The 72,089-nt window shown below is 42.4% G+C and overlaps 3 protein-coding genes and 1 pseudogene across 5 annotated transcripts in view; 3 read left to right on the plus strand and 1 right to left on the minus strand.

Moving 5' to 3' along the window:
* Window positions 1-648: 648 nt before the first annotated feature.
* On the plus strand, window positions 649-19,305 carry LOC129834263 (transmembrane protein 138-like). Its single transcript, XM_055899102.1, has 5 exons — window positions 649-788; window positions 7,788-8,448; window positions 8,694-8,865; window positions 17,821-17,896; window positions 18,268-19,305. The coding sequence occupies exons 2-5, from the start codon at window positions 8,255-8,257 to the stop codon at window positions 18,384-18,386; spliced, it is 561 nt and encodes a 186-aa protein (XP_055755077.1). The 5' UTR covers window positions 649-788; window positions 7,788-8,254; the 3' UTR covers window positions 18,387-19,305.
* Window positions 19,306-20,448: 1,143 nt separating this feature from the next.
* Window positions 20,449-48,076, plus strand: LOC129834264 (DNA damage-binding protein 1-like). Its single transcript, XM_055899103.1, has 26 exons — window positions 20,449-20,602; window positions 21,557-21,705; window positions 21,983-22,099; window positions 22,256-22,477; window positions 22,784-22,898; window positions 23,140-23,237; window positions 23,419-23,577; window positions 24,055-24,138; window positions 26,606-26,825; window positions 30,696-30,771; window positions 33,395-33,503; window positions 34,818-34,996; window positions 38,050-38,210; window positions 39,089-39,196; window positions 39,847-40,054; window positions 40,348-40,443; window positions 40,621-40,732; window positions 41,292-41,415; window positions 41,604-41,768; window positions 42,223-42,317; window positions 42,961-43,131; window positions 43,543-43,652; window positions 44,349-44,518; window positions 45,361-45,463; window positions 47,211-47,334; window positions 47,556-48,076. Exons 1-26 carry the CDS (start codon window positions 20,542-20,544, stop codon window positions 47,637-47,639), a joined length of 3,420 nt encoding a protein of 1,139 aa, XP_055755078.1. The 5' UTR covers window positions 20,449-20,541; the 3' UTR covers window positions 47,640-48,076.
* LOC129834989 (5S ribosomal RNA) lies at window positions 46,468-46,576 on the plus strand (annotated as a pseudogene).
* Window positions 48,077-55,550: 7,474 nt separating the features above from the next.
* Window positions 55,551-72,089, minus strand: part of LOC129834265 (tetraspanin-4-like) — a 124,466-nt gene continuing 107,927 nt past the window's right edge. For all 3 annotated transcript variants that reach the window (XM_055899106.1, XM_055899105.1, XM_055899104.1), the window contains one exon: window positions 55,551-66,853. In XM_055899106.1, coding sequence (XP_055755081.1) covers window positions 66,785-66,853 — 69 coding nt within the window. In that variant the 3' untranslated portion in view covers window positions 55,551-66,784. The remainder of the gene's footprint in view (window positions 66,854-72,089) is intronic.

The raw sequence follows: 72,089 nt of genomic DNA on the forward strand, positions 1-72,089 counted from the left end.
GCATCTTCATAATTATTGGGACTGACCTTGTGCACATTCTTTTTTCTTTAGGCTGACATCCCATATCATATCAATATGCTCTATGTTAATTTAATTTCAAAAGAGACAGATTGACTGTTTGTTTTATTGTAAAATTAGACTGACTTGAAATGGGGTAACATATTGCCTATGTGCAACAATGTTTGAACGCTGTACACAGCCTACGAATCGTCAAGTCTAAACGTTGTATTGCCACTAGATGGCAATGGTTTACATTTGGGTCGGTTTCATGTTATGCATTACCGTAGTATTGTAAATAGGGTCGGCTATATATGCAAAGTTACTGTCAGCGTCATCTGAAATGTGAGGATATTACGTTTTAGATATTCGCAAACAGACCTTAAAATACCACATCACATTTGAAAACCCCATGAAGATACCCTTTTATTTATCTTACTTTAATTTGGATCTATTAAATGATAATAGCCCAATTGTTCCTGTTGCAATACAAAAGAGTCGTTGAAGTAGGGCATAGGCTGTTTTCATATTACATTTGGAGCGCAATATGTTTGCAATAGAAAAAGGCTGCAGAGGTTTGTTCCATAGTACAAAAATTCACGCCCTTCTATTATGGGTGTAGCGCGGAAAAAACCTGTCACCAAGGGAGACGCGGAGGTTGCGTATGTGTAAATGGTCTGTGCACTGCTGTGCTGTGGATGGTCGGGAGAGTTTGCGTAATTTGGAGAGAATTACGCGTGGGTAGACGCCACGTAAAGAAATCTTCAACATCTCAAAAAGGGACATTTCAGGTACTAGCTTCATTTTATCATGTGTTTTAATTTCAATATTGTGCTTTTCAGAATATCTTAAACTTGACACTACTGCTCACCATTTCCTGTAGACAACAAGCTGTCAGGTTGCTTCTTAAGGAGATTAACTACCTAGCCCTTACAATCTTTTTGTTGCTAAGGCTTTGAAAACACGGCAGAAGCCGAAAAGCAAAACTTGACAACATCATTATCAGGTACAATGTCAATATAAGGTTGTAGGTCGAACAAACTCAAATATACTAAATCGAACAAATATAAATGCAACATGTAAAGTGTTCCCATGTTTCATGAGCTGAAATAAAAAATCCCAGACATTTTCCATATGAACAAAACTCTTATTTCTCTAAAATGTTGTGCACAAATTTGATTACATCCCTGTTAGTGAGCATTTCTCCTTTGCCAAGATCCTCCATTCACCTGACAGGTGTGGCATATCAAGAAGCTGATTAAACAACATTATCATTACACATATGCACCTTGTGCTGGGGACAATTAAAGGCCACTTTTATTGTGCAGTATCCCACAGATGTCTCAAGTTTTGCGGGAGTGTGCAATTGACATGCTGACTGCAGGAATGTCCACCAGAGCTGTTACCAGAGAATTTAATGTTAATTTCTCTACCATAAGCCTGGTTACATGTGGTCTGCGGTTGTGAGGCCGGTTGGACTGTCAAAAACAGGCTTGGCTAGATGGCTTGTTTTTTGGCTTGTAACCAGCAGCTTTTGGCTCCTTATTTACACAGTCAAATGTTTGGTTGTTTGAATGGTGAGTTGCTATTCATCTTCCAATCAGAAGGGAAAATAAATTAAATCAATACATCAAATATGTAATTACAATCTTTGTCTTATGGCGTCAACTTTCCGTATGTATAAAATTATAATGATGATACAAAGTGCAGCCTATTATTATTCCTGGGCACAGTTTATTGGAAGTTAGCCTATGTCACTGTTCAAATGCTACTGTGAGTCAGTTTACTAGGTAACAATTATAGCAACAGTTTGCGCATCGGACCAGCAAGGCTTGGCCTAGAGTCTTCAGTGTGTGAAACTAGTCCTAATCCACCTCACACCTGCCACAGTGTGAGGCTATAAATATATAAATCGATTGCATCTCAGGTCATTAAAGTCCATCTGGAGTCATTAGGAAGTTTTTGAAGGCTGGCTCACAGGATGCCATCACAGCAAGTGTAAGGACTATAGTACTCTACCTGGCTTTGTCACAAGCTGCAGTAGCACCAACACTCAATAATTGGTTGATTGTATCAGTATGAGACAGAGACAGTGGACGCTGCCTGTCTACTCAACAAGCAGACATCTCTGCGTTTACACAAGCAGCCCAATTCTGATATAGGCTGCACTTTTGACTGGCCAAGAATGATATGACTAGGGCCCTGTGTTTAGCGCGATCATGTGATATAGCAAAATGTTATCCTGTATTTTTAAGCCATATCCAGAAATGAGAATTACACCACAAAACGAAAGCAATTGTCTGAAAATAATACGAGACAGTTTCATGAAAAGCTATAAATAAAGGTTCAAATCCAGGCATTGCGTAAAACACAGGGGGGGGGGGGTTTGCGTTTTGGTATATCAGAAGTATATTCATTTTCAATGGAACGCTGTGTTTGCCCTTGCAGCATTTCATTGCATAGTTCTGTGTTCTGTGTAGTGCATACGTTGGATATATCCAACGGATTCATCAAATTGTATGTGTAGATTTGACAGAAGTAGTAGCAAAAGGGTCTGCTGCATACATATCCAGTAAAAGTTGGATTACAAATGTACAAATAGATTTTCCGCAGCATTGACACACCGACGCTGTTGGTCTGATCGAGGCAATAGAGTTAGTGGTCATGAAGCCTCAGTGACAATTGTAGAGTGAAGTCATAGGCATGGTAAACCATGCTGAAATGGCTTATGAAACTGAACAAAAATATAAACGCAGCAATTTCAAAGATTTCACTGAGTTATAGTTCATATAAGGAAATCAGTCAATTGAAATAAATTCCTTATGCCTTAGTCTATGGATTTCACATGACTGGGAATACAGATATGCATCTGTTGGTCACAGATACCTTAAAAAAAAGTAGGGAAGTGCATCAGTTAACCAGTCAGTAGCTGGCGTGCCTCAAGCAGCACGACACATCTCTTTCGCATAGAGTTGATCAGGCTGTTGATTGTGGCCTGTGGAATGTTGACCCACTCCTCTTCAATGGCTGTGCAAAGTGGCTGGAAACACCTCTGGTGAATATTCCTTCAGTCAGCATGCCAATTGCATGCTCCCTCAAAACTTGAGACATCTGTGGCATTGTGTGACAAAACTGCACATTTTAGTGGCCTTTTATTGTCTCCAGCACAAGGTGCACCTGTGTAATGATCTTGCTGTTTAATTAGCTTCTTGATATACCACACCTGTCAGGTGAATGGATTATATTGGCAAAGAAGAAATGATCACTAACAGGGATGTAAGCAAATTTCAAACATTTGAGAGAAATAAGCTTTTTGTGAGTATGAAACATTTCTGGGATCTTTTATTTCAGCTCATGCATTTATATTTATATATATATTTTTTTAATATATATTTTTGTGAATATGCTGGTACTTTATCTCTCCAAAATCCACCACACAACTTGGTCCCACTGCTGCCAGCACCATACCAATTTAAATCACAATTTATGCCAAGCAGTCAATCTGTGATGGATAGGACTCAGACCAGATAATAGCCCGGTGTGGCCATTATTATTACTCTTGGAGGACACAACACTTGAAGCCTTGATTCCCAGGCAGAGTGAATGCAAGACTACAGCGTAAATCCTAGTTAAATAGCAAAACTGTAGGTATCATTGTACTGAATGTCATGACTATGTAAAGTAAGAGGTCACATGCCACATCTTCATTATGTTGCACATTTTAACAGAAGGTGATGATTAAAGGGTTAACTAATGTATAGGTCAATGGGGTCATGGTTATGTTTAGGCTTCTCTACTCCTGCAGCTGGAGTGGCCTAGGCTAGGTCAATGGTTTTAATCCAGTAGGCCATGCTATAGCATAAAGCAGACCCTCTCTGAGTCCCAATGATCTTCAGCACTTGATCACTTCTGTTAATGGATTTTGAAGGGAAACTGGTGTAAGAAATATGGTGGAGAAAACCTATCTTCTGTCCTTACTTCTGTGAGCATGGCATTGGGCAGCATAACACACAGTCATAATCCTTTCACCTATGTGTAACACACCCAGCGGGTGACAGAGGCGGTGAGTCTGCCATTGTGCCACTCCGACCAGACAAGTTACTTTTACAAGGCGCAAAAGGTCAGGTCTTGTTAATTGTTTCGAGACGGGCCAGTTTACTAATTAAGTTACAGTATGTGGTGCCTAAACCAACCCTGTTAAGAAGTCATCTTAGTTTAGGCAGACAGTGCCAGTCAGACCTGGGTCAATTCTATTTGTTGTTTTTTTTTCAGTTACTTTAGGTGCACTTGGTTTAGCTCACCTGGTGTCAGTGTCGGATGGGGAGGGGTTGCACTTAGAACTATCCCATGGGTGCTATTGTGCCTGGAAAGCCAAATCAGGCACACCTAAAGTATTGTACACACCTACGGTGTGAACCACTCAACAATACTGTCCTGGATGTTCATGCAACATAGTCAGTGGCGGTTCTAGCCTGTATGGCTCCCTGGGTGAACCCCCTCTTCAGCAACATTCTGCACTAACTGTCATTTTTATTCAGACATTTGGACCAACACAAATAAATAATCATAACATTTAAAACTATATAAACATAAAAATATATACAAAAATAAGACTCATAAATTTAAAAAAGAAGTAACAAAGACAAATATAAACAAATTGTAGTATATACTGTAAATACAAATAAAAAAGCAAATTGAATTATTACACTATTACCCTATTGCTAACAAAACACAAATAAAACTAAATTTCACAAATCCTATATCACACAAATAGAATAACACACTTATAAAGAAGAGAACCTGGTTTATTTGGTAGCATTTTGGAGTGTGACGGATTTGACTAATTGCATTAGTACTGTACAAAGTTAGAGGTGCGCTATTTGATAGATTACCCACTCCACCTATCTCGGGCTTCCAGTGGGGAGACCTGAGATCAACCTGGCATCTTGCCACCGCCGGCAAGATGCTGCCCTGGGCGGCTGCCCATGTTGTTAATACCTAAAACCGCAACTGAACATAGTCATATCAATTATTTTGAGTAACCCTTTGTGTGCATGTGTGTTTTTGTGTTTGGGAAACAGACATACGCACCAGGTAGTGACCGTAAAGAAGGGGAATAGTTCAGACAGTGAAGATTTCGCCACTCAGTGGGTTACACCTGTCATTTGCCTGCTTGCCTTCCTGACTGCCTGCCTGTCTATGTAACAGTCTTTCCCCTCCAGTGACCTTGTGTAACACCACAATATGTAAAAACAAAGTTGGATCAACCAAGACTATTAATCCCTCATCAATCAAATGTATTTATAAAGCCCTTCTTACATAAGCTGATGTCACAAAGTGCTGTACAGAAACCCAGCCTAAAACCCCAAACAGCAAGCAATGCAGGTGTAGAAGCACGGTGGCTAGGAAAAACTCCATAGAAAGGCCATAACCTAGGAATAAACCTAGAGAGGAACCAGGCTATGAGGGGTGGCCAGTCCTTCTGGCTGTGCCAGGTGGAGATTATAACAGAACATGGCCAAGATGTTCAAATGTTCATAGATGACCAGCAGGGTCAAATAATGATCACAGTGGTTGTCGAGGGTGCAACAGGTCAGCACCTCAGGAGTAAATGTCAGTTGGCTTTTCATAGCCGATCATTCAGAGTATCTCTACCGCTCCTGCTGTCTCTAGAGAGTTGAAAACAGCAGGTCTGGGACAGGTAGCACGTCTGGTGAACAGGTCAGGGTTCCATAGCCGCAGGCAGAACAGTTGAAACTGGAGCAGCAGTACGGCCAGGTGGACTGGAGACAGCAAGGAGGATATAACCCCACCCACTTTGCCAAAGCACAGACCCCACACCACTAGAGGGATATCTTCAACCACCAACTTACCATCCTGGGACAAGGCCGAGTATAGCCCACGAAGATCTACGCCACAGCACAACCCAAGGGTGGGCGCCGACCCGGACAGGAAGATCACGTCAGTGACTTAACTCACTCAAGTGACAGCATGGAATAGCACCAGTAAGCCAGTGACTCAGCCCCTGTAATAGGGTTAGAGGCAGAGAATCCCAGTGGAGAGAGGGGAACCGGCCAGGCAGAGACGGCAAGGGCGGTTCATTGCTCCAGTGCCTTTCCGTTCACCTTCACACTCCCGGGCCAGACGACACTAAATCATATGACCTACTGAAGAGATGAGTCTTCAATAAAGACTTAAAATTTGAGCCCGAGTCTCTGTCTCTCACATGGATAAGCAGACCATTCCAAAAAATGGAGCTCTATAGGAGAAAGTCCTGCCTCCAGCTGTTTGCTTAGAAATTCTAGGGACTGTAAGGAGGCCTGCGTATTGTGACCGTAACGTACGTGTAGGTATGTATGGCAGGACCAAATCAGAAAGATAGGTAGGAGCAAGCCCATGTAATGCTTTGTAGGTTAGCAGTAAAACCTTAATCAGCCCTTGCCTTAACAGGAAGCCAGTGTAGATAAGCTAGCACTGGAGTAATATGATCACATTTTGGGGTTCTAGTCAAGATTCTAAACTGAAGTTTATTTAGTGCTTTATCCAGGTATCCAGAAAGTAGAGCATTGCAGTAGTCTAACCTAGAAGTGACAAATGCATGGATACATTTTTCTGCGTCATTTTTGGACAGAAAGTTTCAGATTTTTGCAATGTTAAAAAAGATGTCCTTGAAACAGTCTTGATATGTTTGTCAAAAGAGATATCAGAGTCCAGAGTAACGCAGAGGTCCTTCACAGTTTTATTTGAGACGACTGTACAACCGTCAAGATTAATTGTCAGATTCAACAAAAGATCTCTTTGTTTCTTGGGACCTAGAACAAGCATCTCTGTTTTGTTCGAGTTTAAAAGTAGAACATTTGCCGCCATCCACTTCCTTATGTCTGAAACACAGGCTTCCAGGAAGGGCAATTTTGGGGTTTCACCATGTTTCATCGAAATGTACAGCTGTGTATCGTCCGCATAGCAGTGAAAGTTAACATTATGTTTCCGAATCACTTCACCAAGAGGTAAAATATATAGTGAAAACAGTAGTGGTCCTAAAATGGATCCTTGAGGAAACCGAAATTTACAGTTGATTTGTCCGAGGACAAACCATCCACAGAGACAAACTGATATCTTTCCGACAGATAAGATCTAAACCAGGCCGGAACTTGTCGACCAATTTGTGTTAACAATCTCTCCAAAAGAATGTGGTAATCGATGGTATCAAAAGCAGCACTAAGGTCTAGGAGCACGAGGACTGAGAACTGAGGAACTGGGGAACTGAGGAACTAGGAACTGAAAAGTGGTCTGTGGTCACCACCTGCAGAATCACTCCTGTTTTGGGGGGTGTCTTGCTAATTGCCTATAATTTCCACCTTTTGTCTATTCCATTTGCACAACAGCATGTGAAATTTATTGTCAATCAGTGTTGCTTCTTAAGTGGACAGTTTGATTTCACAGAAGTGTGATTGACTTGGAGTTACATTGTGTTGTTTAAGTGTTCCCTTTATTTTTTTGAGCAGTGTGTATATATATCTATATATCTATATATCTATATATCTATATATCTATATCTATATATATATATATATATATATATATATATATATATATATATATATATATATATATATATATATATATATATATATATATATATATATATATATATATATATATATATATATATATATATATAAACTCTACCTGTATAATTTCATTCTGCTGTTTAAGGTATTACTGATGATTTATTTTTTTACCACTGTATATTGTTTACTCTCTGCTCACTCTGTTTTTCTCTACTACAGAGTCTCTGTTGAATGTAGCTGTGGAATGGATTTACAGCCAGTAGAAAGGTGATGCGGGTAGAACACCCTATTGGAAAACGACTGTCACCTTTGCCTGTAGGTGTTCAAAGCTAACACCATGCCATAAGGAACTGTGTGCTACAACGATTTTACTGTGGGCTGGAACTATTCTTTTGGGCTGGGCTCCACTTTCAACATGCTGATAGCTAGCAATAGCATTTTCAGAGAGCTCTTCCAATGTCTCTGGCCGACAGCAGGCCTCCGAGCTCCTCAGTCAGTGGAATAGTCCTTAATTAGGAACAACAAACACACTGCACCGCCATCTGCTCTACATAAATAGATATATTGGACACATCAAGCTGCCGTGGAGAGGCTCAAGCCGGCAGCTGGCAGCTGGCACTTCTGCATGTGTGCACCTGTGTCTGTATAGTTAGTGTGTATGTTTCCCTGTCTGCATGTGTGTGTGAATGTTCGCCACCTTGGATCCTGCTCGGAGCCACACACAGCCCGGGCGCCCAGCCTTCGGCCCGGAGATGCTGCAGACCAACAACTACTCCCTGGTGCTGCTGATCCAGCTGAGCCTGTTGACCTTTGACCTGTTCGTCAACTCCTTCAGCGAGCTGCTGAGGGCCGCGCCCGTCGTCCAGCTGGTGCTCTTCATGTAAGACGCGGGGAAGGATGGGAAAGCCAGGGAGTAGACTCTGATGTAAATTCATTATTTAAAGCTTCTTCATTTAAGAGGTAGAAAGGGTGGGAGAAAAGGGGGATTGACACAATGTAAAAAGCAGTGTTTCTCAACTCTGGTCCCTGAGCACAGTGTGTGCGTGTGTTCATTTGTGTGTCTTCATTCATTTAACGTAACTGTAACTAAATGGAAGCTCCTCTCTCTCTCTCTCTCTCTCTCAGTATCCAGGACATAGCCATCCTGTTTAACCTGATCATCATTCTGCTGATGCTGTTCAACACCTACGTGTTCCAGGTGGGCCTGGTGTCCTTGCTGCTGGAGCGCTTCAGGGCCCTGCTGCTGCTCTCTGCCCTCTACCTGACCCTCAGCATCTCCCTACACTCCTGGATCATGGTACGCTGTGTGTGTCACTTAAAATCCAAGGTTATTCGTCACATACACAGTTTACAGCAGGTTTGAAAGGTGCAGCGAAATGATTATGTGTTGGCTCCCTCAATGCAGTACATTAGTCAATATCAACAACAAAAAGAGTCAAGTCATAAATAACAAGTAAGAGAGATAATATGCATAGTAATAATGGACTGTATTTACACTGCATTTACAAATATAAAGTGGGCAGTGAGGGACTTGGTCAAGCAGTGGAATAAATGGTATTTAATAGAACAGCAGCGTTGACTGTGTGTGTTGCACTCGCCAGGGGCGAAAATCTGAGATCAACCTTGGAGGGGACAATTACATTAAATTTTCTCAAGAGCAATTCCTGAGGGGGACACCAAAAGTAGTGCTGTAACACATAGCATACGTTGTTAAATGTATATTGAGGAACCATAATTCCTACAACTGGATAATTGATAGGTACAGTAGTTAACTGAAGGGTTTTCCCAACTTGTTCAAATATTTAAATCATTATAATTCTACTACTAATAATAGTTATAGCAGTGCTCCTTACCAGTCCAGTATGTATGCAGGTATTCATACTTACAACCAGCAATATCAAGAAAGGTCAGTAGGTGACAATGGTACTGTACACTGTATGGGTGTAGTTTTCATAAATACAATGAACATGGTGTGATCACATCTAAAAGAATCTCCATTGAGAACCATCACAAAGTTGGTCTCCGTATTGAATTGACCTTTTAATTGGACTTTTTCTGATACATTTATATAGTCATTAAATATGTCCACCTGGCCTGAGTCTATTACAATATCTTTGCAAGAACAAAAAGCTTAAAATAAGTACAGTTCTAAAAGCAAAATAACTACTTCAATGAAAACCCCAAATAAATCAACCAAAATATCCTTCAGTCAGTGTCTCAACTCTTCAAACAGCAGCTATGGACAAGTATGTCGCACAAAGTATGCAATTTTAAATAAAATAACATGAAATAAATCATTTGTAAGTGTACTGAAAACTACTAAACAAAAGAAGAACTATCAATTACACCATGGGTTCTCAAACAGGGGTCCATGGACTAATTGCAAGGAGTCCGTGAAATAAAAAAGTGTAATGAATGTAGTCAGTACCACAAGGTTTCCAGTAAGTTTACATATAATATAGAGGGGGTGGAGGTCCCTGAGGACCGCTCAAAACCTTGCCTGCTTTGCCTCAAAATATGCAGGGGTTCCAGTACCCCAAAAAGGTTGAGAACCACTGCTATACACACTACTGAACAAAATAACCGAGCATATGTTTGCGGGTTTCCTCAACAACACATCAGTTGGCACTTTCGCAATGCCCTCGCCTGTTGTCTCCGACACCCTGTATAGCCCAATAAACTCCTTGTGAGGGACAAGGTCATGGTCAACATAACGCAGACAGACATTCTCCTGTTCAGCACCAGAGACATCTTGAGTACCATCAACAATTAATGAAAATTGTACAATCGGAAGAGACCCAATCTCAGCTGCAATGCCTCGAATGACTATTGGCCATGATGTTCAGAATTTCATTCTGTGCTTTGGGGCCTGTGTACATTGTGGTACGCTCTGTTAACCACTTCAGTAAAATGGGATCATCCTCTTCTGCCCTAAATTTCAAAATCTGGTATAAATTCCCACTGTCATCCGTGTGGCCTCTAAAGGCTTGTCCCTGTCTTACTACATGCCGCACCGAACTAACAATTTTCATCAAGCAATGCCTTGCGTCATCCTGCTGTTTACCCCACGCGCTGGACATAACTGGACACTGATTGGATTTAGCTGGTGTGCTGTTACAATTACAAAGTGGCGGTGGGTTTGGCAATTTTGATGTGCTGTGAATTTTTCAATGCCTTTTCTCCAGTTCCTAAATCCTGCACTAATGAAGGCAGCATCAGCTCTTTGGCCAAAAGATGGCTGGCTTGAAAACCCTTGGCTACAGTGAAAACACAACACTCCTTTTATTGATGGATTATAATGTAGCCAGGGGAAATCGCGAAACCATCTCTCTTGAAACGTCAACACTCTGTTGGCAAGAGTTTGCGGTTCTATAAATTGTGGGTGTGGCTGATATGGTTTTGTGCCATCACTGTGGTAACTGGACAATGCTGTGCCACTGTCCCCTATACTGGTGCTGATGGCAACAAGGGTGACACTTGGTCCTGCCGTGGCTGTGACACTGTCCTCTGAAGTCTCTCTCCCTAGCTCTTTCCCTTTCACCACCCTAACTGACTCAGTCTGTCTCCTAGAAAATAAATAAGGTGTTTGCCGTACTCCTAACTACCGGTACCCAAAACTACACAATTAATCACAACAGCAATACCATTGCCGTAAACAAATCTTAGTTTAGTCACCAGTTTAAGTTGAGAGTGGGGGTATCCATGGCATTTTCCAATTATGTCCCTATTTTACAAGTCAAAAAAATTGAGAACCTTTCATAATGTTGCCAAACAAAGACTCAACAAACTTACCTGAGACTCCCTGTCTTTATTTATTTATTTTATTTATTTTATTTAACCTTTATTTAACCAGGTAGGCAAATTGAGAACACGTTCTCATTTACAATTGCGACCTGGCCAAGATAAAGCAAAGCAGTTCGACACATACAACAACACATAGTTACACATGGAGTAAAAACAAACATATAGTCAATAATACAGTGAAAAAAAAATAAGTCTATATACAATGTGAGCAAGTGAGGTGAGATAAGGGAGGTGAAGGCAAACAGATATATGTATAAATAAATAAAATATAAAAAGGCCATGGAGGCGAAGTGAGTACAACAGAGCAAGTAAAATAAAAACTAAAAAACACTGGAATGGTTGGTTTGCATTGGAAGAAAGTGCAAAGTAGAGACAGAAATAATGGGGTGCAAAGGAGCAAAATAAATTAATAAATAAATACAGTAGGTAAAGAGGTAGTTGTTTGGGCTAAATTGTAGATGGGTTATGTACAGGTGCAGTAATCTATGAGCTGCTCTGACAGCTGGTGCTTAAAGCTAGTGAGGGAGATAGGTGTTTCCAGTTTCAGAGATTTTTGTAGTTCGTTCCAGTCATTGGCAGCAGAGAACTGGAAGGAGAGGCGTCCAAAGGAAGAATTGGTTTTGGGGGTGACTAGAGAGATATACCTGCTGGAGCGCGTGCTACAGGTAGGTGCTGCTATGGTGACCAGCGAGCTGAGATAAGGGGGGACTTTACCTAGCAGGGTCTTGTAGATGACCTGGAACCAGTGGGTTTGGCGACGAGTATGAAGCGAGGGCCAGCCAACGAGAGTGTACAGGTCGCAGTGGTGGGTAGTATATGGGGCTTTGGTGACAAAACGGATGGCACTGTGATAGACTGCATCCAATTTATTGAGTAGGGTTTTGGAGGCTATTTTGTAAATGACATCACCGAAGTCGAGGATTGGTAGGATGGTCAGTTTTACAAGGGTATGTTTGGCAGCATGAGTAAAGGATGCTTTGTTGCGGAATAGGAAGCCAATTCTAGATTTGACTTTGGATTGGAGATGTTTGATGTGGGTCTGGAAGGAGAGTTTACAGTCTAACCAGACACCTAGGTATTTGTAGTTGTCCACATATTCTAAGTCAGAGCCGTCCAAAGTAGTGATGTTGGACAGGCGGGCAGGAGCAGGCAGCGATCGGTTGAAGAGCATGCATTTGGTTTTACTTGTATTTAAGAGCAGTTGGAGGCCACGGAAGGAGAGTTGTATGGCATTGAAGCTCGCCTGGAGGGTTGTTAACACAGTGTCAAAAGAAGGGCCAGAAGTATACAGAATAGTGTCGTCTGCGTAGAGGTGGATCAGAGAATCACCAGCAGCAAGAGCGACATCATTGATGTAAACAGAGAAGAGAGTCGGTCCAAGAATTGAACCCTGTGGCACCCCCATAGAGACTGCCAGAGGCCCGGACAACAGACCCTCCGATTTGACACACTGAACTCTATCAGAGAAGTAGTTGGTGAACCAGGCGGCAATCATTAGAGAAACCAAGGCTGTCGAGTCTGCCAATGAGGATGTGGTGATTGACAGAGTCAAAAGCCTTGGCCAGGTCAATGAATACGGCTGCACAGTATTGTTTCCTATCGATGGCGGTTACGATATCGTTTATGACCTTGAGCGTGGCTGAGGTGCACCCATGACCAGCTCTGAAACCAGATTGCATAGCGGAGAAGGTGTGGTGTGATTCGAAATGGTCGGTAATCTAATTGTTGACTTGGCTTTCGAAGACCTTAGAAAGGCAGGGTAGGATAGATATAGGTCTGTAGCAGTTAGGGTCAAGGGTGTCCCCCCCTTTGAAGAGGGGGATAACCGCAGCTGCTTTCCAATCTTTGGGGATCTCAGACGACACGAAAGAGAGGTTGAAGAGGCTAGTAATAGGGGTGGCAACAATTTCAGCAGATAGTTTTAGAAAGAAAGGGTCCAGATTATCTAGCCCGGCTGATTTGTAAGGGTCCAGATTTTGCAGCTCATTAAGAACATCAGCTGACTGAATTTGGGAGAAAGAGAAATGGGGAAGGCTTGGGCGAGTAGCAGAGGGGAGGGCAGTGCTGTTGTCCGGGGTAGGGGTAGCCAGGTGGAAAGCATGGCCAGCCGTAGAAAAATGCTTATTGAAATTCTCAATTATAGTGGATTTGTCGGTGGTGACAGTGTTTCCTATCTTCAGAGCGGTTGGAAGCTGGGAGGAGGTGTTCTTATTCTCCATGGACTTTACGGTGTCCCAGAACTTTTTTGAATTTGTGTTGCAGGAAGCAAATTTCTGCTTGAAAAAGCTAGCCTTGGCTGTTCTAACTGCCTGTGTATATTGGTTTCTGGCTTCCCTGAAAAGTTGCATATCACGGGAGCTGTTCGATGCTAATGCAGAACGCCATAGGATGTTTTTCTGATGGTTAAGGGCAGTCAGGTCAGGAGAGAACCAAGGGCTATATCTGTTCCTGGTTCTAAATTTCTTGAATGGGGCATGCTTATTCAAGATGGTGAGGAAGGCATTTTTAAAAAATGACCAGGCATCCTCTACTGACGGGATGAGATCAATATCCTTCCAGGATATCCCGGCCAGGTCGATTAGGAAGGCCTGCTCGCTGAAGTGTTTCAGGGAGCGTTTGACAGTGATGAGTGGAGGTCGTTTGACCGCTGACCCATTACGGATGCAGGCAATGAGGCAGTGATCGCTGAGATCTTGGTTGAAAACAGCAGAGGTGTATTTGGAGGGCAAGTTTGTTAGGATGATATCTATGAGGGTACCCGTGTTTACGGAATTGGGGTGGTACCTGGTAGGTTCATTGATAATTTGTGTGAGATTGAGGGCATCAAGCTTAGATTGTAGGGTGGCTGGGGTGTTGAGCATGTTCAAATTTAGGTCGCCTAGCAGCACGAGCTCTGAAGATAGATGGGGGGCAATCAGTTCACATATAGTGTCCAGAGCACAGCTGGGGGCAGAGGGTGGTCTATAGCAGGCGGCAACGGTGAGAGACTTGTTTTTAGAGAGGTGGATTTTTAAAAGTAGAAGTTTAAATTGTTTGGGAACAGACCTGGATAGTATAACAGAACTCTGCAGGCAGTCTTTGCAGTAGATTGCAACACCGCCCCCTTTGGCCGTTCTATCTTGTCTGAAAATATTGTAATTGGGGATAAAAATGTCTGAATTTTTGGTGGTCTTTCTAAGCCAGGATTCAGACACGGCTAAAACATCCGGGTTGGTAGAGTGTGCTAAAGCAGTGAACAAAACAAACTTAGGGAGGAGGCTTCTAATGTTAACATGCATGAAGCCAAGGCTATTACGGTTACAGAAGTCATCAAAAGAGAGCGCCTGGGGAATAGGAGTGGAGCCAGGTACTGCAGGGCCTGGATTCAGCTCTACATCACCAGAGGAACAGAGGAGAAGTAGGATAATGGTACGGCTAAAAGCTATGAGAATTGGTCGCCTAGAGCTACTAGAGCAGAGAGTAAAAGGAAGTTTCTGGGGGCGATAAAATAGTTTAAAGGAATAATGTACAGACAAAGGTATGGTAGGATGTGAATACAGTGGAGGTAAACCTAGGTATTGAGTGATGATGAGAGAGATCTTGTCTCTAGAAACATCATTGAAACCAGGTGATGTCATCGCATATGTGGGTGGTGGAGCTGATAGGTTGGATATGGTATAGAGAGCAGGGCTAGAATCTCTACAGTGAAATAAGCCAATAAACACTAACCAGAACAGCAATGGACAAGGCATATTTACATTAAGGAGAGGCATGCTTAATCGAGTGATCAGTAAGGGTCCAGTGAGTAGAGGTTGGTTGGGGTCGTGGCGATCCAGACAGCTGGCCGGGTATATGGCTATCGGTAGCAGCATAGGATGGAGGTCTGTTTGTAGATACCTCGTGCGTTTCCGTCGGTAGGTTCCGTGTAGTGGGGTTTTGTTCAGATAGCAGCCGATAGGACAGCTAACGATTAGCGGGCATCAGGTGAGCGTTCAGGTAACGTCGGGACGGATTTGCCGGTTGGATAAATCCCTCGGGCAGATAACGTCGGCAGTCAGTCGTGAAGGCCCGGTGGGGTTCCGTATCTGCAGCAGCAACAAAAGAAACGGGTCCGGATGGTGATGGAACTCCTCAGCTGGCTAGCTCCAGCATGATTTGAGTTTGCTCCGGGGTCGACGTAAGCCAATAGTCACACGGTATGCAGCTAGCTAGCTGCGAAATCAAGGTGCAAGTGTCCAGAGCCTGCGGTTGGAATCCGGGGAAACTGAGAGAAAAAAAAGTCCCGGAATGCTCCGGTCCGAGTCGCGTTGCACAAAAGTGCCGGTAGATTATCGAGCTAAAGGAATAGCTGATGACCGCAAAACGTGGGCAGCTGAAACACCAACGCTAGCTAGCAAACCGGCTAATTTCGGGGCAGCTACAGATTAGCTTCTGGCTAGCTATCGGAGTAGCTTCTGGTTAGCTATCAGGCTAGCTTCTGAATTAGCCCCTGGCTATCTTCCACGATGGATTTTCAGATTGAGATAAATAATACTTATTGTAATTGGTGAAGCGGGTTGCAGGAAAGCTTTTGCAGGAAAGCTTTTGTAGTTGAGTTCTTGGATAATAAAATAAATAAAAGATATGTGAAGAAAAGGTGTAAATATATATATATATACAGGACACGACAAGACAATACGGAAAAGACGTCTGAACTGCTAAGCCACCTTGGAGCTTGTATATGGAGCTTGTCTGCCAATCTGTCCCCAACTCTGCTGTCTGTGTGCCATCTGTTGCCTGCTCTGCCTAATGACATCATTGTGAAACATTTCCATTAGCATTTCACTTCTTTCTTATGAACATTTTATCAACTAGTCTTTGAGATATTAGGATACTAGAGTTCTTACTATGCGTTTTGGTGTACTGACAAATACTCTGATGTCCGTCTTCTTACTTTTTTCTGCCATTTTTCTACCTGGCTGGCTGGCTGGCCTAGCTGCACACACACACATTTACACAACACATGCTGCAACCTTTTGTAATTTAAATAGTTTGTTTCATATTGGCTGGCTTCCAACAATAGCTGAATTTGTAAAGCTAGCGAGCACCAATTCCGTTTCTGTGTGTTTGCTATAATCTTTGCTACCTGGTTAAATAAAGGTGAAATAAAATAAAATAAAAAAAGTTCACTAGCGACAATTTATCTTTTGCAACGAGACCATTATATATATTTAAGACAATGGTAGAAGAGAGTGTAGTTCTGTTCTGTTCAGTTTGGACTTCAGTTTATTGCTAACCTTATCACAGGGACGTCGAAGCACTACAGCTGCATGCTGATCTTGGAATAAACTGACGATAGCAAAGATTCCATCTTTGACGACGCCACATAAATGGAATAGGTACTAGCTAGCTTGATAGTTAATGTTTGCTTTAGTTTGCGCGCTAGCTCTGCAAATTCCCCTAGTGTGTGAACCCTGCCAACATAAAAATAAATAAATAACATTGCTATGGACCTGCTATGGATTGATTGGATTAACCTCACGTCAGTTACGTACATGTCCCTTTCGGACAGTAGATACGAACTCTCTATTACCTTGCCAGCTAAAGAACTGGCAGTGGATCAAACCATTGTGAGGCAAAGGGCGGGGGGGGTCGCAATCTTTTGAAATTTAAATGCGCTATTAAGTGTCTATAATCAGCACAAGTGCTTTCATTGCGTATTATTAATATTATTGAAATTACATAGTTATGTTTACAGTGATATATTGGGGGGGACAAATCATATTTTTCCCAAGATGGGGGGGTCGTGTCCCCCCCGTCCCCCCTGGGATTTCCGCCTATGGCACTCGCACTTGACTTTCTCCCCCCCCCCCCCCCCCCTACTAGCACCGACTTTGTGATTAGCTACTTTATTGAGGTAAAATGTATTTACTATGATTGAGATATGACTGAGATATGTGATTGTCCCACCATATGTGGCTGTCCCATCACTAACTGTATGTCACTCTGGATAAGAGTGTCTGCTAAATGACTCAAATGTACAAATGTCAAGTGTGTGTGTTTATGGATGTGTTTGTGTGTACGTTTTTTGTAAGGGTTGGATGTGTGGGTAATCAGTGCAAATAATCTCTAAAGTGCAGATCATCTTTGAGGTGAAAATAGTCTCTAAGGTGCAGTCTGTGCAGGCAGACAGCTAGGATTAGCTGTTCAGCAGTCTGATGGCCCGGTGGTCGTAGCTGTCTCAAAGCCTGTTGTTCTGAGACCCGATGCTCCGATACCGCTTGCAAGGTGGTAATGGAGTGAATAGTCCGTGGCTCAGTTGACCAGAGTCCTTGACGAGCTTAATGGCTTCAAGTTTTCTGTAGGCCTCCGAATCGTTTATTACATGTGTATTGTAATTTACTATCAAATTATGGTTTATTATATGTTTTAGTGAAAGAATGCTATCCCTCAAACTGTATGGTGTATTGGGTTGTGTCTATCTCTGCAGAATCTACGCTGGCTAAAATCAAACCGCTATGTGTGGACTGATGGTCTCCAAGTGCTTTTTGTCTTCCAAAGAATAGGTGAGGCTGTCTTTGATCACACACTTACTGAAACGCATTTTAGGAAACCTTTTAGGCCTGAAACGCAATCCATCTTGGGTGCCTTCATTGAATCAAATAAGGTGGAGATCAGTGCTACATGGCAAATACTTATTGAAGGTGGGTAGTACTACATCAGCCATGCACAAACACACGCACACCCAGCTCTCATACTGTTTATTGATATAGCGTAGTAGATAGGTACCAAGTTGACCCTTGAGTGCCATATGGGTCTGATTTTCATTCCCTTTATCTCCTAATTGGTTAAGAGGATTTATTGTTTGTTGTCTTTTCTGTTTCAAAACCAAATGACTTCAGTATTTCATTGGCGTGTGATGTGTGTTTGTGTGCAGCGTCCGTGTTGTACTACTACTTCTACAAGCGCACCACAGAGTACCTGGGTGACCCTCGGCTCTATGAAGACTCGCCTTGGCTCAGAGACGCCTTTGCCAATGCCAGGGCCCGCCAGTGAGCAAAGAGCAGTGTGTGGACATGAAACTGGTATGGACAGATCCAAAATAAACCCCTCCCCGTCCCGCGGACACAGAGAGACACTGCTACAGGACACAGAGAGACACTGCTACAGGACACAGAGAGACACTGCTACAGGACACAGAGAGACACTGCTACAGGACACAGAGAGACACTGCTACAGGGCACAGAGAGACACTGCTACAGGACACAGAGAGACACTGCTACAGGACACAGAGAGACACTGCTACAGGACACAGAGAGACACTGCTACAGGACACAGAGAGACACTGCTACAGGACACAGAGAGACACTGCTACAGGACACAGAGAGACACTGCTACAGGACACAGAGAGGCACTGCTACAGGACACAGGGAGACACTGCTACAGGACACAGAGAGACACTGCTACAGTGCGTGCAGAGCTGAAATAGACGCTTCAGTGCACAGGCCTGAGCTAATATGGAGGGGGAAACCAGAGGGAAGACCTCTGTGCTCTATCAGACATGGGACAACTTTAACAAGGAGGGTCAAAAATTAGATTCTGCTTGGATACAGCAAGCCACTTTACAGATCAAGCCAGATGTACAGGCAAACTGGTTTAGGGCCTTGATTAATGGACAGAATGTTATACCAAGATGACTTTGATGCTAACATGTGGGAACTCATAGTTTGATGTGACATTGACACAACAAGTTATATTTTTTTCACACTTTGAAACAAGGTTTGTCTGTGTCATCTATCAATGTAATTATTATGTGTTGTTTTTCATGTGGAATGATTTGTGAGTTTGTGTGCCAGATTTTCTTGTGAAGATGACTGGAAAAGAAAAACCAATAATGTTTTATGTGTTTTAAAATGCTTACTTTTTTCCTGCTTTTTGTACAAATGTATTAAACAAAACCCAGACAGTACATAAACTGATAAACCGTGTCTGTGCTCAGTATGCACACACATGCGCTCAGCATAAGCACACATTTGTGACACATCAATTTACGTCACAAGCTCTCAGCATTGTGACTGAGCTTACCTTATTCTTATGACCCTATGCAGTCATTGCATTGATGTAAACCCACTGGATTAACAGATGGAAAAAGACAAACTGTTAAACAGTCATATGCATGCAAAATCTCCAAAAACAATTTGGGTGAATAGAATATATGCTGTGCAGATACAATATGTCTCAGAATAGGGGACTAAAGACCTACGTCAGTCTATATATTACTGAAGGTAAAACTGGATGTGTCAGTCAATTTATCACCACATCTCTCCTAATCCACCCCATAAATAGTGCTTGACAGTAAAAATACACACCAATACACAGTACGCATGCTTGCTTTCAAGAAGCCACAGACGGATCTATTTTTATACCTGGGATTAATCAGGGATTTAGTCTTTAGCCTACAATCCACAGGCCAGTGTTTTTGACAGCAGTGATGTCACCTCAGGCCATGTGTTTATGAAGGTGTCAGCAAGGATGGTGGATAAACCAAGATGTCTTACTCAGGGAGTTTACCATTGGAAAAAATGGTCAATGTTCCTTTCTGTGTAAGTGGGTGTTCCCTGAGTATGCTTTCCCGTGTGAGACCAATGGCTCTGGTCTACTTATTGTCCTCTCCCCGCTCTCCCCATACACCCTGACTAGAAAAAATTTGCCAGGGAAATGTCTCGCTTCTGGCACCCCATCCGTGGGGCGGGAACAATAAGTAGACCGGGTGGGCCGTCCCCAAAGAAATTGAGGCAGGTGTCTCGCTTTCTCTACCATCTCTGGTGTCAGTCCTATGTTAACCTAACTGGGTGTGCACACACACACACAGTACTAGAATGCCTGCCACTTTGACCATTATCGATTTGGGTTGATACAGTAAGTAGATTAAAAACGTCATATTACAGCGGGGTAAGCCAAATAATTGAAGTTGTGGAACCCTCTTGTGTCCAATGCAGATGGACAGTGCACGGTATTATACAAATGAACGCACCAACGACAAATCGACTTCCGAGCCACATGGGGCGCTGTGAAAGTAAATATCAATCTAGAGCTTTTAGCAATCCACTTCCGCTTGTTTTTTTTAATAATAATTTTAATATCCATGGTTTCAACACTTGAGAAGGACTGATACAATTTCGCTGGTGTTCTTATTCTGTCCTGTAACGCCATGTCGTATAATTACGTGGTAACAGCGCAGAAACCGACGGCAGTCAATGCCTGCATCACCGGTAAATGTGTTGTTCTTGTTTCTTGTTAGCTTCGCGCACCTCATCCACTAAAACGTTAAGCTCCCGCGCGAGAAGCCAAGCTACAGGCACTTGCAGGCCAGGCCCCCTTTGATATTGTTTTGCCAGCATGTCTATCAAGTCCATTAAATAGCAATTTTGAATAACCATCCACGGTATGGGAAATGTGGTTTGCATCGACATATCATATGGCTAGTTATCAATTGCCATTCAAGTGAACACAAGATAGCACGAGTCAGTGGGTACTCCTGCTCAGCCAGGATGTGTTGAAGCCAACGCTAGCTATCTTTAGCTGTTTGTTGATGTCAATTTGTTTGCTACTTAACGTCAGTCAATTGGATTGCTATTAGCTTCTTGTTTAACAGTTTGCTAAGAGTCTTAGACAGGTTTGGAACTTCAGTGTTGCTAAATTACACAGGTAGCAGACAGGCCACTGTGCCAGTCAATATGTCCACCTAAATAATAAATTGGCAAATTATACAATCAGGGACACTGCATAGTTACGAATGTAGGGCAATTTACTTAGTTAGCTAACGTTATCCTTTAACTGCCTGCATTTATTTGATTGCCAAAAGATTGGTGATAGCTAGCAAACTATTCAATGTATTACTTTCTAGGTTAAAATCACGTGTGATTAAAAACAAAACTTAATTTAAGGCATTATGACACTGACAAACAAATCCCATATTATTAATTTAATAAATCACGCTATCAATACAGTGCATATTTAGTGAGTAAAAATGGTTTGCTTAGCTAGACAAGTATGCCAGTTGTATTCCTAGTAGATAGAAAAACAAATACTTGAACTCCAGAAATGTGCCTTTTCAAAATACAGGAACGAGATCTGCTAGTCATACGGAAAGCACTCCCAAGAACTACTCATTTAACTATTAGAAAAAGTTAGTCCGACTGACTAGACCACCCTCTCTTCTCCAGGCCACTTCACCTCTGCGGAGGACCTGAATCTGCTCATAGCTAAAAACACACGCCTGGAGATCTATGTGGTCACAGCGGAAGGGCTCCGGCCTGTCAAAGAGGTGGGCATGTACGGCAAGATCGCCGTCATGGAGCTCTTCAGGCCAAAGGTGAGTCTACTACTACCTGTATGTTTGTGTGTGCATGTTAGTCATTTCAATAGAGAGAGGACATTTTGAAACAGGGAGGTACTACCTGAACTTGTTAAATAAGAACACAGAATTATGTTTTACATTGCAGAAGGTTCCACTACGGTGTGCCCGTCTGAACAAGACCCTGGTTTCTTTCTGTAACTGCCATACATATAAACTTATGCCGAACTTGAACATGGACATATGTTTTCACTGGCTTCATTGGAGAGGAACCTTTTGTCTGTTTTGACTGCAGGGCGAAAGCAAGGACCTGCTGTTCGTTCTCACTGCCAAATACAACGCCTGCATCCTGGAGTACAAACAGAATGGGGAGAGCATCGACATCATCACCCGCGCCCACGGCAACGTGCAGGTAGGAGAAAAATAAATATGAGCATAGCCAGTGTCTTTGAGCTGTTGGAGATCAAAGTATGTTCTGCATAACTACAACAGGAATACTCTGCAGACTGAAACAATAGGATGCTGTGAAACTCCTCTTAACATGACCAACTTATTTATTTTTGAATAGGACCGCATCGGGCGTCCCTCGGAGACGGGCATCATCGGCATTGTAGACCCTGAGTGCCGCATGATCGGCCTGCGGCTGTACGACGGCCTATTCAAGGTGATCCCGTTGGACCGGGAGAACCGAGAACTCAAGGCCTTCAACATCCGCCTGGAGGAGCTGCAGGTCATCGACGTCCACTTCCTGTACGGCTGTCAGGCGCCCACAGTCTGCTTCATCTATCAGGTAGGGAGGAGAGGAGGTAAAATAGGGTGGGGGAGGGACAGGTAGGAAGTGGTGGATGAAAGGGGTACAATGTTGGAGTGGTTGTGTGTATGCATTTATATGGGTGTATGTTGAGGGGGCACGAGTAAGAATGCACGAGTAGAAATTTCATGCTGTTTGAGAGATCATTGGGGCGTCAGAGGGGATGTGTATATGAGACAGTAGTGCTTGTCCGGTGAAAGGGGGAATGTGTGCTTTAGTTAGCAGAAATGTTGTGTGAATATCTGCGAGTGTCAGTCTGATTGTATCTGTGTGTTTGTGCTGTAGGACCCTCAGGGACGGCATGTAAAGACCTACGAGGTGTCGCTGAGGGAGAAGGAGTTCAACAAGGGGCCGTGGAAACAGGAGAACGTGGAGGCTGAGGCTTCTATGGTCATCCCAGGTGAGAAAATATCATGTCCAGGCAGGTTTAGACAATGGTTATCAGGGCCGTGATCCAATCCTCATGAGATTTACTCTATTCTGATGTCCGAAACTCTTAGATTAGTGTTTAAAGATTACTTCCACTGGAACTGCAGTGCCCAAGGGTCCTCTTCTACTTCTTCCTCTTCTAGCGTATTTGAATGTGACTCCCTTGTTGGTCGCTTGACTTGGTGGTTTATGTATTTGTCTATCTGTTTTAGTCCCAGAACCATTTGGGGGGGCTATAATCATTGGACAAGAATCGATCACTTACCACAACGGGGATAAATACTTGGCCATCGCACCTCCCACCATCAAGGTAAGGTCAACCTAAGTCAAAACAATGCAGAGTCTTTCAACTCTTTTCCAGCATCATGCACCTTCATAGCAATGATGAATTGGATATAGAGTACGTCACTTCTCCAGATGCTCAAAGCACTTTACGGAGATCAGAGGGAAACTCCCCTCATCCACCACCTCTGTTCCCTTTTCCCCAACAGCAAAGCACCATTGTCTGTCACAACCGTGTGGACCCCAACGGCTCGCGCTACCTGCTGGGGGACATGGAGGGCCGCCTGTTTATGCTGCTGCTGGAGAAGGAGGAGCTGATGGACGGGGCCGTGGTGCTCAAGGACCTCCGCGTCGAGCTGCTTGGAGAGGTACGTGTTGTAGGCCTTCTGTCTCTTTCTCGTGGTCTGTCTCCCTGGCTCTGTGTTTCTGGTTGTTTCCTCTTTTTTTGTGGTCTGTCTCATTTCCTCTCAACGTCTCTGTCTTTTGTTCTTTTTATCTGTCCTTCTCTCCATATAAAGCTTTCTCTCTTGTTCTTTCTAATGTCTCTCTTGCTTTTTCTGTTTCCCTATGATCTCTTGTTCTTTTTATCTGGCTCTGTCATCTCATATCTTGCTTTCAATGATGTCTCTCTTGAACTCTCCATTTTCTCTGCTTCTTTCCTATTTCACATTCAACATCTGCATTACACAATTGAGTCTCAATGGCAGAATTATCCTTGAGTGTGTATTGTAAAAAATGTGGTAGTGTACACCGGGCACTTTTTGTAAGTTGATGACACCTCCCTCCCTCCCTCCCTCCCTCCCTCCCTCCCTCCCTCCCTCCCTCCCTCCCTCCCTCCCATGTAGACGTCCATTGCAGAGTGCTTGACCTACCTGGACAACGGTGTGGTGTTTGTGGGTTCCAGACTGGGTGACTCTCAGTTGGTCAAGGTAAGGCTGGACCGGTCATATAGGAAACACCTCTGAATGTAACCCCCGTAAAGTGTTGGTTTTAACAATAAAACATAAATGAGAAGAAAACAATTGCGCGCCCCAATGGGTAAAAATTGTACAGCTCCAGAAAACTGTTTTTACAAGGTGCTTTTTGAGTATGGTAGAGTGTACTATAGCACTTGCAGACAACAAGGGGGATGATTCAAAGCGGCCGCGGTCATCCCCCTCTTCAAAGGGGGAGACACTCTAGACCCAAACTGTTATAGACCTATATTCATCCTGCCTTTTCTAAAGTCTTCGAAAACCAAGTAACAAACAGATCATTGATAACCATTTCGAATCCCATCGTACTTTCTCCACTAGGCAATCTGGTTTCCGAGCTGGTCACGGGTGCACCTCAGCCACGCTCAAGGTCCTAAACGATATCATAACCGCCATTGATAAAGACAGTACTGTGTAGCCGTCTTCATTGACCTGGCTAAGGCTTTCGACTCTGTCAATCACCGCATTCTTATTGGCAGGCTCAACAGCCTTGGTTTCTCAAATGACTGCCTCGCCTGGTTCACCAACTACTTCTCAGACAGAGTTCAGTGTGTCAAGTCGGAGGGCCTGTTGTCCGGAACTCTGGCAGTCTTTATGGGGGTGCCACAGGGTTCAATTCTCGGGCCAACTCTTTTCTCTGTATATATCAATGATGTCGCTTTTGCTGCTGGTGATTATATGATCCACCTCTACGTAGTCGACACCATTCTGTACACATCTGGTCTTTCTTTGGACACTGTGTTAACTAACCTCCAAACGAGCTTCAATGCCACACAACACTTCTTCTGTGGCCTCCAACTGCTCTTAAATGCAAGTAAAACAAAATGCATGCTCTTCAACCGATCGCTGCCCGCACCCGCCCGCCTGACTAGCATCACTACTCTGGATGGTTCTGACATAGAATATGTCGACAACTATAAATACCGAGGTGTCTGGGTAGTCTTTAAACTCTCCTTCCAGACTCACATTAAGCATCTCCAATCCAAAGTTAAATCTAGAATTGGCTCCCTATTTCGCAACAAAGCATCCTTCACTCATGCTGCCAAACATACCCTGCGCACCCCGCTAACTAGCTAGCCATGTCACATCGGTTACACCAGCCTAATCTCGGGAGTTGATAGGCTTGAAGTCATAAACAGCTCAATATTTTAAGCATTGGGAAGAGCTGCTGGCAAACGCATGAAAGTGCTGTTTGAATGAATGCTTACGAGCCTGCTGCTGCTGCCTACCACCACTCAGTCAGACTGCTCTATCACATATCAAATCATAGACTTAATTATAACATAATAACACACAGAAATACGAGCCTTTGGTCATTAATATGGTCGAATCCAGAAACTATCAATTAGGAAACAAAACGTTTATTCTTTCAGTGAAATACGGAACCGTTCTGTATTTTATCTAACGAGTGTCATCCCTAAGTCTAAATATTGCTGTTACATTGTACAACCTTCAATGTTATGTCATAATTATGTAAAATTCTGGCAAATTAATTACGGTCTTTGTTAGAAGGCAACCGGAAGGTTGCAAGATCGAATCCCCGATCTGACAAGGTAAAAATCAGTCGTTCTGCCCCTGAACAAGGCAGTTAACCCACCTATGCCGCCATTGAAAATAAGAATGTTTTCTTAACTGACTTGCCTAGTTAATTAACGGAGTAAAAAAATATTTTTCAAATTCGGCCAAGTCGGTGTACAAAAATACCGATTTACGATTGTTATGGAAACTTGAAATCGGCCCTAATTAATCGGCAGACCTTTATTGGAGACTCATATCTCACTTACTAACTTTAAGCATCAGCTGTCAGAGCAGCTTACCGATCACTGCAGCTGTACACAGCCCATCTGTAAATAGCCCATCCAACTACCTACCTCATCCCCATATTTGTTTTGTTTTTCTGCCCTTTTGCACACCAGTATTTCTACTTACACATCCTCATCTGCACATTTATCACTCCAGTGTTTAATTTGCTAAATTATAATTACTTCGCCATTATGGCCTATTTATTGCCTTACCTCCTTACTTCATTTGCACACACTGTATACAGATTTTCTCTATTGCGTTATTGACTGTATGTTTGTTTATTCCATGTGTAACTCTGTGTTGTTTTTGTCGCACTGCTTTGCTTTATCTTGGTCAGGTAGCATATGTAATTGAGAAGTTGTTCTCAACTGGCCTACCTGGTTAAATAAAGGTAACATAAAAATTGCCCAGTAATCAAAAGGTACAGATCAAACCAGTTTTGAAATTCAAGAGTATAAGAAAGGATAAGCAAGCATCACTATTATTTTCTGTACTGAGTGGTGGACATCATCCCCTTTGTTTCAAAGAAAAATAAGTATGGTCAAAGTCCACTTGTTATTTATCTGGAGTTGTCACATTATTGTTATGGCTTGTAATGGAAATGATTATTCCCCTCCAGCTCAATGTGGACAGTAACGACTCAGGGTCGTACGTGGCGGTGATGGAGACCTTCACCAACCTGGGGCCCATCGTGGACATGTGTGTGGTGGACCTGGAGAGACAGGGACAGGGCCAGCTGGTCACCTGCTCTGGAGCGTTCAAGGAGGGCTCCCTCAGGATCATCCGGAATGGTATCGGGATCCACGAGCACGCCAGCATCGACCTGCCAGGGATCAAAGGTCAGTAGGAGGGCCTCTGGGGGGGGGGGGGGTGCGCTGCTCTCTGGACAAATACCCAATCAACCCCTAGCCCCTATCCCCCTGGACATTTGAAGATCTGAAGGAGTTGAATTGGTATAAGCAATATATGGTAGTTCCTCTACCTCTGATACATTAGGGCCAAATTCGAGCTGGCTTGAATGGAATTGTCAAATTCAAGCTGGGTGGAGGGAAACCCAGGCCAGCCCAGTTTCACAACTGGTGCCAGCTCAATTAGAATCCGGGCTGGTGACGCCGTTACTACACAACCACCAAGCTGATCACTGCTGGATGCTGACGCAACATTTAGCTAGCTTGTCTGGGCTTGTTGCTGTCAGCTAGCACATGGACATGCAGTAGTCAGACATGACACGAGTTACCACCATAGCTGGATCCTTCATTCATTTTTGCACCACACAAACTTTTAGGAGAACAGTCAGCCCTAGAATGCCAGCTACCTAAAGCATTAGCTTGCAAATCAGTTGAAACTAGCTAACGTGTGCTAGCAGGAATTTTAGCTGACCAGGTCGTATTTAATGTTCGTTAGCTACATCATATCAAACCTGTCGTCTGGTTTGCTTGGTTAGCTAGCTAGCTAATAGCCAATGCCATGGTAAGCAAGGTTGGAATTAAGCTAGCTAGCTAGCCTCTTGTATGTAAATCGCATATATTTGGGGACCCTATTAGATTTTTTAAATGTAATTCAGTCTGGTATTAGAACGGTAGCCCCTATCTGCAAAGGCAGGGTGTCTGCAGAAAGCTGAGTATCTTGGCTATTGATCTGTGCGTTAAAATCATTGGTGTGTCTTACTACTGTGACTTACTACTGACTCCAATTGCTCTTAAATACAAGTAAAACTAAATGCATGCTCTTCAACCGATCACTACCTGCCCTCCCGTCCAACATCACTACTCTGGACGGTTCTGACTTAGAATATGTGGACAACTACAAATACCTAGGTGTCTGGTTAGACTGTAAACTCTCCTTCCAGACTCACATCAAACATCTCCAATCCAAAGTTAAATCTAGGATTGGCTTCCTATTTCGCAACAAAGCATCCTTCACTCATGCTGCCAAACATACCCTTGTAAAACTGACCATCCTACCGATCCTCGACTTCGACGATGTCATTTACAAAATAGCCTCCAACACCCTACTCAATAAATTGGATGCAGTCTATCACAGTGCCATCCGTTTTGTCACCAAAGCCCCAAATACTACACACCACTGCGACCTGTACGCTCTCGTTGGCTGGCCCTCGCTTCATACTCGCCAAACCCAGGTCATCTACAAGACCCTGCAAGGTAAAGTCCCCCCTTATCTCAGCTCGCTGGTCACCATAGCAGCACCCACCTGTAGCACGCGCTCCAGCAGGTATATCTCTCTGGTCACCCCCAAAACCAAATCTTCCTTTGGCTGCCTCTCCTCCTTCCAGTTCTCTGCTGACAATGACTGGAATGAACTACAAAAATCTCTGAAACTGGAAACACTTATCTCCCTCACTAGCTTTACGCACCAGCTGTCAGAGCAGCTCACAGATTACTGCACCTGTACATAGCCCATCTATAATTTAGCCCAAACAACTACCTCTCCCCCTACTGTATTTATTTATTTTGCTCCTTTACACCCCATTATTTCTATCTCTACCTTGCACATTCTTCCACTGCAAATCTACCATTCCAGTATTTTACTTGCTCTATTGTATTTACTTCGCCACCATGGCGTTTTTTTGCCTTAACCTCCCTTATCTCACCTCATTTGCTCACATTGTATATAGACTTATTTTTCTACTGTATTATTGACTGTATATTTGTTTTACTCCATGTGTATCTCTGTGTTGTTGTATGTGTCGAACTGCTTTGCTTTATCTTGGCCAGGTCGCAATTGTAAATGAGAACTTGTTCTCAACTTGCCTACCTGGTTAAATAAAGGTGAAATTAAAAAAACTACCATATATGAGCATACTAATGTATAAGGGCAGGCTGTGCCGATGACCTAATTTCAAGATGGTTGCTACCTACAATCCGGTTAGAGTTGTGAAGCATTAACGAAATGCACACGGAATACGTTGATTCACACCGAAAGCTGGGACTCCACAGATCACGAGGATGTCTTTTTTTGTCTGCCTGTGACCTACCGTTATTGATCACCAGCCCCGAGAGACAAAATATTGATTTTACACAACGTTTTAACCTAACATTAAACATCTTACAAGATAAGCTTCGATTTGGCCTGTGTTTGAGCTATAGCTACTTGGGGGGGTGTGACATTAATCCTTAGGTTGGTAGGAACAAATGTAGCCTATTGCCAATGGTATCTGATGATGAATGACTTAATGGCAACATCGAATGTCCGAGTGACTATCTTTGTTTATGAAAAATCTGATAAACACTTGGATATCCTCTGTGTGTCCCTTGACACCACCACAATGTTTAAGAGAGGTTGCTGTTCTAGAAATGTAGTTTTCTATAGTGAACAATCGCTTTTGGGCACATCCAGTGTGCTAAAACAGTACAATTACCACATTGGGACACTTGTACCCTTGATACCACATAACATCACCACAATGTTTGAGTGAGGTTGATATGGTAGCAATTGTGTTTTTATACTTAACAAATAGCAGTTAGGGATGATCTCATTTACAGATGTGCCACTTTGGAGAGGTTTAGGGACACTTGGAAATGTCCCGTGACCACACCTGACACCACTTACTAAGATATCTGCCCATTTCTCATTAGGTCTATCAATCCCATTTTCTTCTGATATTGTTCACATTGTGGAAGCCATGTGATGTTATTCCAGCTTTGGGCATCAATAATTCACTTATAGCTTGTCAATGAAAGATTGGTTTCAAAATATTTATTTTATTTTGTGTGTGCTTGATCTTGTGTATTCTGAACTATGTAACTCATTTCTTCTAATAATTTCCTCATCTCCCAGATGTCTTTTTCCCAAATACACAAGTTTTGGCACGTCAGAATCATGTAATTACACATGAATAGCAGTTACTTTTGGGTATGTCGATTTATGCGGAAATCTACATTTTCCCATCACATCTAAGAGGCTAGCCTGTTATGCTAGCGAAGACACTAACCGTTTAGCTAGCTAGCTAACATCAGCAAGCTAAATACATGGCACTGAGTCTGGCTGGCACTGTCAGGAGTATGGGATAATGTTAGTTACAGCATGGTGAGGGTGAATTAAATTCTTCAACGTCATGCTAGCTAGCAACATTAGCGAAACCAGCTGCAGTCACATATTGGCTACCTAGCAACATGACATCATTTCTGCAGGCAGGGGAAATGCAATTTGAGCTAACCCACCAAGGCCAGCCCAACCTGGGTTGACTTCAAAGTGCCAATGGAAATGGGGCTTCAGTGGGATTTTCTCCATATTGTTTGCATCTGAATAATCTTTGCCGTTTATGATTGTCGTTTTTTTTTTTTTTTTTTTTTATCGGCCTCTTACTCTTGAACACGCTGATGAGACGCAATTAGTTTACTTGGGCAATTGAGGCCCAGATGGTTTTTGTTCTCTATCTGGGCCCACCAGGACTGTGGCCACGGCACAGATCAATTAAGCTACAGCGTTGACTCCTTTCTAGTTCAGGGTCCTGTTCACTAGGGACCTAAATGGAAGAAAACAGACTAGAACCGGGAGGGACTACCTGGACTTAATCCAATAGTAGTCCAAATAAGAATCTCATTATTGTTTTCTGTTGCAAAATACTTTGAAACATTTTCTGTTTGCCCTAATGAAACACCACCTAGATAGAGTGCTGCTTGTCTTCTAGTTCAGTGGAACACTTGACGTTTATTTTCCTCCATATTTTGTTGTTGTTGTCCTCCCAGGTTTGTGGCCCCTTCGCTCGGAGGCTGGGAGGGAGACAGACGATATGCTGGTCCTGTCTTTCGTCGGCCAGACAAGGTGAGACAACCAGTGGTGGCCTTATAGAAAGGTTCTGCACGTGTTCACCACAATGCAATCACCCCCTGTCCAATCTGGTGAAGCCTTGCCTAATGCCACCATATCTTGTTTATATGATCGAGTTGTTGATTTGACACCTATTATAACAAAAGGGAAAATACACAGACAAAACAAAACATTTATTTAATTTCGAGTGTCAGACATTGTTGACATGGATTGATTTTTATACCAATTATAACAATATAAGGAGTTTACAAAGGTTGAAATTATCAAATGCATAAAGAAGCTGTTGGTCGCTAAATCCGGCGAATACTAGGACCATGAAATATCGGGAAGCTGGATCTTGTCTGAGTAGTTTACTGTGAATGTCCTCACTTACTATTACACTTAAACTGATTCACTAAGATCTTCCCACTATAGTGCTGTCTGGTCAGAACATGTTGGGGCCCATACTGGACACTTGGTCCAATAATGATTATGCTAGTTGCACTCAATAAACACTTGTGGCAATAATAATAACGGAACTACTCTTATTGCAATGGACTCACACAACACTTAGTTAGGAAACAGCGTGTGACCAGTTGATCAGCACTTCCTCTTTCTTGCAACGGCATGTAAACACTTTAACTTGAGGTGTCTAGGGCGGAGCCCTGCATTGCGTCCAAGCATCCTTATTGGTTGGAAAAGCCAAATGATTGACATGCCTGAAAGCCAATCATATTGAGTGAGCCAGCCATTTTTAAAATGTAAATTGCTTATTTACACTGAATAAAAATATAAATGCATCATGCAACAATTTCAAAGCGTTACAGTTCATTTAAGAATCAGTCAGTTGAAATGAATGAATTAGGCCCTAATCTATCGATTTCACATGACTAGGAGCACAGATGCCTTTAAAAAAAAAAAAAGTAGCAACGTAGATCAGAAAATCAGTCCGTATCTGGTGTGACCACCATTTGCCTCATGCAGCGTGACACATCTCCTTTGCATGGAGTTGATCAGGCTGTTGATTATGGCTTGTGGAATGTTATCCCACTCCTCTTCAATGGCTGTGCAAAGTTGCTGGATATTGGCCGGAACTGGAACAAGCTGTCATACACGTCAGTCCAGAGCATCCCAAACATGCTCAATGGGTGACGTATCTGGTGAGTGTGCAGACCATTTTCAGCTTCCAGGAATTGTGTACCGATCCTTGCGACATGAGGCTGTGCGTTATCATGCTGAAACATGAGGTGATGGCAGCGGTTGAATGCAGGGCTCAACATTTAAGTTTTGTCCGCTTGTCCATGGTAAGTGAAATAAATAGTTGTACAACCAGAATGTAGATTTCAGTTGTCCGAATGGACAAGTTAAAAATCACAACATCAAACAATTACTCTGATCATAATCGGATCAGGCGGCGGCACTGCCACAGGGCAGTGCGTGCTAGGCATTCTGAGTAAATTGCCTATATTCCTATTTGCTATATCACATTTCAATTCATGTTATATTTACACAAAGCAAGAGAATAATATATATGTGAAATTAACAAAAGCCTAATCCTACTAACTGAAATATCATAAAACAATTAAGACAAAATTATAGTCATGAGGAGTATTTTCTGAGATATTCTAAAAGTATTTAATGTCCTAAAGTTTGCAGCTTTTAAATGTGAATAATTATGAAATTTGGAGACTATACTATTCTCATGTTTATTTTGAGTGACATATTTTAGGCCACAAGAAGTGAAATTGAGCCAACAATACCACGATGGAGAAATCAAATGAGTCAAAAGGAAACTTAGGCTACAGCTGAGGAATGCTAATGAAAGAAATGCATAGTTGGCCGATGCCGATTTCCGTATATTTATTCCAGCAATGTGCAACCTACAACAACACATATAGTAGCCTAGGCCTAATAAGAGAGGAGGATGAGGTAAAAATGGGAATCGGTGTATAATGATCAAGTTCTGAGGACAGCAGAGTTGCTCTGCAGCCCACGATGATTTAAAACCCAGCACCGCACAGCCTGCCGGGCACTTTGACTGTGACACTCGCTCCATCTACGAGCTTCATCTCTGTTCTTCACTCATTTTCAGTCACCCCTTTGGCCGATGGTGTTACGGACCGTTGTTGTTGGGTCAAGTGACTTCTGGAAGGGCAGGACAATGAGCCTCAGGATCTTTTCATGGTATCTCTGTGCATTCAAATTGCCTTTGATAAAATGCAATTGTGTTCGTTGTCTGTAGCTTATGTCTGCCCATGTCATAACCCCACTGCCACCACTGGGCACTCAGTTCACAAAGTTGACATCCGCAATCCGATCACCCACACGATGCCATACACGCTGTCTGCCCGGCACAGTTGAACCGTGATTAATCCGTGAAGAGCACACTTCTCCACACGTACTACCAAATTCTCTAAAATGACATTGGAGGCGGCTTATGGTAGAGAAATGAACGTTAAATTCTCTGGCAATGGCTCTGGTGGACATTCCAAATTTGTGCACAAAATTTGAGATAAACTTTTTGTGCATATGGAACATTTCTGGGATCTTTTATTTCACCTCATGAAACATGGTACCAACACTTTTATATTTTGGTTCCGTATATAATAAGTTGTTCTGTGTTTGTGTGTGTCCTCAGGGTGCTGATGCTAAGCGGGGAAGAGGTGGAGGAGACTGAGCTGCCTGGCTTTGTGGACAACCTGCAGACCTTCTACTGTGGCAACGTGGCCCACCAGCAACTCATCCAGGTATACACAAACACACACACATACATATTGGGATACTATTTTTGACAATATATGGTATAACTTTGACTATCGCAATATAATTTTTTTCGCTAATTGGCTGTACCTGCACAAACTCCTATTTCCATGACTGATCAGAACTTTTCTCATGGCCCTCTTATCCCTCTGAGGCAGACGTATGGTGAGCAATATGTTTGGAACATCGAAACGCAATACAATCTCAGTATTGATTCGCAATACAGTGCCTAGAAAATATTTATACCCCTGGACTTATTCCACATTTTGTTGTTACAGCCTGAATTCAAATTTGATTAAATTGATTGTTTTTCTCACCCAGCTACACACAATACCCCATAATGACAAAGTGAAAACATGTTTTATATTTTTGGGGCTATTTTATTGAAAATGAATTACAGAAATATCTAATTTACATAACTATTCACACTCCTGAGTCATTACTTTGTAGAAGCACCTTTGGCGGCGTTTAAAGCTTTGAGTCATCTCGGGTATGTCTTATCAGCTTTGCACATCTGGATTTGGGCTCCATGCTGGCCGGGAAAATTCCTCCACGAGAGGTTGAAAACCAAATGGCCAATAACCTGTCCTCCTACAAGGCCTATGATAAAATATATGTTAGTTATGAACAGTAGCTTATTTCCCAAATATTCGAACCAAGAAGATGTCCTGAAGTTGTGGCTTTCAAAAATAACAAGAATGAAAGTCGATTGCCTCGGCCTAGGAATAGGCTATTTTCAATCACAGCTTTATGAGAGATGGGACAAACGATATTATTTATTGTTCTATTATTTTGAGGCAAATTTAGCAATTGTTATCCAGTACTGCAGACTGCTTTTATCCAGCCCATGATGTAGGCCTATAACCTAGCTCACTACGGTAAGACAGCCCGTTCTTCATCAGACAGTCACTGCTCCATCATGTGCGTCTGCCACAGACACGCACACGCACAAACCGGTGCCACGCACACACACAAATGCAAGGGCACCCTTTCAATTTTTCTTTGGAGCAGAATCTTCTGTTTTCTCTGCAAAACTGATTGAATGGCTTTTTTTTTTACCCAAGAGGCACCTGACACTTACCACAAGTGAGAAATTACACATAAACAAGAATCACTTGCCATAAACCAAATGAATTCGAATTTTGAATAATTTAATCCACACCATTTTTTACTTTGAAAAATTTAATGATCTATTTTTTTGTGCTGTTCTGAATCAAACAAATACACGTGTGAACACAAAGTTTTCAAATAGTGAATCGTACAAAGGTGCTGATATATTTATGTTTGTGTGTGTGATTCAGATCACGACAGGCGGTGTGCGTCTGGTAATGCAGGACAGCAAGGCCCTGGTCTCTGAGTGGAAGGAGCCGCAGGGCCGGAACATCAGCTTGGCCGCATGTAACTCCTCCCAGGTGGTGCTGGCCGTGGGCCGGGCCCTCTACTATCTCCAGATCCTCTCTGGGGAACTCAAACAGATCAGGTACACACAACTCAAATCCATTTTGACTTTATTTACAGTGTTGTTAAACAGCACCAGAGACTTGGTGAGCCCCATACCAACTGATTTGTAAATACGTGTGAATTAAAGTTAAATCAACAGAAGAAATGACAGTGCCTTCAGAATGTATTCATACCCTTTGACTTACTCCACATTTTATTACAGCCTTAATTCAAAATAATTTAAATTAATCGGGTATTGTGTGTAAATTGATCGACACACAATACCCCCATAATGACAGTAAAACATTTCTGTATAATTATTTTGAAAATGTATTGAAAATGAAATATAAGTAAGTAAATGTCATTCACAACCCTGAGTCGATAGTTTGTAGAAGCACCTTTGTCAGTGATTACGGCTGTGAGTCTTTCTGGGTAAATCTCTAGCTTTCCACACCCGGATTGAGCAATATCTGCCCGTTTATTATTTTCAAAATTCTTCAAGCTCTGTCAGATTGGTTGTCGATCATTGCTTGACTAAAATGTTCAGGTCTTGTCATAGATTTTCAAGTAGATTTAAGTCAAAACTGTAACTTGGCCACTCAGGAACATTCACAGTGTTCTTGGTAAGCAACTCCAGTGTAGATTTGGCCTTGGGTTTTAGGATATTCAAGGATTCACGGAGCTATCATCTCAAGTAACACAGCAGATGCAACGCATTGAATATTTACATTAACTCATTTTGAAATGAATTTTGTAACTTTGTCCCAGAAGCGTTTAACTGCAAGGCACTCCCACATAATTTGAAGGAATGTGCCTATCTGATTTAGGGGACACAGTGAACAGTTGGGAGTTGGGACCATTTTCATTCTAAAACTTTTCCTTGGTGTTAAATACGGTCTGTGAACAAACTTTTTAAATGATTGATGGTTCGTATTACGGGATGCCAAGGTTGTATTTTTCAAAATTCTGTTCCAGTTAAGGGTTGTTCAGAATCACTTATCTGTGGAACATACTTTTTTTATTGGCTAGCTCAGCATATGAGCTTTCCAAAAGTTTTTTTTTATATTTTTATATATTATAGTGATCGGTCCTTTTGGGAGCCTAGATAAATTATTTATAAATTCCATAATTGGATAGTTCAGTACCGGTAGTTGCGTTTCACAAGCTACTCCTTAGGCCAACATAGCTGACTTAAGTTTAAAATATATGGGGGGGGGGGGGTTACCTGGTAATGTGTTGTCTTACAAATCTTTGAATGTCCTCAAACCATTGCTATCCGTGATATCTGCAAGGGTACGGATTCCACATGTGAAACATTGGTGGGGGGGGGGGTGCAAAATGCTGCCCTCCAAATCGCAAGGCATTATTGACGATGAGCATGCCATTTCGATTACCAGTTACATTGTTTTTCAAGTTTGTGCTAAAGAGAAATGATGTGAGCAATAATAAAGCGTAGTTTAACATTGTTTAAGGGATATTAAGACCTCCTCTTCCAGTGCAATAGGAGACATCATATTTCTCTCCATACTCAGCCAGTGGGGGGTAGAATAATCATGTCTAAACAAATTTAGGATGGGACGAAATGCTAGTGCCTGGAAATACAATTTAAAGTTGTATGATATGGATAGTCCTCCTATGTCTTTCTCTCTTTAAGTTTGTTACTTTTATCTCGCTTACCTTGCCATATACATTTTGAGACCGCTCTGGATTTTACCCCATTAGCCAGAAGGGGGAGACAAGGGAAGCATTAAACTACAAAAATTCAGCCATGGCAATATATTCATTTTGACAATAAGATATTCTGTCGGTTAAAGCATTCATTTGGAAATGTCATTATTCTATAGCAGGGGTGCAGAACTCAGGCCCGTAAGTCCACAAGGGCTGCGCCACATTGAGTTGCCATGAATAGAGCCAACATGATTCCTTGTTCTACATAACATATTTCTCTACGAACGTTCCAAAATCGTGAGTCCTGCTGAATGCACAACTGGTTTTAGTTTCTACCTGGTACTTAATTGGTACTGTATTATGATTGGCTGGAAAGTGTGCACAACTGTTTCCAAGGTAGAAATCAGTCCACTGTGTCCTTGGTAAGCAACTCCAGTGTAGATTTGGCCTTGTTTTAGGTTATTGTCCTGCTGAAAGGTGAATTAATCTCCCAGTGTCTGGTGGAAAGCAGACTGAACCAGGTTTTCCTTTAGCATTTTGCCTGTGCTTAGCTCCATTCGGTTTCTTTCTTCAAAAAAATGTTTTATCCTGAAAAACTCCCCATTTCTTAACGATTACAAGCATAACCATAACATGATGCAGCCAACTCTGCTTGAAAATATGGAGAGTGGTACTCAGTAATGTATTGTTTGCCCCAAGCATAACACTTTGTATTCAGGACAAAAAAAATGAATTGCTTTGCCACATTACTTTAGTATTATTTGATCAATTTTAGAGTACGGCTGTAACGTAGCAAAATGTGGGAAAAGTGAAGGGGTCTGAATACTTTCCAAATGCACTGTATGTACACATACACACACACCACATTGAACCCAGTTGGAGTCAGCTCTACAGGCCATCACCATGCCCGAGCTAGTCTTACACTGCTGGCCAAGGAAGGCTCTACTAATGTGGTCTGGTCCAGCAAACACTGTTGATGCTGAGCTGTAGCAAAAGCCAGTGCTTTTGAGCACCTATAAAAGCACTTCATAAAGCCAATCCCATATGAGGATGTAGTGAGATACCCAATGGGTTGGACTATTCTCTTCTTCACGCATCTTGAAAAAACGTATAATAAAAACCTAGAAATCAATCCGGCATCATTAACACAATGGAAAAATCCAATGATTTATTGTTGAAGTCGCATGGGCGACCGAGGAAAAACAAATTGGTACAGTTTAAGGCGTATAATGCAGACATTAGGAATGGGGGGGTGAGCATGCCGGTCTGGCAAGGTGAGATGTAGTCGTTGTTTGTGTGTGTCTGTAAGTTGTTTGTATTTGGAGTAAAAAATAAATAAATATTAGTGCTAGTCATTTGTTTTGTTGAAATAATTGAATACAAAAATGAATCAAATCCTATGCCCTTCTCTCTGTCCCCCTTCAGCACGGTGGAGATGGAGCATGAGGTGGCCTGCCTAGACATCACGCCCCTGGGGGAGGGCGGAGAGTCGCCCCTCTGCGCCGTGGGCCTGTGGACGGACATATCGGCCCGGGTCCTCAAGCTGCCCTGCTTCACCGCCCTGCACAAGGAGATGCTCGGAGGAGGTGAGAGGTGGATGGAGATTCAACAGTGTACTTAAAGGGATAGTGAGGGAGGAATGGATGGATAGATGGAGCAACTGATTTGAACCTTTTGTGTAGCCAGGTAAGTCTGTGTAACTTTGAGAAAAAGCCAATTTCCCACTGGGGATGGGTACGAGTACGCGGTTCAAGGTTTTGTATTTGGTAACTATTAATTGACAACATTTTAATAAATGCAACTATTTAGCAGGTTCAATTTATAAGCACTGGCAACATTTCTAATGCTAAGATGTGTTTGTTGTTAGGAGTCTGTCATTGAAAATATTAGTTTAGTTTTCAGTTGAGTGTCAACAACCAGTAGTTGGAGCAACTGTTATTGCAGCCCCGTTTCACTCTAACACGCCAGCATGCAAAATTATATTCCAGAGTACTCGAACCCAGACATTCTTTCAAATGCCCATCCCTAATGTCCGCCCACTGTTTTGTTGCTCCCGCACATGGTGTTTTAATAATAAAGCTTCTCAAATATCAACATTTTTATAAGGATATCATTATTGGGAGCAGCAAAGAATTGGCCACACATTCTCTGTATTCGACATTCTCTTTGTCCTCCTGTTATTATCTTTGGATGTGTTTATAAACCCCTCCTATTCAAAGCCTGTGTAACTTGGGGAGGGAATCCTAAGGGACAGAAGCACTCTACTGCTGGTTCCACACGTCCTAGATCCATTTGCAATGTTGCACAACCGCGTGGAAGATGTTATTGTGGGACCTAGCTGTCAATGCCTTCTTATTTGTTCTCGCAGGATGAATAATAGTTGTTTTGAATTGCCAGTGGAATTCTGCTGCTATTCTGAAGCTTTTCACACATTTGACGCGATTTTGTGTGTGTTTGTGTACAGAAATTATCCCTCGCTCCATCCTGATGACGACGTTCGAGGCCAGCTACTACCTGCTGTGTGCCCTGGGAGACGGAGCGCTCTTCTACTTCGGCCTGGATCTGACCTCAGGTCAGGCTGCTGGAGAAACACATACTTCTGTTGCCGTTTGAGTCCAATTTTAATAAAAATTCCAGACAGTTAACTGCACCGTCATCTAATTCATTGATTGAACAAATTAGGTTAAGATGTGTCAAATAGGAGGCTGTTCATTGTGTCTTCACAGATGCAGTTCGATTCTGCTTCAGAATTCTGAAAATGTATTGAAAATGTCGAACTCTTCATTAGAAATACAATGAGTGTGCAGAACATTAGGAACACCTTCCTAATATTGAGCTGCACCCACACCCACTTTGCCCTCAGAACAGCCTCAATTGGTCAGTGCATGGACTCTACAAGGTGTCAAGCGCTCCGCAGGGATGCTGGCCCATGTTGACTCCACCCTCTGAATGGGACAAATACACAACCCCCTTCATGTGCGCTGATTAAAGTGGATTTAACACGTGACATCAATAAGAGATTCACCTGGTCAGTGTATGTCATGGAAAGAGCAGATGTTCCCAATGTTATTGACACTCGGTGTGTATTAAAAATGGAAAGGGTTTTGGATTGGAATTTCCCCTTATCTCCTGAATAGACAGACTTTAAAGTGCACTTACCCCTGGCAGGTCTGCAAACGTATTGTTAAACTGTTGGCATTGACCCTGTTGTGTTGCCAACAGGCGTGCTGAGCGAGCGTAAGAAGGTGACTCTGGGCACCCAGCCCACGGTGCTGAGGACCTTCCGCTCCCTGTCCACCTCCAACGTGTTTGCCTGCTCCGACCGGCCCACCGTCATCTACTCCTCCAACCACAAGCTGGTCTTCTCCAATGTCAACCTCAAGGAGGTCAACTACATGTGTCCGCTCAACTCCGAGGGCTACCCCGACAGGTTAGTCAGTCGCGTGCGGCTCAATAGTCCAAAGTGGCATCCTCAGCACTTCTTCTCCGTTTTGGACTGATGTGGGACGAATTCAACAGGTTTAAACAGAACCCCCCCCCCCCCCCCCCCTGTCATCTGTCCTGTGTTTTCAGACCAGTGCAAGTGGTGGAGAGGAGATGTTGATTATTTTTCTCATTCAACGACTAAAGAAAGAACAGGAATGATTGCGAAGCTAGAAATAAATATGGTACTTATCTGTTGTTGGTGTGTGGTTGTAACCTGCGTTTCTGTGTCTTTGGCAGTCTGGCTCTGGCCAACAACAGCACTCTCACCATCGGGACCATCGACGAGATCCAGAAGCTCCACATTCGCACCGTTCCCCTCTACGAGTCTCCCAGGTAAGAGGGAGCAACACCAGTAGAAATAGTTAGAGTAGAAGTATATCTATCCGATGGATTTACCCTCAGGTAAATCAAGAGTGAAATATTTATTTCAGTTTCTTTTTTACTCTTTCTGCTCTCACTCACTCCCCCCTCCTATTTTTCTACTTTATTCTTGCTCCCTCCCCATCTCAGGAGGATCTGTTACCAGGAAGTGTCTCAGTGCTTTGGGGTGCTGTCCAGCCGCGTGGAGATGCAGGACGCCAGCGGGACCACGGCAGCAGTGCGTCCCAGCGCTAGCACTCAGGTAGCTGCACACCATCTGGTATTTCAGTGTACCACTGCCAAGATCTCCTGTTCTGGGGCCTGTAGTCATAAATATTCTCAGAGTAGGAGTGCTGATCACAGTTTAAGACCTTTTGAAAATGGGCCATGAGCCTTGTTTCCCGTATTCAACTGTGTTTTCATGATGCATCGGGACTTAAGTGCAACTGCGTGTTTTGTAGAAGAACAGTCCGGAAATATCTGCAAACTTCGCTCTATATGAACTGAAGCATCAGCATTCAGAGAGTTACTGTATTTTATTTAGCCGTTTTAGTGCAATTATGTTTTTTGGGGGGGGAATGCCTTGAATGGTAGTGGTGCACATCGCTTGGCTGACAATGTGTCCAGATGACTTAGTTTAGTCTAGATTTATTGCACAAAAAACAAGAAAAGATTTAAAAAATCATTATTTACAAGAACTTGTAGGTGAGGAAGAACCTACTCCCTTTTTCCCCTAGCCTTGTGGGTGTGCATAGTCTGGGTTTTCATATTTTCCCACTTTCTCTGCCTTTCATATCTCCTCTCTCCCTACCTCTCCCCAGGCTCTGTCTAGCAGTGTGAGCTCCAGTAAGCTGTTCCCCAGCAGCACCTCCCCACACGAGACCTCCTTCGGGGAGGAGGTGGAGGTGCACAGCCTCCTGGTGGTCGACCAACACACGTTCGAAGGTAAGTCCCCCCCCCCTTTAAAAACGTCTTGATTAAAGAGAACATTTTGAAGTGAGTTAAATAATGGTGATTGTACTGGTGATTGATAAGCTGTTGATTGTACTTCTGAGGAGCACAAAAAAATCTCCCTTTTTTGTGGAGATTTGTCCTGTATTGTGTGATTTTCACATGTGTGTTCGTCCTCCCAGTGCTCCACGCCCACCAGTTCCTCCAGAGTGAGTACGCCCTCAGCATGGTGTCCTGTCGCCTGGGCAGGGACCTCTCGGTCTACTTTATCGTTGGCACTGCAATGGTCTACCCAGAGGAGGCCGAACCCAAGCAAGGTCGCATCATCGTCTTCCACTACACTGACGGTGAGGGCTAACCTTTGTCTTTCCTCCATTCTCATTGGTCTCGCTCTCTCGTTCCCATCATTCTTCTCCTGTTATTCTTTCTCACCCCCCTCGTCTTTTTTTGCTCGCGCTCCCTCACACTTTCTTCTACAGTCTCTTTCTTCCCCTCGTCTTTTCCTCACTCGTTCCACGCCTCTTCCTCCCTTGATAGCTATCGATAATCATCTCAGTCGTGAAGATGAATGACTCAGTATTTCACAGCATCTGTTCACTCTATCAGAGAGCTGTAACGCGAGCCTGAAAACCAAACTGATGTGCTGCTTTTCTCCATTTGTTTCAAAGAATTGCCTGGAATCCAAACCATTATGCTCAGTTTCACCTTTCATTCACAGTGAAACAAATTATATCCGTTTGGATTTCAGGCTACTGCAGCACTAGCCCTGACCCCGATTGTTATGTCTCTTCTTCTGTGTAGGTAAGCTGCAGACGGTTGCAGAGAAGGAGGTGAAGGGAGCCGTCTACTCCATGGTGGAGTTCAATGGCAAACTGCTGGCCAGCATCAACAGCACAGTGAGCATTTCACTTTTGATGGTTTGAAAGTAGGATGTTTTTAAGGCCAGCTCCTGTTTTACAGGCTACAGTTGTAGATACTCACATGGAGGGAAAATGTTTACGTCCACTTAATTTTAAAACTTTCACGATGTCTCTCATTGCCATTAATGCATCATTAAGTGAATATTTGATTTAAGGGAAAGTTAGGATTCGCCCCATGTTACTTGGCATAAAGAAACGAAGAAAATTAAAGGAGACATTCCGCGTTTTAAGTTTTATTTCTCAATCCTGACGTTAAAATGAGTTAAACACCTTCGTGTTGCTGCCTTGTCAAATTCCGTGCTTCACCTACAATGGACCGTACTGACCCGTAATGGCTGCCACAGTGAAACTGTAGTTATGGGACCCACAACCATACGGAAAGGGTGTTAGGGATCATTTATGTCTATCCAGTAGTATTCTTTCCAATGGAACGTTGGAATCTGAAGGAACATTGAAGGGGGTATTTCTTGTAATTGTATGATATGCATGTCTCCTACAAACACAACCGTGGTGCTTTCGAGTCCTCGTTACTCCGAAACTACACTGCAGCGTCCGGACTGTGCTCCTCGACAACTGCGCATGTCAATATCAACGCATCATCAATGTGCGCCCGCCCCAGGTGCGTCTGTACGAGTGGACCGCTGAGAAGGAGCTGAGGACCGAGTGTAACCACTACAACAACATCATGGCACTCTACCTGAAGACCAAAGGAGACTTCATCCTGGTGGGAGACCTGATGAGGTCTGTGCTGCTGCTGGCCTATAAACCCATGGAGGGCAACTTTGAGGAGGTAAGGAATGATACTAAGAAAGACCCTGCCGGTGTCCCAATTTTCCACCATTTTCCCTTAAGAGGATGGTGGATGTGCTCAATGCCACACTTCGAGGAGGAGTGTGTAGAATTGGAGCACAGACTGGGGACAGGCTTTATAAGGTCTAAATGACGATTTGTTTGATTTTGCTCATAGACAGGTTTTTTCCCCTTTGGAATACAGCATCCTCCAAAATATAGATTTGAATGCTTTTATTTTGTCACCCTCATTTCTCATGGGCTTTATCAAGGAGGATTCGACACCAAACACTTGTGATGAGTTGGAACCATTGTTTGTTATCAATAATTGCACCTCTTGGATGAATAAAGTTTATTGAATTGAATTGAGGCACTGGTGATACGCCTGCTTTTCACCTGTCACTCTTCCCAGATCGCCCGTGACTTCAATCCCAACTGGATGAGTGCTGTGGAGATCCTGGACGATGACAACTTCCTGGGGGCGGAGAATGCCTTCAACCTCTTTGTGTGTCAAAAAGACAGGTGAGGTGGAGTCTTGACCTCTTTCTGGAATCCCCTCGCCTCAGAAGGAAAGAGACCTCTAATACGGTTTAGGAGGCAAATAAGTAGCATGCGTAGAATCGCAGAAAGACTCATTGAGATGGAGCCCGGCCTAGACATGTCCTCACTCTCTCACCGCCATCATCCATAAGCCGTCATGTTAATCATCCATGATCACTGAATTCCATTGAATTCCATCTTTCTCTCACGTGTTTGTTGATGCCACCGTTTCTGTCTCCTCTCCCTCGTTCTTCCTCCCGTGCTGTTTCACTTTCAGACGTCAAATTTGCATTCTGTTTGTCACCATCTTATTTCTTACTACCTCTTCCCTCACGCGCTCGTTTTTTTTCTTACTCATTGCCACTCATCTACATCTGTTGCTATTGCTTTTCCCCATTTTATATTTTTCTGCCTGCCTCTATCGTTCGCTTTCTCTCTCTCTCAATTATAATAAATTCAATGCTACTTTATTGGTATGGAATAAATGGGTACACATTGCCAAAGCAGAAATGTATAAATAAACGGGTACAATAATTAGCACAAAAAGTGTAATATTTTCGACTCTCTGAAATGTAGCTTTTTTAGAATGAAATGAATGGGTACACATTGCCAAAGCATGAAATAATTAGGACCAAAATAGAAGTTGAGCTCTCTCCCTCTCTCTCTCTCCCTTGGCAGCGCGGCCACGACAGACGAGGAGCGACAACACCTCCAGGAGGTGGGCGTGTTCCACCTGGGGGAGTTTGTCAACGTCTTCTCCCATGGGTCACTGGTGCTGCAGAACCTGGGCGAGAGCTCCACCCCCACGCAGGGCTCCGTGCTCTTCGGCACCGTCAACGGCATGATCGGTAATGGCCCACCAGTGCCACATGCCAGGGGTGTATTCACTAGAAACCAAATGGAAGCAAACGGGATGAAACAAGGGAGGGCCTAACCTGAATTTGTACAATAAGAAACACTTGTTTTTTTCCATTGCGAAACATTTAGCTATGGTTTGTTAGTTTGCCGTAATGAATACACCCCAGGGTTGTAGAGTATGCATTAGCACAAAACATTTTGAGACCGCAAGAGAGAGATCTGTGTTCTTATTCGACATGTTTTTGTAACAGCACTTGGGTTTCAAAATGTTGTTTTCCTGGTGCCTACTGAACCAGTACTGATGCCGATTTCAAGGTCCCGAATTCCCTTGTCTTTTTTTTAAGGCTATGTACTGTTACAGCGAAGCGGTGCGCTCTACAGATTTTCCCCGGCCACATAAGCACCCATCTTAAGGATGAGAGGTGGGAAGCAGTGGAGAGGGGACGCATCTGCTAGTCATTTCCAAGTGACTTCCAAAATCAAAGTCAATTTACTTTCTCAATTTCTTTCATAGCTGTGGTAATAAAGAAAGGGGAATGATGATTGGAGTATTCACTGAAGTTCTGCAATGACTATAACCCCCGTAAAAAGGTGCACAACACATTTGTGTTCGTGGACGACAACATGTTCAGTAGGCACAAATTGGAGAGAGAAAAAAAAATGTCACCTTCCCTCAGACAACCCACACTCAAATTCCCTCTCATCTTCCATCTTTTCTCCTTCACTAGGTATGAGTGGCGAGCACCACCAGCGTATCGATCTGCACATATCTATTTCGGTTCTCCTTTTATTTTCTCCCATAAATGACAAGCCATCCGTCTTATGTCTCTAGGTCTTGTGACCTCTCTGTCCGAGGGCTGGTACAGCCTGCTGCTGGACCTGCAGAACCGACTCAACAAGGTCATCAAGAGCGTGGGCAAGATCGAGCACAGCTTATATCCTTTCCTTCTGGTGTGTGTGTGGACCTGCCCCTATGTATCACATTGAAAGTGCCTTTTCAGAACCGGTGAGCCACCACTGTCATGGGTGGCAAAACTTGGTACCACCGACCTCGACGTTCGCTGTCAGAATGGTACTGGTTGTTTTAACATGCCTAGCCCATAAATGAATGACAAGGCCCCGTGTTTTACCGTGTCATGCGTGAATGAAGCGACGGCCTGAAGTTGACAAGTAGCCGTGTGTATGTGATACGGGGAAGTAACAGTAGGGTTGACGGCCTTGGAATTTTGGATAACGGTAATTGGCCAGCCAAATGACCGCTGTCACTGTAATAACCATTGGAATAGGCACTCCTTCGCTCCTAACTGCAGGTGCTGCCATACAAATAGAATGAATAGAACAGGCGTCCCAATTCAAGTCAATGATAGCATAATGGGTGGCCATTGCGAGGCGCAAAGCAGGAAGTGTAGCCATCAATATGTGCTGTGATTTGTTGATTTAAACTCAACTGACATTACAAAAATGACATTCTATTCCATGAGCCACATCAGTTAACATCATTTGAATCAACATTCTTCATTACCATGGAAATTATTGCATCACAATACCAGTGAGTGGCGCAGCGGTCAAAAGCACTGCATTGCAGTGCTGAGGCGCCAATACAGCCTGGGGTTTGATCCTGTGACCGGGAGCCCCATAGGACAGTGCGCAATTGGCTCAGAGCTGACCGGGGTAGGGGAAGGTTTTGCCGGAGGGCCTTCCTTGTCTCATCGTGCTTGAGTGACTCCTTGTGGTAGGGCCGGGCACCTGCAAGCCGACTTCAGTCGTCAGTCAAACGGTGTTCCTCCGAAACATTGGTGCAGCTGACTTCAGGTCTGTGTGATAAGTACAGGTCATGTTTTGGAAGATGCATGACTCAACCTTCGCATCTCACGAGCTCATTTGGAAGTTGCCGCGATGAGCCAAAGATTCGGAGAGAAAATTGAGTAAAAGAAAATATGCTTGTGGCCATACCACCCCGAACACACCTGATCTCAGTAGCTAAGCAGGGTCAGGCCTGGTTTGTACTTGGATGGGAGACCACCTAGGAATACCAGGTGCTGTAAGCTCAAAGAGAAAAGAAAACAATACCAGGCAGCCATTGCGTGTACTCATCATTTTACCAGTCAAATTGCAAGGGTTAGAGCTTCCAAGCCCGTTTTATTGACTTCTGTTCACTATTTCTGTGCTGCAGGGAGGGGCTGTTGCCTAGGCAACCAAAGACTTGTTTGCTACAACACTTGCTTGTTTCAGCAAGGAGCAACAAAGTTTCATCATGTTAGGAGTCCATGTTACCACAGAAGCGGACTCAACCGCACAAATTCCCGTCTTCAGTCAGCGGTTCATTCTTATGACTGTTTTATTTTCAAGACAGTGTCCATCCATAACCGTCAGTTTCACGGTTATACAGTAATGGTGCCAGCCCTAAGAATCACATGTCTGAGAGACTCTTATAGTGGTCTAAAATCACTTACACTCTACTTTCCTTTGAAAAAGGTGCCAGTTCTCATTTCAGGGGCTGCTACTCATTTAAATTATTCAGTACAGGTGCTCATATTTTAGAGTGAACATTCTATGAGTACTCAAACCCCCAAAAATGCAGGTTCTGGTATTCAAAAGGACAGAGTTCCCAATAAGAGGAGTGGTTTTGCTGTAGGGATGTGTTTGTGTGTGTGTGTTATTTGTCTTCCTTGATTCTGGCACCTGGAGGTCCTTCCATACGGAGCGTAAGACTGAGCAGGCCACAGGCTTCATCGACGGAGACCTCATCGAGAGCTTCCTGGACCTGGGCCGCGCCAAGATGCAGGAGGTGGTCAGCACGCTACAGGTACGGACACGCATACACACTCTCACACATACACGCTTTCACACACACACTCTCTCACACACACACTCTCTCACACACGAGCTCGCTCGCTCACACACACTTCTTGGAATGCAGTGACGCTTGATAAAGGTACCACTTAGATGCATGTGTCCCATAGCTGTGTGGGTTAATGCAAACTACTGGGCCAGTGAGCTGAAATAACACCCTCTTCTGCATTTCAGATTGACGACGGCAGCGGCATGAAGCGCGAGGCCACCGTGGACGAGGTCATAAAGATTGTGGAGGAGCTGACGAGGATCCACTAGCCCCCCTCCCACTCAGACTCCGGCCATTACGGAGGGGAGGGGAGTGGGGTTGAGGGAGGGAGGGAACCGGGGGGAGGGCTGGCTAGAGCTCTGTAAATACTTATAAATAAATAAAAAGGTGTTTGCATGACCGTCTTCCGGACTTCAAATGAATTGACAATGTTTTTTAAATCTGATTCCACCTCAATTCTTCCCAGGTGCTTGGATAAACAAAATGGCCTATCGACCATAACGATGACAAGCAGAGGGACTGGTTAGAAGGCCATACGTTATGGAGGAGAGAGGGGGGGGGGCGGCAGCCAAATCGCTGCAGTGCGAGGAAAGATGACTCATGGATTCGACAGAGATCCACTAAAGTTAGATAACGATACCTTAGCTATTTTGTCATTGGCGTTTCTCCATGTTTATTTTAATAAAGGTTGCTTTAGTACTGTGTACCTCTGAGTTCAGGTCTCCGATCTTTCCACAGAATGACGATATTCATTTAATTTTCACTTCTGAGCATTAACTTAAGTCGGTTTCAAAGTATGTCTAAAGTACTACACCACAGTATAATTTCAAAAGCAATTTATAGAAGCGGCACATGCCAACCAACAATGACATATTCCATTATCGAATATGTATGCACTCACTACTGTAAATAGCTCTGGATTAAAGCATCTGCTAAATGACAAATGTATCACTGCGTGACTTAAACGATGTCACTGAGTGCAGTAATGGTCCTTTGTGCTAAATTACTACTACAATGCGCTATGAACTTTTTTGTTGTTGGATTGTCTCCTATAGATTCATTCTTCTCTTAATTCTGTTTTGACTGTGGGGACACGTATGGCATAAGAAAGGGGTGAAAGATTTATTAGCAAAGTCAAGAGTATTTGTAGTTAGTCATGGTGCATATTGTGACCAGTGTGCAGAGACCTCAGGGTTCCAAAGGAACCAGAATGAGCTGTGCTTGGGCTATGAGATAAGTACTTAGCTATAATTATTACATGACAGTCATCTACAGAGTTTCTGGGCTACCAGGTTGTAATTCTGGTCAATCCAATGATTAATTAACTGCCAGGGAGAAGGCTGGAATTGAATAGCACTGGGCCCGTATTCATTTAGCATTTCGGCTCATCTATTTTTGATGTGGTCTAAAAGGAAAAACTGATCCTAAATCAGCACTCCGACGCTTGATACATACGGTCCCTGATGTTGGCTAGACCCTTGCCGGAATTACATCTACAAAGATGGTGGTGCCAGGCTGCCAGCAACCAACTGATGCCATAGAACAGAGAAGCACTACTGTCGACAAGAGAGGAAACTGGACCACATGTCCACTGTAGCTGAAGAAGTACTTAAGTGTATATGTAGTTACACAGGCTCTTAGGAAACCCCAGAGAGGCCTTATCTGCCGACGTCAGCTGTACACCAGAACGTCCATAACATCCTCCGCCAGGACCAAACCTCTGTTAATTGTTATGGCTGCAGGGGCAGCATTGAGTAGCTTGGATGAAAGGTGCCCATAGTAAACTGCCTGCTCCTCAGTCCCAGTTGCTAATACATGCATAGTATTATTAGTATTGGATAGAAAACACTCTGAAGATTCTAAAACTGTTTGAATGATGTTTGTGAGTATAACAGAACTCATATGGCAGGCAAAAACCTGAGAAACAATCCAAACAGGAAGTGGGAATTCTGAGGTTTCAACCAAGCCCCTATTGAATACACAGTGGGATATGGATGAGTTTGCACTTCCTACTGCTTCCACTAGATGTCAACAGTCTGTAGAGCCTTGTCTGATGCCTCTACTGTGAAGTGGGGCCGAAGGAGACAGGAATTAGTCAGGTCTATCATGACCGGACCATGCTCTGACCATGCGTGTTCACATGAGAGGGAGCTCTGTTCCATCGCACATCTGAAGTCAATGTAATTCTCCGGTTGGAACGTTACTGAAGATTTATGTTAAAAACATTCTAAAGATTGATTCAATACATCGTTTGACATGTTTCTACTGACTGTTACGGAACTTTTTGACATTTCGTCTGCTTTTAGTGAACGCACTTCCTGACTTTGGATTTGTTTACCAAACACGCTAACAAAAATAGCTAATGTTATTTGGACAGAAATGATGGACATTACTGAACAAAACGAACATTTCTTGTGGGAGTCCTGGGAGTGCATTCCGACGAAGATCAGCAAAGGTAAGTGAAGATTTATAATGCTTTTTATGAGTTTTGTTGACTGCACAATTTGGCGGGTAACTGTATGGCTTCCTTTTGTGGCTGAACGCTGTTCTCAGATTATTGAATATTGTGCTTTTGCCGTAAAGCTTTTTGGAATCTGACACAGCGGTTGCATCAAGAACAAGTGTACCATTAATTCTATGTAAAACATGTGTCTTTAATCAAAGTTTATGATGAGTATTTGTTATTTGACGTGGCTTTGCAATTTCTCTGAACATTTGAGGCATTTCTGAACATGGCGCCAATGTAAACAGGTTTTTGGATATAAATATGAACTTTATCGAACAAAACATATGTATTGTGTAACATGAAGTCCTATGAGTGTCATCTGATGAAGATCATCAAAGGTTAGTGATTAATTTTATCTCTATTTCTGCTTTTTGTGACTCCTCTCTTTGGCTGGAAAAATGACTGTTTTTCTGTGATTTTGCGGTGACCTAACATAATCGTTTGTGGTGCTTTCGCTGTAAAGCCTATTTGAAATCGGACACTTTGGTGGGATTAACAACAATATTACCTTTAAAATGGTGTAAGATACATGTATGTTTGAGGAATTTTAATTATGAGATTTCTGTTGTTTGAATTTGGCGCCCTGCACTTTCACCGGCTGTTGTCATATCATCCCGTTAACGGGATTGCAGCCATAAGACGTTTTTAATTAATAACTTTGCTCAAGGGCATGTCAACATATTTGTCACCTAGTCATTTCGGGGGATTCGAACATTTCAGCTACTGACCCAACGCTCTTAACCATTGGGCTACCTGCCATCCGATATGGATGAAAATACCCTCAAATGAAAGATGACAGTCTGCACTTTAAATCAAACAGCATGCCTCATTAGCTTTCTCTCTAGGCAGGTTCTCCCTTGTCTGCCAGTGGTTTGTTTTGATGACGAACATGTGAACCTACCTTACAGCAGCTGAGTGGGTGATCCTAGCCTTGTTGCGCTCTATCATCCGATGAAAGCGATGGGAACTTATCCATTTCGATTGAGGTATTGCAGCCCTTTGGCTTTGAAATGATGGTGACTATGAGGTTATTAACCCTAATTGCTCCTATAAATCACCCTGGATTAGCGCATCTGCTAAATGACTAAGACGTAGAAATTACCGCACTTTTTGTACATAGCCCGCCCGCCTCTCCCTCCCCCCAAATACCAAAGTATTTGGACAAAACTAACGTGTGTATTAAAGTAGTCCAAGGTTTGTTTGGTCCCATATCCCTAGCAGACAATGACATGCTTGGGACTCTAGAAGCTTGTTGAATGCATTTGCAGTTTTTTCAGGTTGTTTCTGATTGTTTTGTGCCCAATAGTAAATGGCATGGTAAATAATGTATTGTGTCATTTTGCAATTCCTTTAGAAACATTCTACTCTTATTTACAATTAAACCCTTAATGTGGATGCTACCATGACTACAGATAATCAGGAATTCCTTGTGAATAGTGATGAGTGAGAAAGTTAGGCACAATGATCATACCCCCAAGACATACTAACCTATCACCATTATCGATAACAGGGGATGTTAGCATTTTTTTTGGGGGGGGGGGGGGGGGTATGATATTTATGCCTTGAACTTTGTTAATCATCATTATTCCCATTCTTTTGGGAAGCTGCTATAGACCAAGTGCCAACAGTAGTATCTGGATAATATGGTTGATAATGCATGTGATAGCGGCAGAGATACACTATAGAACCAAAAGTATATGGACACCTGTTCGTCGAACATCTCATTCCAAAATTATGGCCATTAATATTGAGTTGGTCCCCCCTTTGCTGCTATAAAAGCCTCCACTCTTCTGGGAAGGCTTTCCACTAGATGTTGGAACATTTGATGCGGAGTCTTGCTTCCATTCACCCTTGAGCATTAGTGAGGTCGGGCACGGATGTTGGCTGATTAGGCCTGGCTCGGAGTTGGCGTTCCAATTCACCCCGCAGGTGTTCGACGGGGTTGAGGTCAGGGCTCTGTGCAGGCCACTGAAGTTCTTCCACACCGATCTCGACAAACCATTTCTGTATGGACCTCGCTTTGTGCACGGGGGCATTGTCATGCTGAAACCGGAAAGGGCCTTCCCCAAACTGTTGCCACAACGTTGGAAGCACAGAATAGTCTAGAATGTCATTGTATGCTGTAGCATTAAGATTTCCCTTCACTGGAACTAAGGGGCCTAGCCCAAACCATGAAAAACAGCCCCAGACCATTATTCCTCCTCCACCAAACTTTACAGTTGACACAATCCATTAGGGCAGGTAGCGTTTTTCTGGCATCCGCCTAACTCAGATTCGTCCTTCGGTATGCCAGATGGTGAAGCGTGATTCATCACTCCAGAGAATGTTTCCACTGCTCCTGAGTCCAATGGCGGCGAGCTTTACAAGACTCCTGCCAACACTTGGCATTGCGCATGGTGATCTTAGGCTTGTGTGTGGCTGCTTGTCCCTGGAAACCAATTTCATGAAGCTACCTACGAGCAGTTCTTGTGCTGACGTTGCTTCCAGAGGTGTGTGCTGCAAACGAGGACAGAATTTTTGCACACTTCAGCACTCGGTGGTCCCGTTCTGTGAGCTTGTGTGGCCTACCATTTTGCGGCTGAGCCGATGTTGCTCCTAGACGTTTCCACTTACAATTGACCGGGGAAGCTCTAGCAGGGCGCATACATTTTATGAACTGACTTCATAAAAGGTGGCATCCTATAACGGTGCCACATTGAAAGTCCTGATCTCTTCATTAAGGCCATTCTGCTGCCAATGTTTGTCTATGGAGATTGCATGGCTGTGTCAATTTGATACACCTGTCAGCAACGGGTGTGGCTGAAATAGCTGAATCCACTCACTTGAATGGGTGTCCACATACTTTTGTACATATAGTGTATATTTTCTGGGTGATTTTAAGTATTGACTGGCTTTCATCAAGCTGCCCACTCAACAAAAACCTTTAAACTGTAACCTGAACCAGGTTGTAGGTACTGGTTATCAGTCAATATAACCAGGGTTGTTACAAACAGCACAGGAATGAAGTCAACATGGGTTTATCACATCTTTACTAATGCTGCAGGAATTTGCTTTTAAGCAGTATCCAAATCCATCGGATGTATTGATCACAATCTAGTATCTATATCTAGGGAAACCAAAGTTCTGTGGTGTGTAATGAGACCCAACCAGATGCTGCTCTTGACACGTTCATGAAATGGCTTATTCCAATTACTAATAAGCATGCACCCATAAAGAAAATGACTGTGAAAACTGTTAAACCCCTGTGGATTGATGAGGGAAAATTGTATGGTTGAGAGGGATGAGGCAGAAGAAATGGCAAAAATGTTTGGCTGCACAACCAATTGGCAAATGTACTGCAAATTGAGTATCATGTGGCTGAAATGATATTATGAAACAAAAATAATTCTATAAAAAATGATAGTAAAAAGCTTTGGAGCACCTTAAATTAAATGTTGGGCAAAAAGGAAAACTCAGCTCCTTCATTCATTGAATCAGATGGCTCATTCATCACAAAACCTATATACTGTATAATGATTTTGCCAATTACTTTAATGATTTTTTACATTGGCGAGATTAGAAAACTTTGGCATGACATGCCAGCAACAAACGCTGACACTACACATCCAAGTATAACTGATCAAATTATGAAAGACAAGCACTGTCATTTTGAATTATATAAAGTGAGTGTGGATGATGTGAAAATATTGTCTATTAACAATGACAAGCCACTGGGGTCTGACAACTCGGATGGAAAATTACTTAGGATAATAGCGGATGATGTTGCCATTACTATTTGCCATATCTTCAATCTAAGCCTGCTAGGAAGTGTACCCTCAGGCCTGGAAGGAAGCTAAAGTAATACCGTCATCCAAGAATAGTAAAGCCCCCTTTACTGGCTCAAATAGCTGACCAATCAGCCTGTTACCAACCCTTAGTAAACTTTTGGGAAAAATTGTGTTTGAACAGATACAATGCTATTTTACTGTAAAGAAATTGACAACAGACTTTCAGCACACTTATAGTGAAGGACATTCAACAAGCACGGACGGCACTTACACAAATGACTGATGATTGGCTGAGAGAAATTGATGATACAAAGATTGTGGGAGCTGTACTTAAGTGCAGCTTTTGACATTATCATAGTCGGCTGCTGGAAAAATGTATGTGTTACACCACCTGCAATTATTTTGAAACATTTTGGGGGTGGGTGTTGAAATTTAACCCCCTTTTTCTCCACAATTTCATGATATCCAATTGCGATCCAATCTTGTCTCATCGCCGCAACTCCCCAATGGGCCCAGGAGAGGCTAAGGTTGCGTCCTCCGAAACATGACCCGCCAAGCTGCGCTGCTTCTTAACACCAGCTCGCTTAACCTGGAAGCCAGCCGCACCAATGTGTCGAAGGAAACACTGTTCAACTGACGACTAAGGTCAGCCTGCCACAAAGTCTCTCGAATGTGATAAGCCAAGGAAAGCCCCCGGCCAAACCCTCACGACACTGGGCCATATCTGCGCCACCCTATGGTACTCCCGGTCATGGCTGGCTGTGACACAGGATGGGATCAAACCCCAGGCTGTAGTGACGCCTCAACACTGCGATGCAGTGCCTTAGACCACTGTGGCACTCGGGAGGCCTACCCCCTGCTATATTATGGATAAAGAGTTACCTGTCTAACAGAACACAGAGGGTGTTCTTTAATGGAAGGCCCCCCCCCCCCCCAACATAATCCGGGTACAATCAGGAATTCCCCAGGGCAGCTGTCTAGGCCCCTTGTTTCAATCTTTACTAATGACTCAACACTATACAAGTCAGCTACTACAGTGAGTGAAGTTAGTTTTAGAATCGGTGGCAAGGTGGTAATAAATATGGAAATTGAGCAACTTGAGGTGACTAAACTGCTTGGAGTAACCCTGGATTGAAAACTGTTGATACAACAGGAGCTAAAATGGGGAAAAGTCTGTACATAATAAAATGTTGCTCTGCCTTTTTAACAACACTAACAACAAAGCAGGTCCTACAGGCCCTAGTTATGTCGCACCTGGACTCCTGTTCAGTGTGATCAGGTGCCACAAAGAGGGACCTCGGAAAATTACAATTGGCTCAGAACAGGTCAGCATGGCTGGCCCTTAAATGTACACTGAGAGCTGACATTATGAATATGCATGTCAATCTCTCATTGCTCAAAGTGGAGGAGAGATTGACTTCATCACTACTTGTTTTTGTAAGAAGAGTTGACATGCTGACTGCACTGTAGTGTCTGTTTAAACTACTAGCACACTGCTCGGACACTCATGCATACCAGAGGTCTCTTCACAATCCCGGAGTCAAGAACAGACTCCATAGAGCCATGACTGCATAAAGCCATTACTACATAGTGCCATGGCTATATGGAACTCTATTCCACATCAGATAACTGATGCAAGTAGTAGAATCAGATTTTTATTTGTGAAGAGATGCACACAGACAAGAACAGACACACGCATACGATACGCACACACTAACTAGCACACGCACTCTACACACACGTAAATTGTAATATTGTTGTATGGTGGTATTATACATTTTGTATTGTAGATATTTAGTGGTGTAATAATGTTATATGATGTACTGTTTTTATCTTGTGTTTTGTGTGTGGACCCCAGGAAGAGTAGCAGCTAATGGGGATTGCTAATAAATACAAAAATACAAATATTCACAGTTCTTGTTTATCTGTAATCATGGTAGCAGAAAATAATCTGAAACACAACCAAAACAAACTGCAAATGCATCCAACAAGTTTGAGTCACAAGCATGATGTAGTCATTGCGTGCGAGGACTATGGGACCAAATACTAAACGTTTGACCACTTTAATACACATAAGTGAATTTCTCCAAAACTTTGGGTTGCCTAAAATGGGAGAACAACGACTGTGTACAAATAGTGCTGTAATTTCTAAACGGTTCTCCTGATATCGATGAAAATTCTATCAATTCAAATACTTTTGGACCTCACTGTATAATAGGCATATTTTCAGAATTTACCACGGTTGTATCAAGTTTCTTTTGTAAACATCCTCAATGACATCCATAATTCTAAAGTTTGATTAAGATCTATCGAATCTATTTGATGTAGGGTTTTTTCAGCTTTGTGAACAAGATTTTTGAACCCCCCCCAACATCAAACTATCCATAATGATATAGAGATTTGAGAGATATTATTATGGGAATTCTGGTGCAATCCCAGAAAGGTTGGGGGAAGGCTACTAAAACATTTCTGCAGCATTGAAGGTCCCCAAGAACACAGTGGCCTCCATCATTCTTAAATGGAAGAAATTTGGAACCAAACTGAGCAATTGGGGAGAAGAGCCTTGGTCAGGGAGGTGAACAAGAACCCGATGGTCACTCTGAAAGAGCTCCAGAGTTCCTCTGTGGAGATGGGAGAACCTTCCAGAAGGACAACAATCTCTGCCGCACTCCACCAAATCAGGCCTTTATGGTAGAGTGGCCAGACGGAAGCCACTCCTCAGTAAAAGGCACATGACAGCCCACTTGTTGTTTGCAAAAAGACACCTAAAGACTCTCAGACCATGAGAAGCAAGATTCTCTGGTCTGGTGAAATCAAGATTGAACTTTTTGGCCTGAATTCCAAGCGTGACATCTTGAGGAAACCTGGTACCATCCATACGGTGAAGCATGGTGGTGGCAGGGACTGGGAGACTAGTCAGTATAGAGGGAAAGATGAACGGAGCAAAGTACAAAGAGATACTTGATGAAAACCTGCTCCAGAGCGCTCAGGACCTCAGACTGGGGCAAAGGTTCACCTTCCAACAGGACAACGACCCTAAGCACACAGCCAAGACAACGCAGGAGTGGCTACGGGACAAGTCTCTAGCTGTGCAGCGACGCTCCCCCTCAGACCTGACAGAGCTTGAGAGGAACTGCAGAGAAGAATGGTAGAAACTCCCCAAATACAGGTGTGCCAAGCTTGTAGCATCATACCCAAGAAGACTCGAGGCTGTAATCGCTGCCTAAGGTGCTTCAACAAAGTACTGAGTAAAGGGTCTGAATACTTATGTAAATGTTATATTTCTAAAAAACGTTTTTTTTCATTGTTGTTATGGTGTATCGTGTGAAGATTGGTAATACTTTTTTTTTTTTTTACAGTAAGGCTGTAACATAACAAAATGTGGAAAAAGTCAAGGGGTCTGAATACTTTCATAATGCACTGTAAATATGACCTTATATTCAACAATGTGAGCTGAGGTGAGGCACATCTCTTTAGTTGAGATCTTTAGTTCTAAGAAATTAACTCTACGTTAATTATGACTGTGTTGTTTAGTTCAGCTTACAGTAGCTGACTAAGGGTTAATGGTTTGGGGCGGCAGGTTGCCTAGTGGTTAGAGCGTTGGGCCAGTAACCAAAAGGTTGCTAGATCGAATCCCCGAGCTGACAAGGTAAACATCTGTCGTTCTGCCCCTGTTTAACCCACTGTTCCTAGACTGTCATTGTAAATAACAATTTGTTCTTAACTGACTTGCCTAGTTAAATAAGAATGTTTGTGAATATTACATGTACTGTTCTGAGAGTTGAGGTACATACAGCAAATATCAAATTTTACTACAAGTCATTGTCATAATGACTTGTTGAAAATGGATGTTTTGTGAATACCCACAAAATATTCAGTGACGGCCTGCTTTGTCAATTGCTTTCAATATTACATTTGGCGGCAAGAGGGAGGACTACTGATGGAATAAGCTTGTCCTAATAGTCAGGCTGAGTTTTATGGTCTGATAGTTATTCCACATAACCATAAAAACAACAAGTGGATGGACAATCCATTTATATGCAGATGAATCCATTTATATGCAGTCTTATACTCAGCTGGCCCCTTCCCGGATTTTGTGTTAAATGCTCTAAAACAAAGCTTTCTTAATGTCCAATAAGCTTTCTCTGCCCTTAACACCTCCAAAACAAAGGTCATGTGGTTTGGTAAGAAGAATGCCCCTCTCCCCACAGGTGTGATTACTATCTCTGAGGGTTTAGAGCTTGAGGTAGTCACCTCATACAAGTACTTGGGAGTATGGCTAGACGGTACACTGTCCTTCTCTCAGCACATATCAAAGCTGCAGGCTAAAGTTACATCTAGACTTGGTTTCCTCTATCGTAATCGCTCCTCTTTCATCCCAGCTACCAAACTAACCCTGATTCGGATGACCATCCCACCCATGATAGATTACGGAGACATCATTTATAGATCAGCAGGTAAGGGTGCTCTCGAACGGCAAGATGTTCATTACCATTCGGCCATCAGATTTGCCACCAATGCTCCTTATAGGACACATCACTGCACTCTATACTCTATAAACTGGTCATCTCTGTATACCCATTGCAAGACCTACTTAGGCCTCACTCCCCCCTATCTGAGATATCTACTGCAGCCCTCAGCCTCCACATACAACACCCGTTCTGCCAGTCACATTCTGTTAAAGGTCCCCAAAGCACACACATGGCTGGGTCGCTCGTCTTTTCAGTTCGCTGCAGCTAGCAACTGGAACGAGCTGCAATAAACACCCAAACTGGACAGTTTTATCTCAATCTCTTCATTCAAAGACTCAATCATGGACACTCTTACTGACAGTTGTGGCTGCTTTGCGTGATGTATTGTTGTCTCTACCTTCTTGCCCTTTGTGCTGTTGTCTGTGCCCAATAATGTTTGTACAAGAGGTCGACCGATTATGATTTTTCAATACCGATACCGATTATTGGAGGGCCAAAAAAAGCCGATACTGATTAATCGGCCGATTTTTATTTATTTGTAATAATGACAATTACAACAATACTGAATGAACGCGTATTTTAACTTAATATAATACATCAATAAAATCAATTTAGACTCAAATAAATAATGAAACATGTTCAATTTGGTTTAAATAATGTAAAAACAAAGTGTTGGAGAAGAAAGTAAAAGTGCAATAAGTGCCATGTAAAAAAGCTAACGTTTAAGTTCCTTGCTCAGAACATGAGAACATATGAAAGCTGGTGGTTCCTTTTAACATGAGTCTTCAATATTCCCAGGTAAGAAGTTTTAGGTTGAGGGAATTATAGGACTATTTCTCTCTATACCATTTGTATTTCATATACCTTTGACTCTTGGATGTTCTTATAGGCACTTTAGTTTTGCCAGTGTAACAGTATAGCTTCCGTCCCTCTCCTCGCCCCTACCTGGGCTCGAACCAGGAACACATCGACAACAACCACCCTCGAAGCATCGTTACCCATCGCTCCACAAAAGTCGCGGCCCATGCAGAGCAAGGGGAACAACTACTCCAAGTCTCAGAGCGAGTGACGTTTGAAATACTATTAGCGCGCACCCCGCTAACTAGCTAGCCATGTCGCATCGGTTACACCAGCTTAATCTCGGGAGTTGATAGGCTTGAAGTCATAAACAGCTCAATGTTTTAAGCATTGCGAAGAGCTGCTGGCAAAACGCACAGAGGTGCTGTTTGAATGAATGATTACGAGCCTGCTGCTGCCTACCACCGCTCAGTCAGACTGCTTTATCAAATAATAGACTTAATTATAACATTCCGATTAATCGGTCGACCTCTAGTTTGTACCATGTTTTGTGCTGCTACCATGTTATGCAGCTGTCATGTTGTGTTGTCATGTGTTGCTGCCTTGCTATGTTGTTGGCTTCGGTCTCTCTTTATGTGGTGTTGTCTCTCTTGTCGTGATTTGTGTTTTGTCCTCTATATATATATATTTTTATCCCAGCCCCCGTCCCGGCTGGAGGCCTTTGGCCTTTCGGTAGGCCGTCATTGTAAATAAGAATTTGTTCTTAACTGGCTTGCCTAGTTAAATAAAAAATGTAACCTTGATAACTTTGAAGTGTAACAGTTTAACTTTAGTCCGTCCCCTTGCCCCGACCCGGGCGCGAACCAGGGACCCTCTGCACACATCAACAACAGTCACCCACCAAGCATCGTTACCCATCGCTCCACAAAAGCCGCGGCCCTTGCAGAGCAAGGGGAACCACGACTTCAAGGTCTCAGAGCAAGTGACGTCACCGATTGAAAGGCTATTAGCGCGCACCACCGTTAACTAGCTAGCCATTTCACATCGTTTACCCTTACCAAGACAACCTTGAATGTTCCTTAGTGGCCTAGATACAGTTTGGATTGAAATCGGCTTGAAAATCTATGGAAAGACTTAAAAATGTCTTTCTAGCAATGACGATTACCAACTTGTCAGAGCTTAAAGAATTTAAAAAAGAATGTGCAAATGCTGTACAATACAGCTGTGCAAATCTCTTAGAGACATATCCAGAAAGACAGCTACTAAAGGGGATTCTAACATGTATTGGCTCAGTGGTGTGAATACTTATGTAAATTAGATATTTATGTATTTAATTTTCAATAAATTTGCAAAAATGTCAAAACACGTTTTCACTTTGTCATTATGTGGTATTGTGTGTAGTTGGGAGAGAAATCTATTTTGATTTCAGGCTGTAACAACAAAATGTGGAATAAGTCAAGTGGTATGAATACTTTCAGAAGGCACTGTATGTGTTGGGCTTTATATAGTTAATAGAAACGTAAACATGAAACAATTTCAAAGATTTTACTGAGTTACAGTTCTTAGAAGGAAATCAGTCAATTTAAATAAATTAATTAAGCCTTAATCTATGGCATAAGGCCCCTCCCAGAGGCGATCCTGCAGGTGGAGAAGCCGGATGTGGAGGCTCTGGGCTAGCGTGTTTACACGTGTTCTGCGGTTGTGAGGCAGGTTAGATGTACTACCAAATTCTGTAAAACAACAACATTGGAGGCTACTTATGGTAGAGAAATTAACATTTCATTATCTGGCAACAGCTCTGGTGGACATTCCTGCAGTCAGCATGCCAATTGCACACTCCCTCAAAACGTGAGACATCTGTGGCATTGTGTTGTGTGACACAACTGCACATTTTAAAGTGGCCTTTTATTGTCCCCAGCACAAGGTGCACCTGTGTAATGATCATGCTGTTTAATCAGCTTCTTGATATGCCACACTTGTCAAGATTATTTGGCAAAGGAGAAATGCTCACTAACAGGGATGTTAACACATTTGTGCACAAAATTTGAACGAAATAAGGTTTTAAAGTATGGAACATTTCTGGGATTTTTTATTTCAGCTCATGAAACATGGGACCAACACTTTACATGTTGCGTTTATATTTTGCTTCAGTATAGATTGTTTATTTGTATGTATTGGGCTTTAGCTGAGATCTTTACAGAGTCAAGGATATTTGTCCAGTTCTAAATTGTTCCTTAACTAGTTCCTTGATTGCCATCTAAGAGCCAACATCTTTTTTTGTGTCAGCGCTGCCTGCCAGTAGTAATCGTCTCTTATCGAGAGATTCAAGGAGCTATCATCTTAAGTAACACAGTAGATGCAACGCATCGAATATTTACATTCATGCACTTCGAAATGAATTTTTTGCACTCTCACATCATATGTGGCACTCTCACATCATATGAAGGAGTCTGCCTAACTGATTTAGGGGACACATTGAACAGTTGGGAGTTGGGGCCATTTTCATCCTAAAATGTTTTCTTGGTGTTAAATACAGGATATGAACAAACTTAAAATGTATAAGGTTGATGATTCGGATTACGGGACGCCAAGGTCATATTTCTGCATATTCTGTCCCAGTTAAAGGGTTGTTTGGATTCACTTAGATCTGTGGAACATACTTTTTTAATGGCTAGCTCAGAATATGAGCTTTCTCTATATATATATATATATATATATATATATATTATAGTGATCAGTCCTTTTGGAAGCCCAGATAAATTATTTATAAATCCCATCATTGTAAATAGCTGAACTAAATTGTAAATATGAAGACACAAAAGGAGTTACCTGGTAATGTGTGTTTTCCAAATCTTGGAATGTTCTCCAACCATTACTGTCAATCATATTAGCAAGGGTACAGAGTCCACATTTAGACTTTTGGGGGGGATGCAAAAGGCTGCCCTCCAGATCGCAAAGCATTATTGAATATGGGCATGCCATTTCGATTACCAGTTACATTGTTTTGCTATTTTGTGCCAAATAGAAATGGTGTGAGCAATAATAGGACCAAAATGTAGTTTAACATTGTTAATTGTCCATTGCAATAGGAGACATCATATTTCTCTCCATACTCAGCCAGTGGGGGGCAGAAGAATCATGTCTAAACAAATTTATGCTAGTGCCTGGAAAAACAATTTAAAGTTTGATATGGATAGTCCTCCTATGTCTTTCTCTCTTTAAGTTTGTTACTTTTATCTCGCTTACCTTGCCATATACATTTTGAGACCACACTCTGGATTTTACCCCATTAGCCAGAAGGGGGAGACAAGTGAAGCATTAAACTACAGAAATTCAGCCATGGCCAGATATTCATTTTGACAATAAGATATTCTGCCGGTTAAAGCCTTCATTTGGAAATGTCATTATTCTGTAGCAGGGGTGCAGAACTCAGGCCCGTAAGTCCACAAGGGCTGCGCCACGTTCAGTTGCCAAACGTTGCCGATAGAAATGCCACGAATAGAGCCGACATGATTCCTCGTTCTACATGTCAGAGGCATGTTTGTTCTACATAGCATATGTCTATCTTCCAAAATTGTGAGTCCTGCTGAACTCGCACCTGATTTTAGTTTCTATCTGGTACTTAATTGGCACTGTATTGTGATTGGCCGGAGAGTGTGCACCACTGTTTCCAATGTAGAAATCAGTCCCTATAAAAAACAATGACGGAAATCTGCATGCAGCAGTCGAGAAACAGAGCTGTGCACCTTGTAGCTTAGGGATATACTACTGTTAGACACCTTTTTACAAATTAAGTGGTTGTAATTAACAAACACTGACAAAAAAAATTGGGAAAGCAACTCTACTAGATGACCTCAGTCTCCAGGACAATACCGTGGATGTCCTCCCAGGCCAATCATCTTCGTAGATACAAGCAGACTGTGAAACATCCCCAGTTCAACCATTGTCATGTTTGCACTCCGAGTCAGCTCTCCGTCTTTAATGTTTCATTAACTGTCAGCGGCTTCGGAGAGACGAGAAAACGAGGGAGTGGAGATGCGAAAGAAGATGACCGCGAGCGCACGTATATGTTTTATTGATCAAGTGCGGGAAGGGAGAAATGCAAGCGAACATGGGAATGAATTATGGATCCGCTGAGTGGAGGGAGAGGTTTGCAGAAAGTAGGTCTATGATGAACTCAAAACGCAATAGCGGAGGTCTCCAAGAGGTGGGGGGAGAAAACCATGTGTGGACATTTGTTCAAAGGAAATAACATATAGCCCTTTTAATATGTGAAACATTTTAGTATAACCTTTAGGGTGCCTGTAGTGACTGGGGGAGGTTTAGGCGTACTGCAGTTTGGTGGTCATGCAATGGGTTTTGAGGCCCTAAAGTAAATATATACTGAACAAAAATATAAAAGCAAAATGTAAAGTGTTGATTTCATGAGCGATGGCAATTTTAATTCAGAGATACTGTGATGAGATCCTGAGGCCCATTGTCGTGCCATTCATCCGCCGCCATCACCTCATATTTCAGCATGATAATGCACAGCACCCCATCGCAAGGACCTGTACACCATTCTCAGAAGCTGAACATTTCCCAGTTCGTCCATGGCCTGCATACTCACCAGACATGTCACCCATTGAGCATGTTTGGGATGCTCTGGATTGCCGTGTACGACAGCGTGTTCCAGTTCCCGCCAATATCCAGCAACTTTGCCATTGACGAGGAGTGGGACAACATTCCACAGGTCACAATCAACAGCCTGATCAACTCTATGCAAAGGAGATGTTACGCTGCATGAGGCAAATGGTAGTCACACCAGATACTGACTAGTTTTCTGATCCACCTTTTTTAAAGGTATAGTATCTATGACCAACAGATGCATATCTGTATTCCCAGTCGTGGAATCCATAGATTAGTGCCTAATGAATTTATTTTAATTGACAGATTTACTTGTATGAATTGTAACTCACATTTGAACAAAAATATAGTTTAACTTAAGGAAGTGAAATGTAATCACCAAAGCGTGTTATAACTTACTACACCCTAGATAAGATATTTATAAATATGTATGTAGGCTATATATTATAGGTACTTAGGTTTATTCGTTTTATTAGTAGTTTAGCAGTATTTTTTTATTCGTTTTAGGCCTATTAGTAGTTGTACAAAACATTTTTATGCTGTTAAGTTTTTAAATTAATATTCAATTGTTATTAACCAGTAGTTGCCTTACTGTTATTGTTACTAAGTATTGTTTTTTTGTTTATTTTATTTGGACACCTTAAACATGATGGTACACCTCATTTCATTCTGCAAAATTTTGTATAAATAATACCTAAGAAAAATGAGGGGGAAAAATGTCAAATTCATACTTTTGAATGCTAATATAAAATAGGCTATATGAATTTGTCTATTTTCCATGTTGGTCAATATGACATGCCTAAAAGATAATGGAAATGTGTCAATTTAGTGTATTTTCATCCAAATCATAAATTTTTTAAATTACCACTCATTTTTACCATTGAAGATATTGTTATAGTTAACCTCACTGCCTGTTAAGTCCTAGAAATGTAGAGATATGTATGTTGCTGATGTAAAAAAATATTATTCTAACTCTAATCTTTTCTCCCCTACTTTTCTCCCCTACTTGTGTGTGCATGCATGCTCGTGTGTGCGTGCATGCTCGTGTGTGTGTGCATGCGTGTGTGCGTGCACGCCTGTCTAGTCAAAAAATGTTGTTAAACACTACCACTGGCTAGTGTTTCACTGTAGTTTCTGAAGACGTAGGAGGTTTTCCCATATATTTTTTTATTGTATTTGTTTGGGGGGGTGGGATATATATATATATCTCGTCCAAAAGTTTGGGGTCACTTAGAAATGTCCTTGTTATTGAAAGAAAAGCAAAACATTTTGTCCCTTAACATCAAATTGATCAGAAATGCAGTGTAGACATTGTTAATGTTGTAAATGAATATTGTAGCTGGAAACGGCTGACTTTTAATGGAATATCTACAGAGGCCCATTATCATCATCCAATGCCACATTTAAAATGCTAAACTTGGATTAGCTAACACAGGCTAATTGTTCATTAGAAAACCCTTTTGCAATTATGTTAGCATAGCTAAAGAAGCAATGAAACTGGCCTTCTTTAGACTAGTTGAGTATCTGGAGTGTCAGCATGTGGGTTCGATTACAGGCTCACAATGGCCAGAAACAAAGACTTTCTTCTGAAATTCATCAGTCTATTCTTGTTCTGAGAAATGAAGAGAAATTGCCAAGAAACTGAAGATCTGGTACAACACTGTGCTGTGTACTACTCCCTTCACAAACGGTCTGTAACCAGAATAGAAAGAGGAGTGGGAGGTCCCGGTGCACAACTGAGCAAGAGAACAAATACATTAGTGTCTAGTTTGAGAAACAGACGCTTCACAGGTCCTCAACTGGCAGCTTCATTAATTAGTACCCGCAAAACACCAGTCTCAACATCAACAGTGAATAGCCGACTCCGGGATGCTGGCCTTCTAGGCAGAGTTGCAAAGAAAAATCCATATCTAAGACTGGACAATAAAAAGAAAAGATTAACACAGACACAGGAACTCTGCCTAGAAGGCCAGCATCCCGGAGTCGCCTCTTCACTGTTGACGTTGAGACTGGTGTTTTGCGGGTACTATTTAATGAAGCTGCCAGTTGAGGACTTGTGAGGCGTCTGTTTCTCAAAGTAGACACTAATGTACTGCATGCTTAACCCGGAAGACAGCTTCACCAATGTGTCGGAGAAAACATTCTTCAACTGAGGACCGAGGTCAGCCTGCAGGCGCCCGGCCAGCCACAAGGAGTTGCTAGAGCGCGATGAGCCAATGTATAGCCCCCAGAAGCCAAACCCTCCCCTACTCGGATGACGCTAGGCCAATTGTCCCGATCACGGCCGGCTGTGACCACAAACCCATTTCTAATCAAATGATGTTTTGGAGAGTTTTCTGATGTTCTCATGCATTTGGTATGGAAGACTGATCTACCAAGCTAGAAATAGCTAAACGACTGTAGACATGGGGGAAAAAAGGAATGGTTATTCATGGAGTCACACAGAAGTCGGGTCAATGTGAATGTAATAACATTGATGAGAACTGTGGGAAAGAAATGCCCCTAGGCCACAGCAGGGAGACGTTGTCGAGGACCTTGACAGACTCTGTGACGGTGAGATCGAGACATTTAGTACCTAGGATGACTCGTTGGTTTTGTTGATCTGTGCAACACTCGAGACGGGCCTAGGGACCATTGTCTAATTTAATGGGTTTTGTGAACACCCAGACAGTCTTAGTTTTGAAGTTGCTATACTTACATTCATATATATATATATATGTAATAAATCCCTCCAGATTAACTAGTTCATTAAATAAGTTATTATGAATTCAATGTTACAATGGAATATAATTTACTGTATTTGTTGATGGTGGAAGAAAAAAAACTCAAGAATAAGTCGATTTGGACGAGTCAAAGAGCCATGCACTTTAGTACCTGCATGGCCTGTTTTACTAAATGCACTCCTGACCTGCATTCCTTAGCTCTCCTCTCCTTTCAAAACGCTTAGATTATAGAATGATTCAAAATAATTTAAAACATCTTTAAAAAAAAAAAAGGGATTACATCTCTATACGTATTTCTACATATTACACGGATATGTTGAGCACAGAATGAGCGAATAACATTTCATTGAGCAAAAAGCATCCATCGGCTCCCGATATGACATTGTGGTTGTTGAACAGTACAGGTTGTTGTGAACGATGTTACATGAGGATTGGTCTGCGAGGGTGTCGCTGAGAAAGAGGAGAGGGTCTGTGGGAGGGGTGTGTGTACCGCCCTCATTCCCAAAGTCCTTTGGGGCAAAGCTAGGCGTAGAAGGTCTCCACTTTGACTGCATGGCAGAACATCGTCATAGAGAACACCAAACCCAGAATCTGCACAAAGGGAACACATACACAACCAAAATCAATGTGAGACAACTACATCGTCAATAAAGAAGCCGTGTCCGAATACCCATACTTGAGTCCTAAATAGTAGGCCGCTTGAATACGCAAATGTTTTTCCATTTTATAGCAGAAAATCTAGTTTACTTTAAATGCCTAGATGTCATTCTCATTTAGGCTTTGACAACAGCTGATAATCAGTTTTGGGGATTTGCTACAGAAATTAATCAATCAGGCGAAACAATGCAATCACATAAGACGCATTCTCAGTATGCGGAAATAGAACGTTTTATAGTATATACACTATCGGTCAAAAGTTTTAGAACACCTACTCATTCAAGGGGTTTTCTTTATTTTTACTATTTTCTACCTTGTAGAATAATAGTGAAGACATCAAAACTATAAAATAACACATGGAATCCTCTAGTAACCAAAAAAGTGTTCAACAAATCAAAATATATTTTATATTTAAGATTTTCCAAATAGCCACCCTTTGCCTTGATGACAGCTTTGCACACTCTTGGCATTTTCTCAACCAGCTTCATGAGGTAGTCACCTAGAATGCATTTAAATTAACAGGTGTGTCTTAAGTTAATTTGAGTTTGAGTTTATTTTATTTTTACAGGGACAGTGCACATTAATCAACGTTTCAGTAAAAGTGCCGGTTTTAGCCAGCCGGCTAATTTTCAACCGCAGTCCCTGGGCAGGTTGTGGAATTTCTTTCCTTCTTAATGCATTTGAGCCAATCAGTTGTGTAGTGACAAGGTAGGGGTGGTATACAGAAGATGCCCTATTTGGTAAAAGACAAAGTCCATATTATGGCAAGAATAGTTCAAATAAGCAAAGAGAAACAACAGTCCATCATTACTTTAAGACATGAAGGTCAGTCAATATGGAACATTAAGAACTTTGAAAGGTTCTTCAAGTGCAGTCGCAAAAACCATCAAGCGCTATGATGAAACTGGCTCTCATGAGGACCCCCACAGGAATGGAAGTCCCAGAGGTACCTCTGCTGCAGAGGATAAGTTCATTAGTTACCGGCCTCAGAAATTGCAGCCAAAATAAATGCTTCAGAGCTCAAGTAATAGACATCTCAACATCAACTGTTCAGAGGAGACTGTGTGAATCAGGCCTTAATGGTTGAATTGCTGCAAAGAAACCACTACTAAAGGACACCAATAACAAGAAGAGACTTGCTTGGGCCAAGAAACACGAGCAATGGACATTAGTTTTGGTTCCAACCGCCATGTCTTTGTCGTGTCTTTGCTATCGTTAAATTGAAGACTTATAGTTTTTATCAAAGATTCCTGTAATTAGGGATTACGCGATCACTTGAGTAATAACATAACTAATTAACTATGAATTCGAGGGCACCAGGGAAAGTTATTAGATTGCAAAGTTATAATTTCCCAATATAACCTTTCAGATATTTTCATATCTGATCAATAGTCTTCTAATTAATGATTTATTTACTTTACCTCACGTTAGTCTCATTCCAAACGTCGTAAATTGTTGATTATCTGCACGAACCCAGTCTTCACTATGAGTCATCCATATATCAATTGTCTTAAATCATTTATTTATTACTAACTAATTAATTCACAGAAATGCATAAACAAACAAAAAACGTAAAAATAGTTACATGAAATGATGGGAGAAATATGCCCTAGTGGGCTGAACCGGCATGTCGGCTGTTAGACAAAGGAATAATTGTGGTTCGACTAAGAAGTCACTAGAGTTCATAATTATAACAATTGACATGCTAATCCTTTACACATGAACGCTCACTCATTCGGGAACAATTGCAATCAATATATATATGGTTACACTCGGTGTGTGTGTCGTCTTGATCGTTGGAGTGAAGTTAGTTTCTGTTGGAGTTCCTTCTGTCTCGGTTATTGTGGTTAGTTCAGAGTGACATTCGTTATAGAATGGATGTTTCGGCGGTTGTCTTTCTTCGCGTTCAATGATACCGAATTCCTAGCTGCAGACTAGTAGTCAATATCAAAACTTGTTCTTATTCGGCTAAGAGTTTAACCACGTGGTATGGTTAAAGATTCAGCAATGTTACTTAAACTTAGTTCTCCCCATGGAGGATAAACATGGTCTAATGGTAATTTCTTAGAGTTGGCTTTTATTCAGATAGCAGGAAGGGGCTGTCCTTGGATGTCTGACCCAACTGGCTCAGGGGCGGGTCCTCGGGTTTAGTTCAAATCAAAAAGGGATTTGTATTTTTCTTCATTAAACAGTCCAAAATCATATTACACAATTATACAAACAGTATCATACTCACTCATTCATTTTATACAACAAACAGATGTAAACCTCATATCTGAGGTTATTATATAAACAGCGGTATGGTAATGTAGTCCCACAGTCTCTCATGAGTTTCCCACGTGGTGACCAATGGGCATGTTAATAGCTGGACTCTCCACCGATCTTTTATACTTTTGCAGGAACATGAAATATGTTCGTACCTCAAGTTCTGTGAGGTGGGAGAAAATTACTTTGTCCTGAAAGTTTACCCTCTCTCTTAATACTGTTTGGCCATGAGGAGATTCTCAGGAATTTACGACGTATCTCTGTGATCACAGCATGGGTTGAAGGAGTAAAGGGAAAGGCAGGGAGAGGGGGATGGGGTTTGCAATACCCAAGCAGGCCACATCATGACATCTTTGTGAGACGCAATGTGGGTGAACGGATCTCCGCATGTGTATTTCCCACTGGGAAGCATTAAGGAGGTGTGATGGTGTGGGGGTGCTTTGTTGGTAACACTGTGATTTATTTAGAATTCAAGGCACACTTAGCCAGCATGGCTACCACAGCATTCTGCAGCGATACGCCATCCCATCTGGTGGGACTATCATTTGTTTTTCAACAGGACAATGACCCAACACACCTCCAGGCTGTGTAAGGGCTATTTTACCAAGAATGAGAGTGATGGAGAGCTGCATCAGATGACCTGGCTACCACAATCCCCCAACCTTAACCAAATTGAGTGAAGCAAATGCAGCCAACAAGTGCTCAGCATTTGTTGGAACTCCTTCAAGACTGTTGGAAAAGCATTCCAGGTGAAGCTGGTTGAGAGAATGCTAAGAGTGTGCAAAGCTGTCAAGGCAAAGGGTGGATATTTGAAGAATCTTAAATATAAAATATTTTGATTTGTTTAACACTTTTTTTGGTTACTACATGACTCCATGTGTGTTATTTCATAGGAGGTGTGATGGTGTGGGGGTGCTTTGTTGGTGACACTGTCTGTGATTTATTGTCTTCACTATTATTCTACAATGTCGAAAATAGCAAAAATAAAGAAAAACCCTGGAATGAGTAGGTGTTCAAAAACTTTCGACCGGTAGTGTACATTTAAGAAAATCTAGGATGTTTATACTCATCTAGTAGAATTCGATGCACACTACCACAGCATTGCATTGGAAGAGGGGGGCTGTGAGTGACGGGCCCAAGTTCTCTTCAAGTAACCAAACAAAACGATGCTACTTAATTGGGAAGATGCCGATAGCGAAGCTTCTGCGGTGGTGTTCACGAGTATTGCATCGTAGGCTACATAATTAAAACTTTCTTTTTTTTTTTTACCCAAAGTGGATTTCTGTTTTCTCATAAAGTGTTTCTTGTTCTCTTGGCCTTCGTCAGAGCTTTTAAACTAAATACTAAAACATCTTGATTTCTGAGTATGTCGGCCCCGGGGACTCGGGATGTGTCTGCGTTATTGATGTCGTGTTAATCAGGCTTTTTGTTTTGAACATATGGATTGTTTTAGTTTTGTAGGAAACCTGTTTCATTATTTAATGTATAGATCAAGCCTTAACTCCTTCCCAATGATCAGTGCTTTAGTTTATTATGTTGCTGTCCAGCGGTTCTGAATTTGTGATGCGCCCATCTGTCCACGTTTTTCTGTGCAATAGCCTTTTGATTTGAAAGTTTTGGTGTGTGTACTAGGCTAATGTATATGATACAGCACTTTGGTTTCACTAACAGATATGTTGAAATGGGACCAAATTATTTGTTTCTGTCTTCAGTCCTTTTTAAATAGGATAGAAGGGCTATATGGGCTACGGTATAGGTTGAATGTGATAGTCTGCCTATAACCAGCCTGAGTAGGCCTATGTAGTGTAGAGAAATTAATCAAATTGGAAATGAGCTATTATCAGGCTGGTTGACAGTGGCTTGTATTCATGAATGCGAAGGTAAGCCCCCCCTTGGATTTTGGCATCATTGCTATCAAATCCCATTGAGAACTTGCATCATTGACAGAGAGAGAGAATAGAAGTTCAATATGTAGCTAGATGTAGAAGGCTAGTGTTAACTTGCTAACATTGCCCATGAATGGAAGTTAGGCTAGCGTGCAAGCATTTTAGCCAGGTAGCCTAGGACAACAAAAAATTAAAGCGTGTACTGTATGATAGAGTGATAGACTGTTTCGTCAACATGGAAGAGAGGAGGATGGCATTGACGTTTCTCTACAAGTAGGGTGAGTCAACATGTTTTTCTATTTGCACGAACACACAGAAATCAGAACTATGGCTCCACAGTTACTTTAGCCAAGCACCGCTACTGTTGGATAATGCGACGCAAGAAAAATCCACCCGCACTCAGCCCTGCCCCACATACTCAGCCAGTCAGGAGCCACTACTATGTTGCGCTCGCGGCATACTGTATACTTTTTACTATGCTGCGTGCTAAATAGTATGAGTATATAGCATGCAGTGTAAGTATATAGTAAGCTAGTCTGGGTATTCAGACACGGCCAGTCTCCATTGAGAATAAAAAGGTACAACCTCATGAATTTGAATTCACTGTAATAGTTAACAATAGTGGCTTACTTTCAAATCATCTCATATCAATTGTTAGTGATATTAACCTGGTTCCAGATCTGTACAATATGTGCTTTAACCAACTCCTGACTTTTGTCCATGCCATTCAGTCTGACCGCAATGCAAGCTACCGTAAAACGTTCAGATGCGCAGCTATTTGGAATGGGGTCTGTATAGCAATGACAACCAATGGTCAAAGTTGGAAAAGCAAAATGCCGATCTTCTGGTGCCAAGCTAAGATGCTGTGGTTCCCGGTCAATAGACATCTCTCTGTATAAAATGCTACCCACTGAAACGTAAGCATTCAAAGGACTTTTAATGTGCACTTCAAAATCAAATAAAATGTATTGGTCACATACACATGTTTAGCGGATGTTACTGGGGGTGTAGCGAAATGC

Source organism: Salvelinus fontinalis, chromosome 35 (assembly GCF_029448725.1).
Source record: "Salvelinus fontinalis isolate EN_2023a chromosome 35, ASM2944872v1, whole genome shotgun sequence".
Taxonomy (NCBI): Eukaryota; Metazoa; Chordata; class Actinopteri; order Salmoniformes; family Salmonidae; genus Salvelinus; species Salvelinus fontinalis.

Bases quoted from the DNA above. Each gene is read 5' to 3' on its own strand.
- LOC129834263 (XM_055899102.1), top strand. From the start codon at position 8,255: ATGTTCGCCACCTTGGATCCTGCTCGGAGCCACACACAGCCCGGGCGC. The intron at 8,866-17,820 runs GTACGCTGTGTG...CTATCTCTGCAG, and splicing joins CCCTACACTCCTGGATCATG to AATCTACGCTGGCTAAAATC. The intron at 17,897-18,267 runs GTGAGGCTGTCT...GTTTGTGTGCAG, and splicing joins TTTTGTCTTCCAAAGAATAG to CGTCCGTGTTGTACTACTAC.
- LOC129834264 (XM_055899103.1), top strand. From the start codon at position 20,542: ATGTCGTATAATTACGTGGTAACAGCGCAGAAACCGACGGCAGTCAAT. The intron at 23,578-24,054 runs GTACGTGTTGTA...CCTCCCATGTAG, and splicing joins GCGTCGAGCTGCTTGGAGAG to ACGTCCATTGCAGAGTGCTT. The intron at 40,733-41,291 runs GTAGCTGCACAC...ACCTCTCCCCAG, and splicing joins GTCCCAGCGCTAGCACTCAG to GCTCTGTCTAGCAGTGTGAG.